Below are 72,089 nucleotides of genomic sequence, written 5' to 3'. Positions count from 1 at the left end.
TTGGGAATTTTAGAGAGAAAAGGATTTGAGTACCAGAGATTTCTAAGCGTAAAGAGGTAAGAGTGGGAAATCGTCCACTATTTATAGAGATGTCGAGTTGATCTGAAGCGTTGGGGTGGCCGTTTGACCTCGAGATACTCAATCGACAAAGATTCTGGCATTTATGACACATTCGGCGCATGTATATTCTAATTATTGCGCTTACATCATCCTAGGTGGCTATTTAATTCTCGTGTTTTGCATTAAATTTTGCAACGGATCTTTACTCAGTGTTAAGGATTCCAAACGTTTAATGTTCTGAGTAGTTGGTTCAACGCAAGGGAATTATTTGTGTGCTTAGTAACTCAGCTTGAGATAATCACTCAACGTGTACATCTACTCAGTATGTAATAGACATAGATTTAGCATAAATCACTCAGCATGGTAGTCAACTCAGCATGCATATATCACATATTATACTTAGAATTTATTGAAGAGGATTAAACATACCAATGGCTTCTCTAAGTATGTTGAATTGCTCACGAGCCAGTGGCTTTGTGAAGATATCAGCAAGCTGCTCATCCATTGGGACATAGGTCAGCTTGATCTCTCCCTTGAGTACATGATCTCTAATGAAGTGATGTCTTATGCTGACGTGCTTCATCCTGCTGTGCTGGATTGGGTTCTTTGATAGATCAATGGCACTCTTGTTGTCACATTTGACTTCAATTGTTTTAGTCTGAACGCCATAATCTTCTAGCTGTTGCTTAATCCATAGGACTTGAGCAACACAGCTTCCAGCAGCAATGTACTCAGCTTCAGTGGTTGACAGGGCTACTGACGCCTGCTTCTTACTGAACCAGGACACAAGACAGCTTCCAAGGAAGTGACATCCTCCTGAGGTGCTTTTTTGTTCAAGTTTGTCTCGTCCATAGTCAGCGTCAGTGTATCCAATAAGTGTGAAATCATGAGTATTGGGATACCATAAACATGCATTCACTGAGCCTTGCAAGTATCTAAGGATTATTTTTACAACTATGTAATGAGATTCCTTAGGGTTAGATTGATATCTAGCACAATAACATACTGAGAACTGAATGTCCGGCCTACTAGCAGTTAAGTAGAGTAGAGAGCCAATCATACCTCGATACAATCTGCTGTCTAGTAACTTACCATTTTCGTCAGCGCAGAGGACAGTGTCAGTGCCCATAGGGGTAGATATTGACTTGCAGTTCTCAAGTTCATACTTCTTCAATATCTCCTTAGCATACTTAGTTTGACTGATGAAGATGCCATTTTTCCCTTGTTTGATTTGAAGTCCAAGGAAGAAGTTGAGTTCTCCCATCATTGACATTTCGAACTCAGTCTGCATCTGCTTACTAAATTCCTTGCACATTGACTCGTTAGTGGCACCAAAAATAATGTCATCAACATATATCTGAGCCAGTAGGGTATCTTTACCCTTCCTCTTAATGAATAAGGTTGTATCAGCTTTACCTCTGACATAATTTCTAGTCAGCAGGAAACTGGTCAGCCTCTCATACCAAGCACGTGGTGCTTGCTTGAGACCATACAGAGCCTTTTTGAGTTTATAAACGTGGTTTGGGAACTTGGGATCCTCAAACCCTAGAGGCCGATTAACATAAACTTCCTCATTTATAACTCCATTAAGGAATGCACTCTTAACATCCATTTGAAATAATTTAAAGTTCATATAACTTGCATACGCATATAAAATTCTTATAGCCTCTAGCCATGCCACTGGGGCAAAGGTCTCACCGTAGTCAATACCTTCTTGCTGACTGTAGCCCTGATCTACAAGTCTTGCTTTGTTCCTGACCACGTTCCCTTGTTCATCCAGCTTGTTGCGGAAGACCCATCTTGTTCCTATGGTCTTCTGGCTTCTTGGTTTTGGCACTAAGTCCCATACTTCATTTCTTCTGAACTGATCAAGTTCTTCTTGCATTGCATTCATCCAGAACTCATCGTACTCAGCTTCAGCGAAGTTCTTTGGTTCCTGAACTGAGACGGATGCTACGTTGCTGAGGTATCTCCTGAGTTGATTGCTTGTCATCAGGGTGTTTTCAGCAGCATCAAGAATGGCAATTTCTGAGTGTCCTCTTGGTATTTTGATCTCTTTTGGAAGAGTGATGTCTTGAGCTGGTTGTGTTTCAACAATCTCTGTAGATATAGATTTGTCAGTGAAAACAATTTGAGTTTCGCTTTTACCTTTGGTCAGCCCTTGAGGTAGTGACTCAGCGACTGTTTCTTGGTCAACGGGTGCTGAGTATGGATCATCCTCAGTCAGCTGCTTATCTTTTCCTGCAGGGTTAGTTTCATCGAACTCAACGTGTACTGACTCTTCTAGGACCTGAGTTCGTTTATTGAAAACTCTATATGCTTTGCTGTTTGTTGAGTAGCCTAAAAAGATAGCTTCATCAGCTTTTGAATCAAACTTAGCAAGGCTGTCTTTGGTATTTAGAATAAAACATTTACAGCTGAAGGCACGAAAGTATCCAATGTTGGGCTTTCGTCCTTTCTAAAGTTCGTAGGGAGTCTTCTTTAATATGGGTCTGACTAGAGCCCTATTAAGTATGTAACAAGCTGTGTTGACAGCTTCTCCCCAAAAGTACTTTGGAAGCCTATGCTCACTCATCATTATCCTGGCTATTTCAACCAAGGTTCTGTTTTTCCTTTCAACAACCCCATTCCGTTGAGGCATTCTAGGAGCAGAGAAATTATGGTCAATGCCCCAAGCTCAACGGCTGGACTGGACCGAAGAGATCCAAGTGTAGCAACTCTAATGGACGCTTAGTTGAGACAATGTTTTTACTATGAAAAGATTGTTTGGTTTGTTTTCCAGCTTGACAAGCGTTGCATAATTGATCTTTTTCGAACTTAAGTTCTAGCAGTCCCTCAACTAATTGCTTTCTTGCTAATTTGGCCAGGAGGTCCATGCTTACATGACCAAGTCTCCTGTGCCATAGCCAGGAATTTTCTTCCTTTGACACTAAGCATACAGTTTTTGAAAATTTCTTTTCTAAATTCAGCATAAAGACATTATCAATACGAGGGGCAGTTAAAATCAACTCATTTATTTTACCCTCGAATATTTTACATCCAGTGTCATCAAATATAACTTTTCTCCCATTATCACATAGCTGAGCTACACTGAGTAAGTTATATTTGAGTCCGCTGACTAGGGAGACTGACTCAATAGTAGGATTACCACCAACGGTTCCTGACCCTACTATCTTACCCTTTTTGTTGTCTCCGAAACTTACACTTCCACCTCGTTTACGCACAAATGTGATGAACTGAGTTTCATCACCAGTCATATGCCTCGAGTATGCGCTGTCAATATACCACATCTTTGACTTCTTAGCACACCTCAGGATTACCTGCAATATAGCTAGTTATCTTTAGGTACCCAAGTCTTTTTGGGTCCTTGTTTGTTAGGCTCAACAGGTAAAGCATCATATTTAATCTTATGATGACACACTTGGATAGTGTGTCCATTTTTCCCACAGAAGTCACAGCTGACCTTCCGTTTAGGATATCTCACTGACTGGTCAGCACCCCAGTGCTGAGCATGCCAACACACCTTTGTGGTGTGTCCTTTCTTTCCACAGAAGTCACACTGGACATTCCGCTGAGGATTCCATCTCTGCTGACTAGTACTTCGGTACTGAGTGTTTAGAAGAATATTTCTTTTATTCGGAACCTTGAGTTGGTCCTGAATAGATGTGATGTCCTTTTTTAGTTTCTTAGAATCTGATTGGACCTCAGAGACAAACTTTTGCATAATTTCCACGTTGCTATGCAAAGTTGAGTTGTCTTGGAGAAGATATTGAAGGTCACTCAGTTTGACCTCTTCAATCTCATCACATCACCTGCTGAGTGCTCTAACCTTCTTGTTACACTTTTTGACAAGTGTGCAGAGGTCACTCAGGGCATTAATCATTTTATTTCTGAGCAAGGGTAGTGATATTACCTCAGTTGAGTGTACCTCATCGTCAGATGCAATGGAGGGGTCAGCATGCTCAGAAACACAAGGCTCAGCAAGCTCATCTGCCATGAAGCAGATATTTGCTGACTCAGTGGCATCAGCTTCTGATGATGATGACTCATCACTATCACTCCAGGTTGCCACCATTGCCTTCTTGCCTTTCTTCCTTTCCTTCCTCAAGGTAGGACAGCTTGATTTGATATGGCCAGTTTGATGACATTCAAAGCATGTAATGGGCTTTGAGTTGTCCTTCTTGTACTTGCTGTCGCTGGACTCAGCTTTGTACTTGTCAAACTTCTTGTAAGGCTTCTTGGAATATTTATCATTCTTTCTGAACAGCCTTTTCATCTTTCTAGTGAACATTGCCATTTCTTCATTGTCTGTTGAGCTCCCATCAGTGGAGTCAGCTTTCATGACAAGAGACTTTTGCTTCTTATCTTCAGACTTCTCCTTCACCTCAAAGTTCTTCATTGAGATCTCATGGGTCAGCAGCGAGCCAATGAGTTCATCATACTTGTAGGTGGTTAAGTCTTGAGCTTCCTCAATAACAGTTTTCTTGGCTTGCCAGCTTTTAGGAAGACTCCTCAGTATCTTCTTGACTTGCTCTTCCTCAGTAAAGATCTTGCCAAGTCTCTTGAGCTCGTTGATTATGTTTGTGAATCTTGAGTTCATGTCAGAGATTCCTTCATCATCATTCATTTCAAATAGCTCGTACAACCTCATGTGCTGGTTCACCTTGGACTCCTTAACTTTGTTGGTTCCTTCGTAGGTGACCTCCAGTTTCTTCCAGATCTCCTGCGCTGACTCACAACCTGAAATCTTGTTGTACTCTGCGCATCTAACGCACAGTGAAGCATGTTTATAGCCGAAGCATGATTTTGTAGCTTCTTGAGATCATCTTCTGTCCACTTAGTCTCAGCTTTAACAACCGTTTGGCCGTCAATAGTTTCAACAGGAACAAATGGGCCTTGGACTATAGAAAGCCATGCACTCATATTTGTTGCCTGAATGAAATTTTTCATTCTGTTCTTCCAAAAGGTATAGTTAGACCCGAAGAACAGAGGAGACCGAGTAATGGACAGTCCCTCAGGTAAAATCTGAGTTGTCTGATTTCCTGGGAGGAAACGAGTGCTGTTCTCAGCCATTATGGGGATCAGCTCAAGATAGTTATATCTTGCTTAGTGAGCTTTTTAGCTCTGATACCACTTGTTGGTCCCTTATAACGTGACAAGGTTAGTTCCAAGGGGGGGATAGGAACTATTTAAAATTTTGTCCGTTAAGGCTGACTTCTTTTCTTAAGAAAAGGTTTACACAGCGGCGCTAAGTAGTGTTTAAGACACAAGCTTAGTCAACTTGTGACTAAGTCTGTTTCTTTCCTTGAGTCAAGAGATAACACTTAGAGTCTATTCCTGAACTCAGCTTCTTAGTGCACTCAACTCAGCGTGAGTTCGTTACTTAGTCAGTTTTATAGCAAGCAATATATAAAGGAGTTTAAGGGTTAGAAATATGTTACTCAGCAGACATATCCTGGTTCGGCCTCTCCGCCTACGTCCAGTCCCCGGAACGCGTTCCGAGCTTTTTGAATTCTCTACTGAGCTCTTTAAAGGTAGAGCACGAAACCTTTTACAATAGAAGCTGAGTATACAAGAGTACCTTCCTCTATACCTCTACTCACTCCTATAACTACCGCTAAGTACTATAACCGAGTACTCAGCCTCTCCTTTCTATTCTTCTAGAAATGATAAAGTGTTTGTCCTAAACAACAATTGCTAAGACACTTTAGATGATTGAAATCACTCTAGACTTTTACACAATGATTGGAAATTGGTGTAAGATTTTGCTTTGCTTTTCTCACAGAACTTCAAGTATGAATTTGGTCAGCGTTTCGACTAATTGAAGATCTGCTTGGAATGAAGCAATTGAGAGGCATTTATATAGTGACACTTCAAGCACCGGTAATTTCGAATTTCGAAATAACCGTTGGAGGCAAACGACTTCTTGTCATTGTCACTCTGGGCGTGCTCAGTGTCGTTGGCCAATGAGATTCTTGCATCTTCTGTCTACGGCAGTGCTCAGCAGCTTTTCGTCAGATAAACAGAATGTTTCGACATTTACAGCAAAGTCTTCCAGACAGCTTCCTGCGCCTTCTAAACTTTACCCAAAGTAGAAATACTTTGTCTAGAAGTTGGTTCTGTTCTGCCACTGACCTGACTGCATTGTCGCTCAACTCAGCAGCTTCCTCTTGAAGCTTTTGTTAGAAGGCTTCTCGATCCTTCTTCATGCTGAGTCGTCGTTTCACTTGATACGACTGCGTTTTATCTTCTTGGGCCGTGAGGTCTTGATCTGTTGACTTGGGTTTGACTTCCACTTATGGGCCTTTAGACTTTTTATCTTAATGTCTTATAAATCAATAAACTCAACATTGAACAAACACATTAATTGTGAATAAATCAAATCATTTAAATTTAATGTGTTAGAATATTTTTTATCAATTACTTAAATAATTTTATCAAATCAAATCATGTGGAAAGGTGTTTCAACATTAATGACTTCCCACTGAAGTGTACAGCCGGTAATTGTGACCTGTCAACCCAAAGTCAACCTGCCACATTATCATTTTTTATTCTACCAATTTATAAAAGTGGAACACACTCCTTATAATACCATTATCTTTTTATAAATTACTAAATTGCCATTGTCTCTTTCATTGCTTCATTTTTTTTGTGGAATTTCTTTCTCTCTTTATCTTTTCTTTATCTCTCTAATATGAACTCTATAATAACCCAATATGAACTCGTTATCTTTCATGTAATCTGGAAGCTCCCAAAACGACGATAATCCGTACCGTTTCCTCTTGTAATTAGCTGTTCGACAGAGGTGAAGCAGATGATCATCTTCTCCGCCGGATGATCCTAATTTGTTGGTGTTGGAAGAATCCATTGATTTTATGAGAAGTAAATAAGAATTTGCAGAATTCATAAAAGAATCATATAATTTGAAATTTGAATTTTGTTAGAAGAGAAAGAAGAGAGAAATTGAATGAAGTGAACAAGTAGTGGAAATGGGGGAATTGGAAAGATGCTTAACTACACCAACTAACTGCACCCATTTAAAAACGGGTGTCTCTCTCTTTCTCTCTCTCTATCTTACAACCAACCAATCGTAATCGTCAACCTAACATTAATTTGTCCTCCTATTTCAACATTTTTTTTTATAATTTCAACCTCAACATTTAAGCCTTCAAACACTAGCTACTAGTATTTCACTCTTCATGTTTGCCCTCCGATCTGTGATCTGTAACATTTATACACGTTTTATCAAAATCGGAAGCTACAGAAGCTTAATGTCCTCTTTACGAAAAGAGTTAGACAGTAACTCGGAAAGCCATGAAATTCCAATACTGCGAAAGCCATCAGAAATAGTGAGAAACCCAAATTTTAGATTTAAGAGAGAGTTGAAGAAACCCAAATTTTAGAGAGAGAAAGGGGAGAAAAGTTGCAGAAAAATGAAAAAAAATAGTGAAGAGAGAGAGGACAGAGGTTTTTAGAGCGATAACTTTGGATAAAATAAATTTTGGGAGAGAGAATTGAACATTTTTTTTTATTAAAGATATAAAAGTAATTTAATAATATATTGGGACCATTTTTAATTTTTAAGGAGTGAAATTTGATGAGGTGTCACGTTGACCAAGTGGTTAACAGGGTTGACCGGTCATTTTTACCGGCTGTACACTTTAGTGGGAGGTCACCTGAAGGTTGTACACTTTAGTGTGCAAAATTAATGGTTGTACACCAAAGTGTGAAAAAGGATAAAGGTTGTACACCACGTATGTAATTTACCCGATGACTATGAGGAAATATGTAACACCCTGGTCCAATACCATGTAGATATTGTCCACCTCACGAACCGGTCTCATCAGTCCTAACTCCCGGTCCGTAGCAATGGCTGTCGGATGCACATCAGCTCCAAGCAAAAGCCTCAATTTTTCTAAAACCCACATATAACTACCCTCAGTCTCATCCTTCATAATTGCATAGGCAATCAAGAAGTTCTTGTTTGAAGGCGTCATTCCAATGATCTCAAAGAATGGCATCTTATACTTGTTTGTTTTATATATTGAATCCATACCAACAAACAAGTAATAAGATCGGAACAGTGTGATCAATGTAGGATGTGCCATAAATAAGTGAGTCACAACATTGCTGCCCGGCACCGCTTGCGTCCAATGTACGTATTCCTTATCTATAGCAAGCCAATAAAACTGACCGATTACATCCCGACCCTCAAAGCTCTCAGTCCTGATTTTCTCCCTGTAGTTATAGACATGTCTTTGTGTCGGGCAATCCTCCGGATGTTTTTCTTTGATTGCAGCAAAAATAACACAAGGCTTAGCTTGAGCTGCACTCATTTCAGGAACAAGTTTTTTGGAACCCGGACTTAGTCCGCTCATCTGTTTGTAGCCCTGACGATATACAGAAAACTGATGACAGTGCTGTCCTCTATCTCCAGCAATCCCATTCACCACCCAACCGCCTAATTCAGCGATTTCCAGAACCTTTATCTGGAATTTGCAACCACAGTACTTTGTTTTTGCATCCCTCCGTACTACTTCCTCCATATCCATATCCCTTTTCCTTCTATAATTCTTAATACCATGAGCACATTTAACCAATATCCATTTTGACTTGCCCCCTGTCTTGTGCGACGTTGTGGTTAACTCGAAGCCGATCCCAATTGCCATCTGTTTTGCCCAGTTAACAGTTCATGATATGTTTGAAACATTTGTTTGGGAAAAAATTGCGAACTGTAATCAATGCCATTTCCGCCAAAATCTTCTAACGAAACCTCCTGCAAATGATAAATAACGAACATTACATTTCAACACGCGACATTTCTATAGCGTTTCGGTGTCTAAACCCGAAAATTCGTCCGAAATAAGCTCGAGCGTGTGAGCAACACGCCCCACCACATGGTGGGGCGTATGAGCATCACGCCTCACCATGTGGTGGGGCGTATGCACATCACGTCCCACACTCATGGTGGGGCGTAATATTCAAACGCCCCACCACATGGTGAGGCGTGATGCTCACACGCCCGAGGGCCGAACCAACGATTTTTTATTTAAAAAATTTACAGAAATCAATGGAAGTTTAATCGGAAAAATACCTCGACTTCAGGGACAACGTCACTCTCGTCTCTTCCCGGTGATAACGGATTGCTCTCCATCAAACGTGTTGTCTTTGATTTCGGATCAAAATGTATTTGGGAGAGTTTGAGAGAGTTCAGGAGGGTTTGAAATTTTCAATTTTTGGTTAAAGGGCAGTTACGTCTTTTTTCGGGGCTGGAAGTGTGAAATTGGAGCTAATCCACATTTATTAAGACATAAAGTTGAGATCCAACTTCGAAACCTAAGAAGTCAAGTAACGAAAGGCCCAGCCCATTTTGAAGTCCAAAGAACCGTTTAGGAGGGAGAGAATCGAAATGTAATAGGAAACCCATAATATCCTGTCGTTATCTACAACCCATCCAAAAACACTTATTTTTCTATATAAACCCTGATTTCCTCTCATTTTCCCCCAAAATACAATGGCTCAAACCCTAGTTCGTTCTACCATCAATCGCCACCTCACTTTCTCCTTTCTCCTCCCTAAACGCTTCCTCTCCTCCACAACCATGCCTGCATTGACTCACCTTCCTTCTCCACCTTCTTTGCTTCTCGGCCGCCGATCATTACTTCCACTCTCTCATGCTGTTCACTCTGTCAAATCTCGCAATCCCACCCTTTTTACTTCGATTCGGTGCCGGGTTAACCGCGCTGGAGAGGCTTACTCTCCCTTGAATTCTGGGTCAAGCTTCAGTGACCGCCCGCCCAATGAGATGGCTCCACTATTTCCTGGATGTGATTACGAGCACTGGCTTATTGTTATGGATAAGCCTGGTGGAGAAGGGGCCACTAAGCAGCAAATGCTTGATTGTTATGTTCAAACCCTAGCTAAAATTGTTGGAAGGTAAATCATTTCATAATTTTTTTCCATCTTTGTTTGGGTTTTAGTAAACGGGGCTGATCTGAAATGTGGTCTTTACATTGTTTGTTGTGTTATGTCAGTGAGGAGGAAGCTAAAAGGAAGATATACAATGTTTCATGTGAAAGGTATTTTGGATTCGGCTGTGAGCTTGACGAGGAGACCGCAAACAAGCTCGAAGGTCTTTTTTATTCTTTTCCTAGCTTTATTTAATGAATTTGTTCTCTAAATAGCTGTTACATTTGATTTTGTTGAATTGGATGTTCTTTCGTTGGTGAACAGGCGTACCTGGTGTGTTGTTTGTCCTACCTGATTCTTATGTTGATCCTGAGTACAAGGACTATGGTGGTAAGTAAGCTTCAGCACTTCTAGAGTGACAGTGCAAAACGAATAATTCTTTTCTTTTGTTCTTCTTTGGTTTTTGTTAGATGTGCTGATATATTTAATATACTCCTCTTTAAAGTCTGTGTGATGGCTAGTCTAATTGAAGTTAATTGTTTGTGTGTCACATTTTAGAAATTGTTATGTACTCATATGTTCCACTCAAGTTTTTAAATCAGCATTTCTGTTAATTCTCTTTATTGCTTTCAATATTTATGCTTTCAGAGTTCATTTTACCTTGCATTGTCTTGTATATCATGTAAACTACATGATTTCATTCTTCAGGGATGGTATCTTCTTCTGGCTGTAAATAATGATTTTGAACTAGTAACTTTTGGAAACAACGTGATTACATTGTTCAGTCTTCCTTTAATATATAGTCCATCTTGGCAAAGCCAAATGATGCAATATTTGGCTTTGAATGCTAATGGACTTACATCAAAAGTTCATTCTAAACTGTTCTGTCTTTCTATATTCAGTGAACTGCAGATCAGTAGGGATGAAATACTTTTATTGTGGCATTTTTGTGTCCTTTCCTTCTAAGCACAACTAGCTTTTAAATATGCTACATTCTGTTCTAGTTACAGCAGGTTTAATGGAGGATATTTCCTTGTTACTTTGATCCAAAAAGTAACAACCAACCATTTGAATGGTTGTTACCTAATTAAGTTTGTTACTAAAATCAGTAACAACCAATTCTCCCCCCTTTACTTCAATTACTCTTTTGCACACTGGAATCATACATGGAGGTGCCTGATATCTGACCTGTGTAATACATGTGCCAGTTGCGTCAGGTGCCTCTGGTTGTGTGATTCCAGCAATGTTTTGGGTAGACAAACTTTAGATTGTCTTGAATGCCACCCTTTATAGCCGGTTTTATAACACTGACTTTATGTGGACAATTTCATTTTCATTCTAGTTTTATTAATTAACATTTTTTTTACCCTACAAAATATTAAAATACCAAAGGCTCTAGTGTGGTGTAATTTGTGCCTAGGTGGCACCAAAATTTTGTAAACACCACTAGACATGCTCTTAGTACTTGTGTGTATTAATCATTATGAATAAAGAGATTTAGCTTCTGCAATAAGATATGCAAACTCTGGTATCATCATAATATTCAACATTTAATAGTAATTGGTTCTTGAAATTCAAAAAGCAAAACTGTCTTTTTAATCTTTTTTTTTTGTCTTTTCTTTTGCTCCTTGTTACAAGGATTCTTTCTCCTACAAAGTCTTGTATTATGCGCAATTCACTTCTTCAATCTCTAATTTCCATGGAAATTAATTTTTGACTCTTCTATTTGATGTTGCATTTCTTGGGAAAGTCCATGTCTTCTCAAATGTTACTCCTGATTGTCCTAATTTATGAGTAACTATAATGCATCCTTGTATGATGTTTTACATTAGAATCAGCATTAAGTTTAACCCTCCACGTCCAGAACACATTGTATTTTGGTTACTGAGGGCCTTTTCTTTGTTTTACTGCAATGGTGCTTGTTCCAATTTTTTTCTCATTACCTCTTCTATCTTTATGAGCTGGATTTGCATTTATTACAAGGTTTAGTAATCATTGTTTCCATGCAGATACTTGGTTTGATAGTAATAAAACAATGGTGCATGCCCTTTTTTCTATTTGTTTTTTAATCAATTTTGCGTTCTACATCAGTCCATCTTGGCAAAGCTAAGAAAACCCAAGTGGTTAATGTCTAGCTTTGATTGCTAATGGACTCACATCAAATAAACCTCAGTATCTCTTAAATTCTCCTTATGCTTGATAGAGTTGTTGAATCATTTGAGGTTTTACATCAGTTTTAAAATCAATGGTGGATGCCCTTTTTTCTATTTGTGTTTTAATCAATTGATGCGTTCTACATCAGTCCATCTTGGCAAAGCTAAAAAACCTAAGTGGTTAATGTCTAGCTTTGAATGCTAATGGACTCATATCAAATAAACCTCAGTATCTCTTAAATTCTCCTTATGCTTGATGTAGTTGTTGAATCATTTGAGGTTTTACATAAGTTTTAAAAACATATAGTGTGTTTGAGGTATATACTTTCTATCCTCAAGCCTATTCCTTCCTTCCCCCATCTGTACAAATCAAGTGGTCTTGAAGGGTGGTATTTATATGTCAGTACAGAACAGCGAATAAAAGTACTGACATACAAATGTTACCCTTAAAGACCACCTGCTTTGTGCACTTACTATGACACGTAAGATCCATTTTTGTTTACAATTTTTCATAAGTCTGCTATTCTATGTTAGTCCATCTTGGCAAAGCTAGTAACCTCAAGTGGGTGATGTCTAGTTTTGAATGCTAATGGACTCACACTAATGTTCTCTCTTTATCTGTTCTCTTCTTATTTTCAATGAGGTTGCAGAATGATAGGAGAGCATATATTGATGTTACTCATTGTAACGTGCGATTCTAGTGTTGGAATGTCACATTTATACAGTACTAGAATCAATGTAGATCCCACTCCACCTTTTCTTTTTTCCTCATATTGTAATTTACTGATATGTAAAATGGGTGCCTTCATTCCAATTATATGAGTTGAAGTAATAAATATTTTTTGAACCGCACAATTGGCTGTGTGTTGAGGGTTTGAACACCATGCAGATGTCCTTGAATTTGCAAAGCTACTTGTTATAGGGATGAGTTGTGTTCATGAGATCTCAACCATGGGGATAAATCAACTTTCTACCTTATTGAAGCAGTGTTTTGTGTGTGTTTAAATTAAACTTTCTAGTTGTACGCATCCTTTAATCTTTATACTTGTTGCAGCTGAGTTGTTTGTAAATGGGGAGATAGTTCAAAGATCTCCAGAAAGGCAGAGAAGGGTGGAGCCACAGCCACAAAGAGCAAATGACAGACCCAGATACAATGACAGAACCCGATATGTTCGCCGCAAAGAAAATACAAGGTGAAAGAGCGACAGGGAGGATGAGCGAGCTGTATAGTGTACGGCATAGGGAGCCATTTTCATCATTGTTTTAGGATGGTATTTGCACGAATGCTGAACTGTTGTAGTTGAATTTGATGATGATGATGTCTAGAGGCATGAGGAAAAAGAGCTAATGAATGTATAACTTTATTATCTGCGCTCATGGTTTCAACAATGATGGGATGGTGTTGATGCTGTTAATAAATTGTGGTTACTGCATAAAATAAAGGATTTTATATGTACAAGGTTATCATATTGCACTGCTAAATGGGGAGTGCCAGGGCATAGTCTTCTACTTTCACTTGGAATGGAGAAACTGTAGGGAGGAATAATTAAAAAGTTGATTTGTAACTTTTTGTAATCTTGTGAACTAGTTTTTTTAATAACATACTACTTCACCCGTTTCTATGTATATAACAATAACAATTTTTGGAAAAAATATTTGGAGGCCAGTTGCATGAATATTAAATTCGATTAAAAAAATGCATAGACCGTTTTTGAGGTGTGTACATGACGTTTTTATTAACAATCCATTTCTTTTTCTATTGCGAGTAGAAGGATAACGAAACTGTCAAATTAAATACAAATGAAATAATCTTCTTAAACAGATGGCCGTATCCTATAAATAAATTAAAGAACAATTTCCCACTCCGCCACAAGATTTGCTGTTTGATGCCGTCATGCCTTCAGGGAGGTCAAAGAAGAGATTAAAAAGCAATTTTCGAAATGGGATCGTCAAAAGCGCCTGGAGATGGTCTGACTGCCGGTTTTTACAAAAATAAAATAAAATTGGAATACTGTAAACCAAAGTAACTACAAATTTGTATTGGGAGTTTTCAGTCGTGGAGTTAAGATTGCACATGTAGGGTTTTAATCGAACTGAGCCGAGCTTTGGCAGCTCGGTTTATTAACAAAATTAACGAGCCCGAGCCCGAACCGAGCTTTGGCTTGCTCAACCTCGGCTCAGCTTATTAGAAAATACACGAGTTCGAGCTTGTTTCGATCCCAAAATCCTCTTTGAACTTTGTTCATTAAGAAAATTATCTAATATCGTTAATTATATTTATGAATTTTGCTCGCAAATAGCTCTTTAATGGTGTACACAAACAAACTTACAAGCAAAGTTCGTGAATAAATAAACAAGATACTTATAAATAGTTAGTCTATTTCTCATTTATTATGTTTGTGAACGAACTCAAAACTATATAGTTTTCTACAAAACTAAAATTTATTCATAAATATTCTAATAGAGTCAGTTCGTGACCTTTCGAGCCAAGCTTTGACCTGCTCAAGCTTGGCTCATTTACGAATCGAGCCAGTAAATCGTTTTCCTAAGCGGCTCATTTACAAATCGAGCCGAGTCGAGTCGAGTCGAGCCGACCAGCGAACCGCTCATGAGTGGCTCGGCTCATTTACAACCCTGTGCACATGTAAATGAAATTATAATTGTCCTGATTCCGAAAATTCTAGTTCTGTAAGAACTTCAGCAATTTTAGACCAATTAGCCTTTTCTCGGTGATGTACAAAATGGTAATTAAACTTATAGCCAATAGGTTGAAATCCCTTTTACTATTCCAAATCCACCAAAGTCAAACAAAGTCAAAGTAGCTTCATCAAAGGAACACAACTACATGATAAAATCATTTTGGAGCAGGAAGCAATTCGGTCTATGAGAATAAAAAAAGGAAAGAAGGGCTTCATGACAATCAAACTCTATCTCGAAAAAGCTTATGATCGGGTGAAATGAGATTTTGTTATTGATACGCTTTATCAAATAGGTATGTCGGAGAGATGGGTAGAAATTGTTGAGCAATGCCTAAAGACATCATCGTTCCGAATATCCCTCAACATAGACCTGACAGATAGCTTCACGCTGATCCTGGGGATAAGACAAGGAGATCCCCTCTCCTCTTTATGGATAGATTTAGTCGTGGATAAGAGAGAAAGTAAAGGAAGGTAGTTGGAAGGGCATCCAAGTTACAAGAAATAGTCCCAAACTCTCCCACTTATTTTTTGTCGATGACCTTAGGCCCTGTTCTTTATTACTTAATTTCAGTAACAATCAGTTCAGTTCAGTTCAGTTCAGTAGTAATCAGTTCAGTTCAGTTCAGTATTCAGTTTCAATATTTAATAATTTATCATTATTTATTATAATTATTATATATTATTATTATTTATATATAATTTATTATTATTATCATTATTTATTTATAATTTCAGCAATTTATTATAATTATTATAATTTATTATATATTAATTTATCTATTTTCATTATAATTATATTTATATATAATTTATGCTTTGTCATTATATATATTATCATTATTTATTATAATTATAATTATTTGGTGCAACTTATTTGCAAATTTTGCGAAAAGTAAATAAATATTATATTAATACGTTTACATTACAATGCTCTAAAAAATTAACTGGCTCAACTACTTTAATATCTCAAATAGTGCAATTTTATCCCTAATATTAGAAGCCAATAGCAATTTTACCCTTAACATTGATAAATTGAGTCAAGATTTTGTATTCATATGAAAATTCATATTTAGACGTTAGGAGTAAAATAACCCCGGACCCAAAACGTTAAAGGTATTTTTGTACCTTAATACTTAATTGTAATAAAAAGTTAAGAGTGTGTATTCATATAAAAATTTGTATTTAATTTCATAGGCTTTAAGTTATATATAAATTTGTGTTTGTATGTAATTTATATTTTTAATTTAAATTAGACTCATTTTTATTTAATGTCATAGGATTTTATCGAGCCTAGATTTTATTTGATATTTAATTTAGTTTAATCTTTAATAATATGTTTATTTATTATTGATATTATTTTTTTTGGTAGAAATATTATTATTATTATTATTATTATTATTATAAGCTTATTAATGTCCAATATTATCATTAAATTATTTTAAAGTCTAATATCATCATTATTGTTACGTTCGATTAAATTCGGTTAAGTTCGGTATCATTCAGTTAAGTTCAGTAGCATTCAGTTAAATTCAGTTCAGTTCAGTATTGAGTATCATTCAGTTCAGTTCAGTAACATTCAGTTCAGTTCAGTTCAGTTCAGTTCTCAGTTCAGTTTTTTTCAGTAATAAAGAACAGAGCCTTCTATTTACGGAAACATGCCACGGACAAATTGCAGTACTGAAGGACTGTTTGGAATTTTTTTGCAGATTATCAGGTCAAAAAGTCATCCTAGAAAAGTAAAAAATGTGATTTTCTAAAAAGTACCAAATCTAGTTGCCTTGGAAAATAACTTGGAGTCAACACATTCAGCATAAAAGGGTCAATCAAACAGATTTTAAGGGAGCCATCGACTATATAAAGAACTGTTTAGAGGGGTGGGAGAGCACAACATTATCATTACCAGGGCGGGCTACTTTAGTTCAGCCAGTCACAATCCAACTGTATTGAGTTCAAAGGCTTTTGTGAAGGATTGGGCATCAAGAATATATTCACATCCGTCTACTACCCCTAAACTAATGGAATGGCAGAATTCACCAATTGAACCATTGTCAAAAGAATAAAAAAGAGGCTGGGAGATCAAAAGAAGAATTGGGTGAATGAATTAGTCAACATCCTATAGGGTTATCAGACCTCCCAAAGAAGTGCAACAGGAGAAACTCCATTCTCCCTCACATATGGAGTTGAAGCTGTCATCCCAGTGGAAATTGGATCCCCTAGTGATCGAATCATGTACTACTGTGAAGAACATAATGAAATGAACCTACGATAGGGACTGGACAAGTTAGAGGAAATGAGAGATAAAGCTTACATCTGCATGACAACTTACAAATAACGGATTCCCGCATACCATGACAAGCATGCCAAACAAGTTGATCTAGATGAAGGAGACCTAGCACTACGAAAAGCTGATAAAACATAATCAACGGAGAGAAAAGGCAAGTTATGGCAACATGGACATGTGCGTATCCTATTCTCTAGAAAATTGGACCCACAACTTTTAAACTAGCCAACTTGGAGGGTAACAAGGTACCTCGTACCTGGAACATTCGAAACCTCCGCAAGTATTACCAGAAGTAGAATGTAAAGCCTCGATCACTCTTTTTCCCTTTGGGGTTTTTCTAGTAAGGTTTTAATGAGGTTCTAAAAGCAAATCTCTAGATGTAGTTGGATAAACTAAACCAACAAAAATCTACTTATTATCCTTAATTTTTTGTATTAAAGGCATCATTTATAAGAAATAACCCTCGAAAGGGGGTGGGTGGGGTGGGGAAGAAGCGTACAAAAATACAAATCACAAATATGGATCCATAAGAAAGAAATGCTTCCAAGAAAGCATAGAATTCCGTTCTTAGAGATAGGAAGAAGCACAAAAAGCCATCGTTGGTGAACGAATTTCTTCCTCAAAGATAGGAAGAAAACATGCAAAACCATCATTAGTGAAAGAATATCTTCCGCAAAGATAGGAAGAAAAAACATAGCAAGCATAGTAGGCTGGCCACCTATACACATATCCACTATAAAGCTTTCCAAAAGCACAACACATTGAGCAAAATAAAAATCAAACTTCAAATTAAACAAAGTAAAATTGTTTACAAAAAATAATACAAGTAAATCTTCACAAAAACTCCTATTCAACAGGAGTCACATCCGCACCATCCGCAGGAGGAATGACCCGATCTGATGAAGCATCAGGGGTGGATATATCCCTGGAGGTAGCTGCATTCCGCATCTGAGATCCCTTCATCGTCCATCAAAGAATCCTTGACTAAAGCGTTTTCAGCTAAAGGCATGTCTGTATCAAAGATCTCTTTGTGAATGACCCCCCAAGGCATCCTCCAAAGAGGAATAATGGAGAGCCTTCTCCCTAGAAGAAATTTCAACTTCTAGCTCGGAAATATCTACCCCGGGATGCTCTCTTACACGCCGTATGAAGTCTCTCGCCAAACCTAAGAAGGCGGAGCCCACAGACATGCTCCATCTTATCATAATCTGCCTTCCGCCCTTGTTTCTCATGGTCATATTCCCAACTGCTGCCAACTTGGCTTTGAGGTCCTCAATCTCCTTTGAGGAAGCCTAGAGGAGAGCAATAGCTTCGTTATTACCCATCTTCTCCTTGGTAAGCTCCACTTCAAGTTCCTAATTACGCGCCTCCATAGTTATGCCTTTAGCCAACACGTTCTTCACTATCGAAATATGATCAAAGACCTAAGAAGAAACAAGGATGTCAAATGAAAATGGATATATATTAAGAGAACAATAAAAGAAAAGAAAATTATCGCCATGGTCTTTTTCAGGGCGTATTGAGCATGAGCCATAAGGGTATATTTGACCCTATTATCCGCCAACTTTGGAATCTGGTGGATGGCCTCATCAATGTCCTCAATAATCTTATTGTTGCCCAGTGCACAACTATTGGCATACACCGCATGCCAGTATTCGCCTAGCGATGGCTTCACCAGCTATAAAACAGAAAGTCTTCAGAAAAGAAAGAGAAAAAATAAAAATGAATAGACATATTACCGGTATAATAGAAATCAGCTTAAGAATGGAAGGACATTGAGAGTTTGGAGGTGTCCTAGATCCTCCCAATAGATCCTTGAATCTAGTAGAAGGAACAGATCCGTCAGATACCTGACTGCTAATATATAAAGAGCCAGATCTAGTTTTTTTTGGCGAATTGTTTCATCCGCCACATCCGCATTACACTTTCCATTTTGCTTATCTTGGGATTTCTTGGCCTTCAAGGCATTCTTTTGCTTTACATAGACAGAACCCGTGTTAATCATCTCCCTACTAAGGGATAGAAAAAGACTTCATTAGAAATTGAATGAAAAACAATTACCTTCCAGAAAAGAGTTATAGCTACGATAAAGTATGGTCCTATCATCCATCTCCCCTAAAGGCACACCCGCCTTAATAAACTCCAAAACCTCTCAAAACAACCAAAAACCTTTCTTAATAGATTTAAGCAATTTCACAGCTTTCTCCTTTTCAACATTAGGCACATAAGACAATGGACAATTAGGTTTTGGATTCCAGTTCCATGATTTGGGGAAACTCAAAGGTATGCCTTCCACCTCATTGATGAAGTATGCACTCACCTAGTCGTGAATGTTAAACGCCTTGGAGTGGAAGGGACCGCATCCTGTTTTCTGTTGAAAGATGATGTGATCCTCAACCTTACGCCAAGTCACAGAATGTAGCTTGTGAAAGACACAGGGTGCAAAAGGAATCCCCAAATTACCCAATAGATAAGAGTCACAAAAAGACATATCCAACCATTAGGGTGAAGCTGGCCCACTAGGATTTCAAATGATTGTAAAATATCTCCTATCGTCTTGGATACCGGATATTGTAACCCTCTATCTATGTCGCTAATATATATCGTGAAACATCCGCTAGGCGGTTGTGTAGGACAGTGCTGAGGACTAGGAACTCTGCATTCAAGGTGTAGTAGTTTCCTTGGGAAACTGAAGAACTTGTAGTTTCCATCCTAGGGGCTTTTACCCTATTTTTCCTAGAAGTCGAGGAACTAGTTTCCTCCCATTCATCGAAGTTTGGATTAATAGCAGTGGGTGAAATAGTTAATTATTGTTCCAACTGGGTACCCTCAGAATCCTCTCTAGACAACTCACGAATATCCTTTTGACTCATGCTAAAAACCTCAGAACCATGAACATAGGAGAAGAAAAATTGAGACTACAAAATTAACTACAAAGTTAATAGAAAGACTTATATATCAAAGATTAAGATGAAGATGCTGAAGAAAAAAATGGTTGAAGATAAAGAAGATGAACTTCGATGAGAAAACCAGTAGAAATCACCAGAAATCGCCAGGAAGAAAAAAGAATGCGGAGAGAAAAGACAAGAAGAGTTTACCTGACGATGAAATGACCTTTTAAAAGAGAAAGAATGCAATGCTTCATAAAATAGTACAATTTGATGACATGTTCATGTGGGGAGGTGGGGAAAACTGCACCTAATAGTGGGCCATTAAATCCCCTTCCTACGCTATGTAACTGAATAACCCTAAAGGGATTTTTGGTCCTTTAAGGGGGCTTCTGATAATATCCGAATATTATCCTTGAGGCAAATGTGTAATATTAAAACAAAGGAAGGAGTCTCCAGCGCTATGCCACGCCAGGTGGACCATGATGAGATACGCCACAATAAGATACGATGCGATAAGAGCGAGTGAAAGAGACCCACCATTGTTCTCAAGAAAAGCGAACTTACACCTTGATGGTTCCAAGAATACTAAGGGCCCTCTTTACAACCACCTATAAATGAGAATAAATACACTTAAATGGTAATTAATAGCCATTAAGTAGAGTAATGACATGACTATTCGAATATAACCTCATTAATGCTAGAAGGTTACAAAAATCTATATAAATACCCCAACTCCGAGGTATTCTAGGTATGTCTACTAATTCTCCAAAACTCTTGTCAATTATTCTTATTATTCTCAAATAGTATACTAATTTTGGCATCCGAATGTCCCACGTCGATCCCAACGACACCTCATAGGGAGGAGATTCCGACCAAGGAAGTATACACTAATTATCAACATCCAACCACAGTTTAAATGATATAACCGAGAATCCATTTTTTGATCACAAAGAAATGGTATACAAAGATGACATTTAAGGTCATTATAATCGTAATGATAATGATGATGATGATGATGATGATGATGATAATGATGAAGAACAACGTATCTAGTGGAAATAACCTCATCATGAAGTTGTTTCCGAAATAAACGCACGGGCTGACCATGTCCTATTAAGTATTTATGAGATGGATGATGAAGAAAGAAGAAGAAGGAGGACTGATCCATTTCGATGGATGCTAGAGATCCATGATGCACCCATGATTCTTATTGTATCTAATGCATCAAAAAGGGTGGTCGTTTTAAAGGCAAATGATATATTCTTAAATAAACGAGAATTTCAAGATGCACTTAGAAAACATATAATTAAGAATAGGTTCAAATGGAAAGTGTACAAATCTAACAAGTCTTTATTTGAAGTTAGATGTTTGCATGATGATAAATGTAAATGGCGGGCTAGAGCTATTGTGATACAAAATTCTGATATGTTCCGGCTTTGAAAAATGGATGAGATTGACCAACACACACATGTGTCAGAAATTTTTAGAACGTGTATAAAATCAGCATGTCTTACATCCAAGCCTGGAGGGCAAGATGTTGGGCTTTAGAAGATGTTGGCCGTATACCGGAAGAGTCATATATGTTATTACCGGACTATTGCAAGACATTGAAGAAATGCAATTCATGTACGGTGACCCATATTGAAATTGATGATGATGATCACTTCAAGTACTTCTTCATAGATATAGCCCATTCACTTAAAACGTTTAATGAACATATTCAACTTGTTGCTAAAGCTTATAGAATTTCTGATTTTAATGAGGCAATTTTCAGACTTCACAACTATATGGCACCCGCCGTATAATATTTAGAGCAAGATGGAATCTAGAAATGGTCGCGTGCATACTTTTTATACGCATCGGTATAACATTATGACCATAAATATAATCGAATCATAAAACACAATTATGCTTATAGATAGACGTTTACCTATCACAATGTTGGTAGACTACATAAGAGCTAATCTTCAAAGACGGTTTTATGCGAGACAACAATTAGCAAGTTAGAAATTTCAACCCATCATGTAGTGTAATTTGTGCAACTTAACCCAATATTTTAACATAACAACTTTGGCTTTATAGAGTAAACAGTCACACATTTTAGATCAGACTAAGAAGGAGAGGACAAGTCATGTAAAAAAGTATTCACTTGTACGTTTTATGGAATAAACAGTTACACATTTTAGATCGGCGATCGAACAAAGGGGGGAGTTGTCAACTTAAATGCAAGAACATGCACATGTGGGAAATGTCAACTTTCACAGTTTCCATGTAAACATGCATGCAAAGTTGCATATGAGAATCAACTAAATAATGCATATCAGTGGATAGATCGTTACTACACCAACAAAGTAGTTAAATTATTTGAAGTCATCTCCTACTATGGAACATCACGGCACCTACTCCATATTATGGCTCGTCTATCATTTGAGTCCTGATCATTCAATGGCCTTAGAAAGGATCAAGAGGTGTCTAGATAATAAGAGACCTAGAGATGCATTATTGTCATTTGCAATCAGACTATCATATATGTATAGATGCATCTTTGCCAAATCAAGAGCCCCAAGTATCCAATGATTCTTCTTGACGTTTATAGGCATGTAAACCTTCTTGACTTCCTTCCACGATCTCATATACTCGGAGTCTTTCCCCTTCCATTATAGGCACTAGAAATTCTCAAACTTCTCTTTTCTCGAAGAACCAGTCATAGCCCTTCCATTTGTCCCATACGCCTCCTCTTAAGCAATTACTCCCCATGGAAACTCATCAAACAGCTTAGGAAAGTCAATGAGGTCGATGATATTATTATTGACCGAATGAAACAAATCAGTAGTAAAGAAAATACAATGTATAACATACAACATCGCTATGAATATTGCATCATAGTCTTCTTTGCAGTGCCAATTTGTTTTTGAAAGCTTCATATATTTGTTTGTGATTTAAGCCCCGACTTCCTCCAAAGTACATATCTCTCAATCTGTTCTTCTTCTTTAAATTACTCATTCTTTGCAAAATTGGTTTCATATCACCAAATCTCTACCAGGTGATAAGTCTGAACTCCCAATCTCCAAATTTGACTTCAACTCCTTTGACGTTGAACCACATCTCTCAATTTTTTAGTTTAAGTGGAGCAATCTCTCTAGTTATTACACCATGACATATAGGAGTAGATAACATGAACAATTCCATATCCACTAAATGTTCAAAAAAACTCCTCTTAAACATTTCCATTTGATTTTTTGATAATTTACTTTTCACTCTTTTATTACCTCTAAGCCAGCCCTCACTGTGATTGATGCATTTGTATTCAAGCTAAAGTGATACTTGAATCCTTTGATGCCTTTCAAACTATCATCTAGAGGTACTCACATCTTTCTTTTCTTTGAATCCTTCTTAGAAGAATCCTTGGTTGAAACCTTCATATTATAAAAAAAATTAGCATTTAATTTAAGGGAAACAAGAAAAAAAACTACTCTGCAGTTAATAAGCTCTTTCGAAGTTAACCCAACTGCGAAAACATACAAGCTTAAAATATTTCATCGTTGAAGTAATTGTGAAACAGATGATAAAACTGTGAAGACAATTGTCTTCGCAGTTCTAGCAATCCCTTCACAGTCTATGAGACTGCAAAGGTACTCCTCCACTCAATTGTTTTCATAGTCATGAAAAACCTTATGCAAAGGAAATTCAACTGATTGATATGAATTTTCTCTATAGTGTTTCCACTGCGAAAGGATTTTCATGACTGTGAAACTATCGAGCTGCTGAAATAAGGGTATTTCTGACACATTCAATCATACAAATACATCCCAAATAAGTTTCCAATGCATAAATATGCTACTAAACATAGATCTAACCCTAAATCATGCAAAAAACTATACTCTAAACCAGTAAATCCTAACAAATCCCAAAAATCACATGATTTTTTGTTATTAGATGCAAGGAGATTGAAACTTACATTTTTTTCCGACCTTTGCTATTGAATTTGATTTAAAAATCCATCGAAAATCGCAACCGAAATCTTAGCAGTTGTTCGTAGCAGAAATCACATTCAGAGGTGTCCACAGTTGGTTCGCATAACAACTTGTTTGCATTTGGTGTTTTGAACTATATAGTAAGGGTATTTCAGGAAAGTTAACAATAAAAGTGTTTAGTTTGGTAAGAGGTGTTATAATGAGTCTAAAAATATAAATAGACCTTTCAATTAGGCTAGTTTTATAATTAACCCTATTTTTAATGGGTTTGACAATATTGTGCTAGATTGAGAATTAGGAGAAGTAATTTTTTTTGTTGGGGTAAAAAATGACTTTTTTTAGTGAAACCTTTATTGAAGTTGTGAATGTGAAAGTTATTTGTAGTAAAAAAGAAAAGAATTGTGTCTATTTTATGCAACATTGATAAAATGAATTCGTAGCAATATATATATTAGTGAGTTAGCTAGCGCGTAGGTCTGATAACGTTTGAGTTATCCTGAGATCGAGAGATCGAGCCTCTCTCACCTCATGATATTATTTGTCTTTTTTTGTATTCAGTTAATTTATATTTTTAATTATGTACATTAATCTCATCGTTGGACAAACAATGAAAAAAAACCTTGAATGCATAACATGAAAGTTTTTTCCCTTTCTAACACAAAAATGCAGATATCATTTCATTAATATTATTAACATATAACATGAAAATATTAATATTTTTTATGTGGAATCAAATCACATATAAATACATGCTAAAGCTAGTAAAAAAAATCTATAATAGGGATAAAACGACAACTAAGAGCAATGAAAGTCATAAAAGGAACACCTAAAACAAAAATAAAAACATCACATACTTCTTATACAGCCACATATGCAGAAAGTAGTTGCAATATAATCTTCATCATTTAGGACCTTTTGTCATTCATATCTGAGTCCTTTCTAGTGCAACCATATAAGATAAAACGCTTCCGATCTTGCTAAATCCAAAAAAGTTATAAATGAAAGAATTATTGAGAGCATATGCAATTTTGGAAAAAAGGCAAAAGAAAAAAGTTTAAGAAGTAAAGACCACTTATCTATATTTATTTTCCTACCAAAAAAGAAAATGTTTCGAGAAGAATTGGATTCCCAAATACAGAATAGTTAACACGTCATGGAACATTATAATAAAAAGGGGTGGGTGGCGTAGTTGACTAGCTTTTGAGTTATACCAAAGTCGAGAGCTCGAGCCTCTCTTACCACATAGATTTATTAATCTACAGATAGTGTAAAACACTTCTACTGTTGCTAAATCCAAAAAAGTAAACACCACCTACCTATATTTATTTTCCTAACAAAAAAGAAAATGTTTCGAGAAGAATTGGATCCCTAAATATAGAATAGTTAACACATTATGGAAAATTATAACAAAAGGGGTGGTGGCGCAGTTGGCTAGCGCGTAGGTCTCATAGCTTCTGAGTTATCCTGAGGTCGAGAGTTCGAGCCTCTCTCACCCCATAATATTACTTTTGTAATAAGTTAATTTATATTTTTAGTTATGCACATTAATCTCATCGTTGGACAAACAATGAAAAAAATTCATGAATGCATAACACGACATTTTTTTCCTTTTTTAATACACAAATTTATATATCATTTCATTAATATTATTAACGTATATCTGGTCTAAGTTCGACTCCTTTCTTAGCCTAGAGACCCTCCTTAATATTAGAGGTGTGAAGATTAGTAATCAGGAGGAGGATAAGGACAGACACTGCTGGGCCTTGACTAATAATGGTTCTTATTCTTGCAAATCGGCCTATGAAGCTTTTACCCCTAATAGGGCTGATCCTCCCTTGGAAATTTGGAAGTCCATTTGGGCCCTCAAAGTCCCCTACCGCATTAGGAGTTTCCTATGGCTGGGAGTCAAAGTCAGGCTCCTCACGAATGCAGATAGACACAGAAGGCACTTGGCTGTATCTGGTGCCTGTAGCAGATGCAGCGGCCATGTGGAAACCTTGTGCCATGCTTTGAGGGATTGCCCGAATAGTAGAAAGGTTTGGGAAGGGGTCCTTCCTCACCACATCCTTCCTTCCTTTATGGGGTTCTCTGATATTGACTGGTTCTCTGAAGGCGTTAATGGGAATTTGTTGGCCAGTATGGAGCACGGGGCTATTCTCTTCGCTATTATTTGTCACCAAATGTGGAAATGGAGGAATGAAGAGTTATTTGCTGAGAAGACTGTCTTTATTCCTGACCTCCGATTTTACTTCTCGAAAAAACTCTCTGTTATTACAAAGAGTTTTGAAGGAGAGCCCCTGGTTCACCCCTCCCCGGTTAAAGATGTCCAGTTAGTTGGTTGGAGGAAGCCCAGGGAAGGGATTGTCAAGTTGAATACGGATGGCTCCTGCCTTAGTAATGGCAGAATTGCTGCTGGTGGAGTTCTTCGGGATGCTGGTGGCGCCTGGCTGGCTGGGTTCACCCATAACTTAGGTACGGGCTCCTCCTTTACTGCGGAGCTCTAGGGGATCTTGTCTGGCATTAAACTCGCCATTCACATGGGTGTTAGAAGACTTTCGGTGGAGTCTGACAATTTGGAGGCTATCAACAAGATTTCGGATAGACAGGCTGTTTGTCTTAAGAGTCAGAATCTCATTAAAGCCATCTTAAGGCTCCGTCCTGCTTTCGATTCTCTTACCTTCTCCCATATTTATAGGGAGCAAAACCACGTGGCGGATCGCTTGGCAGCTGCTGGGCATGGGGGGATGTTAGGTGTTTCTACCCTTTCCGTTCCTCCTTCTTTTCTGTTACCTTCTCTTCTTGAGGATAGGATTGGGGTCAGTCTTCCTAGACTGATCCCGGGTTAGGTTTTTGTTTGTTTGTTTTTTTTTCTTCCCTTCTTATAAAAAAAAAAAAAAATTAACGTATATCATGAAAATATTAACATTTTTATGTGGAATAAAACCACATATAAATACATGCTATAGACAGTAAAAAAATCTACAATGGGAATAAAAAGTCAACAAAAGGCAACAAAAGTCATAAAATGAACACCAAAAACAAAAAACCATCCCATACTTTTTGTACATCGACATATTCAGAAAGTAGTTACATTATAGTCTTCATCATTCAGAACCTTTCAGTCATTTATATTTGAGTCGTTTCTAGTGCAACCATATAGATTTATTGATCTACGGATAAGACAATATGCTTCCAATCTTGCTAAATCCAAAAAAAGTTATAAATGAAAGAATTAATGAGAGCATGTGTAGTTCTGAAAAATGAAAAAAGAAAAAAGTTTAAGAAGTAAAGATCACCTACCTATGTGGTGAAGCTTTTAGCCTAGTGGTTGAGAGCTTACCTATGAAAAAAAAGATCACCTACCTATATTTATTTTCCTAACAAAAATGAAAATGATTGAAGAAGAATTGGATTCACATACATAGAATAGTTAACACATTATAGAAGGTTATAACAAAAAGGGTGAGGCGTAGTTGGCTATCGCTTAAGTCTTATAGCTTCTGAGTTATCCTGAGGTCGAGAGTTTAAGCCTCTCACCCCCATAATTTTTTTTTTTGTATTCAATTATTTTATTTGTTTTAGTTATGTACATTAATCTCATCATATACACAATGAAAAAAAATTCTGAATGTATAACACAAGTTTTTTCTTTTTTTAATACAGAAATACATATATCAATTCATTAATATTATTAACATACAACATGAAAATATTAAAAAAAATTCATGTGGAACAAAACCTCATATAAATATATCTTCAAACAGTACAAAATCTATAATGGAAATAAAAAGACAACAAAAAGCAATAAAAAGAACATCTGAAACAAAAAAGCATCACATTCTTCTTATGCACCCACATATGCAGAAAGTAGTTGTAATATAGTCTTCCTTATTTAGGACCTTTTGGTCATTCAGATCTGAGTCCTTTCTAACCACACAAATTTATTGATCTACGGATAAGGTAAATCAAAAAAGATATAAATGAAATAACTATTGAGAGCATATCCAGTTTTGAAAAAAGAAAAAAGTTTAAGAAGTAAACATCACCTATCTATATTTATTTTCCTAACAAAAAAGAAAATGTTTTGAGAAGAATTGGATTCCCAAATACTGAAACTTAACACGTTATAGAAGATTGTAATAAAAGGGGTGGTGGCGCAGTTGGCTAGCATGTAGGTCTCATAGCTTCTGAGTTATCGTGAGGTCGAGAGTTTGAGCCTCTCTCACCCCATAATATTTTGTCTTTTTCTGTATTCAGTTAATTTATATTTTTAGTTATGTACATTAATCTCAGCGTTGGAAAAATAATGAAAACAATTCTTGAATGCATAACACAAAAGTTTTTTTTATATACAGAAATGCATATATCATTTCATTAATATTATTAACATACAACATGAAAATATTAACATTTTTCATGTGGAATAAAACCTCATATAAATACATGCTAAAGCTAGTAGAAAATCAATAATGTGAATAAAAAAGACAACAAAAATCATAAAAGTAACACCTAAAACCAAAAATATCACATACTTCTTGTACACCCACATATGTAGAACATAGCTGGAATATAGTCTTCATCATTTAGGGTATTCCGGTCATTCAAATTTGAGTCATTTCTAGTGTAACCACATAGATTTATTGATTTACAGATAATATAAAACACTTCCGCTCTTGCTAAATCCAAAAAAAGGTACAAATGAAAGAATTAAATTATTGAGATCATATGTAGTTCAGATGGATAAAGAGATCCGATGAAATATATGAATTTTAACTAAAATAAAATTAACAACAAACAAAAGACACTTTAAATATGAATTTCTCTGATTCTATTGGATTGTAACATGTTTTCTGTTTTTGTTTTTCTTATTTTTCTTCCTTTCGTTGCTGCTATATCTTTTCTTCTCTTATGTTATTGTTTTGTGTTTTTTAATTTTCAATGGATAAAAAAAGCTTTCAGCTTCTACTTTCTGAAGTTGGATGCCTTAAATTCTAGAAGTATTTTTTTATTTGCTTTCAAATTCATCCTAAAATTTTCTAAGTCTGTTAAATTTTAATAGTTTGTTTAGATTAATTATAATTTACCATAGTTAGAATTTGTTTTTTTTTTTTAAATATGACAGACTTGTAAACATTTAAGTCATTCCTGACTTCTATATAACTATCCCAACATTTAAGACTTAGTAGATCCGCAAAAGAGAAGGGATTATGAGGCTGAGAAAAGAAGAGTGGAAGGGCAAAGGTGGAGGATGGCGCATGTTCTTCGTTAGAGAGAAAAAAGAGAGCAATATATATATATATATATATATAATTTTGGCTTCATATATCAAATTCTTAGGAACTTAAAAAAATGGATTGACGCCCTAAATTTTAGAGATAACTAATTAGCCTATTAGATTTGTTTAAAATGACAAATTGATCCTTTAAATTTACTTAAAGTTACATATTCATTTATTGAATTTGATTAGAGTGATACACGCTTCAACTTACATAAATCTCTTCTTCAAGTGCCTACACACTTAAGAAGTAAATCATTTCACTTCAAGCAAGTTCAAAGAACCATGGTTTTGAGAATTGAACCGGACCGACCGGTTCAACCCGGTTCGATCGGAACCAGTCATCATTCCCGACTGGAGGTGGTTCGGTTTTTAAATGTTTAAAAACCGACCAGAACCGTCTAACCCGGTCGGTTGAACCGTGACTCGTCTGAACCGGTCGCGGTTAACCGGGCTGGTCGGGTTATATTTTATACTTAATAAAAAAAAATTTGTTTTTCCAGGGATTCGAACATAGGACCTTTTGAATAAGAAATGACTGCTTAACCACTAGACCACTTATTAACTTGTGTTTAATCTTAACAATATAGATATATATATATAATCATTATAAAAAGTAAATATTTAAAATATTATTTATTTTTTATTATTTTTTATATTTCTTTTTCTTTATCAAATTTTTTATATTTCTATAAATATTATACAAATATTATTTTATCATTTCAATACTCATAATATTTCATTAATATCTAAATATTTCATAAAATAAAATTTAAAACTCTAAAAAATTGTATAATAACTATTTTATTATACTTATATGTTATGTTAATAATAATATTAATTATTTAGTTTTAAAAAGAGTTAGACTATGCTTACTTTGTTTTTTCCACCATTGGATGGTGATGAACTTGGACAAAGTAAGCTCATACAATGGTAGAAAACAAAGTAAAGCTTACTTTGTCAAAAACAAAGTAAGCATAGAAGACACCTTTTAAAAAATATGTAATTTATATTTTTTAGTCCTTTTATAAATTGAATTTTTATTATATTTTTAATTCATGATTGGATTTATAAATTGAATATTTTTAATTTTATTTATATAATTTTTATAAGTTAAAATATGGACAAAATATTGTTTTTTACATAATTTTTTTAATACCGGTTGAACCTCGATTAAACCCCGATTGAACCTCTAACCTTTGATCCTTTATCCTTTCCGGTTCTTTGGTCGGTCCGGTTTTGATAACCATGCAAAGAACAAATAATTAAACATTCTTAAAGTTTAAATGAGCAATCAATATTTTAAATTAAATGTAGGAATCCTAATGTATTAAATCTAAAATTTATTACAATTTTTATCATTTGAATGAATGCTAATATATAAGTGAAAGAGTATTTATACAATAGTTTAGAATCTTTTATAAAATTTGTGTCTATTGATGTATATATTGTGGTTCATTTGAGTAAAAGTGAAAGTTGTGAAAATGCATTGAATCTAATTTTAGACTATGGTTAGGAATAAAAATGACTGAATAGTTCTTGAAGGTCCGAATAGTAAAAGGTTTAAACTAAAGAAAAATAAAAATTTACAAGAAGGTCCACGAAATAAATAAAAAAGGTCAAAATTGAAAATGTAAAAGCTTAGATTAAATTACATTAAAGGGAAATGTTCTTGAAATAAAAGGAAAGTGCAAAAATACGAAATTGTAAATGGAATTGAAAAGATGGCCGCTCCGCACCTTATCTTTCTGTCCACATGTAATTTGAATCCAATCTCTCCATTCATTTAAGCTACATGGTGGGTTTTTGACTCGGTAACTAGCTGGGGTATGAGGACGTGAAGATTGTGGTGGCAAAGACGGGTTGGCCGTATGCCGGAGATCTGAATCAGCCTAGAGTGAGCTTTGAGAATGCCAGAAGACAACAATTAGGTTTAACTGAAATTACCCTTACCCACGTGATTGTATTGTTAATTAGTAAAACAGAAATAATAAATAGAGTTTATTTTATTTTATTTACTTCTATCAGGTGTTAGAATATGAGTGGTCAAAGCATACCACATAGACATGTGAGTTGGTATGCCTAGTGTATAATAAAAATTCTCAGTTTTCATACATTTATTATTCGATATTATGCTTTATTTATAATATATTTATATATACTTATAATATTTTATTCGATATTAAAAACAATTTTTTTTATCTAATATTCATTGGTGGAAGTAGTATAGCAGAATTTTTATTAGGCAAATATTCTCTTTTGGTCAAAGAAAAAAATAAAGGGTAAAGTTCAAATAAAACCCATGTGGTTTCACTAATTTTCAGATAAAGGACTGTGGTTTACTTTTTGTCAAAACGAGGATTGAGGTTTTTAACTTTAACAAAATAAGGACTTTTTCGATTGATACTATTAAAATCACATTTGACGACTTCAAAAATGACATATTTTAAGAACTACTAATATTTTAAGCAACTTTAATTCTTCAACTTTTTTATTTTGAGATTGTTTAGATGATGTTTGGTAAAGAGAGAGAAAGTTAATGTTTAGAGAGAGAAAGTTCCAAAAAAGATGATTTTTGAAAATTGAAAATGCAGTTCCATAGAAAATATGACATTGAACAACTTTAATTCTTGAAAATTTTCATTTTCAGATCGTTAAAAATGATTTTAATAACATTAATCCAAGTTTGAAACCTCAATCCTTGTTTTGACAAAAAGTAAACCACAGTCCTTTATCTGAAAATTAGTGAAACCACAGGGGTTTTATTTGAACTTTACCCAAAAATAAACTAATAACTTAAGTATAAAAAATATTCTGAAAGATTCAGACAATTTTATGGAAAATCCGGATAAAGTTACTTCTATATTCATGTAACATAAAGAAAAAAGTTAGTCAGATTCGAGAGGGATATTTTGACGCTCAAATCAGTTCTAAACTAAAAAGAGAGCAATAGAAAAATAATATTGCAAAAATAAAGTAAAGACGTCTATTATGTGAATTATATGTACATATCATGACAATACACATCATAGTCCGTTTTCCAAACTCAAATGTTAACCATTGTAAGAAATTAATTCTCATAGCATAGTTGAATTAAATTTACAACTTGAGAATTACATACCAACCATCAATCATATCTCAATCTCAATTATCATCAATATTTATAAATGTTCAATGTCATCAATCGTTTATTATTTTAACCAGAGTAAATATGCTGTCAGAATAAATTGAGTTAACATACCGTCAAAGGATATTGACAGTTTAAACGTCAACAAAATGTCAGAATATTTTGACGATTATAACATAAAAAAGTATAGAATATTTTGATGGATAAATCAATCAAGACAAAAGATTAAGATATTTTGATGGAAATTTTCCGTCAACATTCCGTCAGCATGATTTTCCATCACGCATGTATATTTGATGATTTTATTCCCGTCAGCATTCCGTTAGTAAATCACTTACTAACGGAATTTTAAAGTTTATTGGGATATTTCTGCCAGTAAACAAATATTTTCTTGTAGTGGGATAGGACTTCATGTTCTTGTTATATTGCTCTCATGCTTTTGGGTTGGGATATTTGGCATCCCTCTTGATCATTATATTTTCAATCCACACGAGCACTTTATTCTTTAATGCATTAAACGGAGTCCATGGTGAATGTCGCTCATTCTCTAACTTTTTAATCGATCTCTTCGAGGATTCACTACAAGTAGTATAACTTCAACTCTCTTTATCGTTTTCTCTTCATGCCTATCCTTCGTCCTAAACTCATCCAGTTCAACGAAATTCTTTACCCTTTCCATCATAGAGGTCAGATATGTCGGTTTCCTTAAGACTAATTCCTACCTCAGACGATCACAAGTTGTGTTATAAGTTATGGACTTTAAAGAAGTCACCAAGTCGAAATTTCATATTCTCAAGCATGTTCTAATAAACTTGTCCACATAATCTCGTGACGATTCCTCATGTTTTCAGTGGAGGTTGTATAAAGTTCGGCATGCTGTTGCTAGTGGAACAAAGGCCATGAACTTGGTACAAAACTCATTTTTTAAATGTTTCCAACTATAGATGGATCCCATATCCAAAGCTTGGAACTAATAAGAAGCGACCTCTATCAATGTGGTTGAGCAAATTCGGCATATGAACATTTTTTTTTGCTCCAGACACATCCATTAGCTCTTTGTAAATCCTCACGTGTGGACCGTAGGATCAGTATCTCCTTTATACTTCGGCAAGCTTGAAGGCTTAAACTTTTGATATATGGCTAGTTGAGGATATGAGTAACATTGGGTGAATCATGTTTCATCAGCAATGGTTGATTCATGGTCACTCTGTATATTTCCAAGGTTGGAACAATGACTTTATCCCATCATTTTCACTAAAATAGTTGGATCGGACGTGCTTTGGGATGCTACCAATCTTATTGACACACTCGCCATAGTGGATATGACAAGTTCAGATCCAAACCCCTGAAGAGTGTTGGATCTCTGCGTTGCATAGATCAACATCCTTCATATAGGTAGAATGAAGAATAATACCCAATAGGGAGGTTACCTATAGGCGGGCTCATTTGAAATCCACCGTATAGAGGGTACATGTATTCAGTGGCGAATCCAGGATTTGAGGGAGGGGGGCAAAATTCTACGTAAAAAAATTTTAGATAAAAAATGTAAAATTGTTCAATTTTTTATGACAAAAAATGCAAAATTGTTCAATTTTTAGTGACGAAAAATGCAAAATCGTTCAATTGTCATGCATTATTTTCATGATTTTTTTTTTATAAAAAACGTAAATTATAATGTTTCCGACTCATAATCATCCATTTTCGGGATTCTCGGGTTGTTACGCATCAAATATCCCTAACGTTTTGGGTCAGGTGCAATTTTACCCATAACATCTAAAATGGTGCAATTTTACCCCTAATGTTTGTAGCCAAGAGTAATTTTATCCCTAACGTTGATAAATTGGATCAATTTCGGACACTATTATAAAATACAGTCATTTTTTTCTTTATTTTGCACCAATTGCATATCAATTTTGTAATTTTGCACCAATTTTACCCATAACGTTGATAAATTGGATCAATTTCAGACACTATTATTCATAACGGGAAGACGGTTTGATGAATTATTTCTCAAATTGAGGATAACAATTAAGAACAAACTATCAAACTAACTAAGAATTAAGAACAAACTAACTAATTCACAATATCCATTAACCTAAAATTAATTTAACCTAACATTTAATTTAACCTAAAATTTAAATTTAAAGGACAAAAATAAGCTAAACTAACCTGTTGGAGACAGTGGCCGCCGGCCGGCCGGAGAGGTGAGGAGCCGTCGTCGACGCTGCTGGATGGAGGAGGAGATGGTGCTGCCGCGTGCTTTTGCTGGATGGAGAGGAGGAGGCGACGCAAAATGACCGAGGAAAGGAACGCGAGAGAGAAGAGATGCGTTTTTGGAGAAGAGGCGTGACTGCGTTGCTGCTGTTTTTTTTTAAAATAAACCATAAACCAAAACGACGTCGTGTTGGTTGGAACCAAAACGATCGTCGTTTTGGGGAAAACTTTTTTTTTTTTTCCGGATGAAGGGGGGCAAATGCCCCTTTGACCCCCCCTAATTCCGCCCGTGCATGTATTGATTCAAGGGCGGAAATATTTGAAACTGACTTCCCCTTGTGATTCATCTCATACGAGTGCAGAGCACTAAATTTTTTATCTGATGGTTGCAATGGACATCTCCGATATCACTAGGCTTGAAGTGCTTATCTGGCCTCCCACCACCAAACCAGGGGATGATTATTCAACTGTCTATTTTTAGCAACAATGTGCTCTATACCTGAATTTATTTGCATACCCCCTAGTAGTATCAAGGAATGAGATATAAGGTGTAAACCTAATCCCATCATGCCATGACTAGTTGGGTTTTGTACTCCGACTATTAGTCTAGTGGATGCATGAGGGATCTCTACCACTTTCCTAGCTTAGAAGCTATTTTTGCCAACACAATCGAGAATGTGTTTGCATCTTATCAATGGATTTCGTATATAGAGTGGTTTAAGGAGGGATGTCGGAGTCGTCTTGATTTGTAATATCCTCAATAAGCACCTCTTCCTTATACTTGTTGGAACCACCATCAACAACCGTCATCACTAGAGCCGATGAAGTCATGATGAAATCTCACCTCAACACTCACCACACTAATGATATGTTTATGGATATCTAAAAGTGCCTCACTGCCCAATTGCTTTCATGCAAAACAAATGAGATGTCTATTTCCTCAGTAAGACACTCTGATGCTAAAGTTAGTATCACTCTTAAGATAGTGAAAGAAATAGAGGTTGGGGTTTTGAGAATACTTGAGAAATTTCCTTAAATATAGGTTTTTACAAACCATATTGGAATATCGTTGTCCTAATATGAGGGCTCCATACGTATCACCTTTCTTTTGTTGCGTTCATACTGAACTTTTGTATATGTGTGCCTTACAAGCTTCATTTGTGCTTAATCATCTAAATCCCATATACATATTCATGGGATATTCGTACGATCGTATCCCGGTCACTGTTTGTATTATGGACACACGGCCTAACGATGGATGGAAATTAGTTCGTCGGCCTTTACCTTAATCCTAATCATGTATACTTGAGGCATTCATGTATATTAGCATTAGGCCGTTGCCCCGAGTCTTGACATATAGTCATGGGACATCCGAGTAACCTCTTATTATTGCTTATCTGAAATCTTACTAAACAAATCTCAAACATTCAACTTAGATATTTTTTAGAAGTTCCAATGATAACATTCACATGTATTTATCTAGAAAAATAAATAATAAGAGGTTCAATCCTTCAACCATCAAAGTTCGGATTTATCCTTGAATTAAAAAGGATATTACTAAATTCATTATCATCTACTAGAAGATTTTTTTTTTAATGAAACTACTAGAAGAATTTTCATGTACTCTATGATTATCAATTACTATCTATTATATGCTTTATTTATTTTTTTCAATTATGTAATGGACATAACCTTTAACTATATGATAAGAAATTTGAATTATTCTTATTGATAAGAATAAGATTATTATTATTATTATTATTATTATTATTATTATTATTATTATTTTAAAAAAGACTATTAAAAAGTTGATAGGATTTCTGTTCAAGAGCTAACTTACTTTATGTTACATCAAAATCCCATTTATATACTATTGTTTTTAATTATATGTACAAATATTACTTTCGGATAAAAAAAGACAATTCAAGTTTCTTATTAAAATTTTATTAGTACTTCAATTTTAAATATCACACGGTTTTATATGTGATTAATTTATTAATACTATATATATATATATATATATATATATATATATATATATATATATATATATTTTGTTATTATAAAAATTCACAACTTATCAAGAAAATTTACAACTCCTTTTTTTTAAATAAAGAATCTATCTATTATTAATCACTAATCAAATAATCTTTATAAATGAATTCCTCTAATCAACTAGGGAGTGTAAAAGACACATAAAAACTAACAAAGGAACAGAAATTACGTGCAATAATGTGTAATCCCATTTGCTAACCTTAACAAATGAGATATAGAAAAATCTAGTCGTGAACGTAACATAGTCCTGCAATCCCGAATAAGAAAATCTACAACTCTTAACAAGTTCATTTTTTCATTTAAACCAAATAGTTATTTTTTTATATATAAAATGAGCGTGCCATTCTCTTTTTTTGGAACAAACACTAGGAGATGGAAGAATCTAGAGTCATTCCTTCCCTTTTTATGTTCGCCAATATTTTTTTTTTATTTTCCAAATCCATGAATAACAAATTCAGCATTGTAATATAAGATACTTGATAATTTATTGATTTGTAAGTTCAATACTGTTAACGATATTTTCGTAATATACTAATTTTCAATCTTCAATATGTGTGGATTTGATTACGGGCGTGTCTGATGAGTGCCGAATCCACCAAAAATAATCTCAACTTTCCCTAACGAATAATTTGTAATAGAGCAAGTAGAGGTCGAACCCAAGGGAATAATATTGATTTAAAACTTCTAACGACCTAACAAAATAATCAAATGGGGGGTTTAAAATTGTTGAGTTTATTAAATTAAAGATAGCAAGTAAAAGATCAAACAAAGCAAAACAGGAATTTATAATGGTTTGTGAATAATATTTGGGCGAGTTCGGTTAAGGGGAATCGCGGGATAATTCATTCGTTAACGATCATTGACAGACGAAATTATATCCTCACCTTTTTGGTCGGGTCAGTTTGAATGTTCTTCCTTAATAACAATCTAGTTAAGCACGGCAAATAACTAGACCCTAATCAACAAACAATCTTATCTCAGCGCCTAAGATTTAATTTATTGACAGTTTAAGAATTAGAAGAACCTGATCTTAGTTAATCGTCTCTCAGCGTCGGCGATTTTGGACTAAATTATTTGTTCATTTGACTGAGATAAACCCAACTTGATTCGTGTTAATGTCACATAGAATACAAACTCAGGTTTGTCAGACTTGGGTCCGTTCTTCCAAACACGAAACTAGATTGGTTCAAATAGTCAATAGCTACCTTGTTCGGTTGTCTTAGGTGAAAATCTAATAAACCAAATCAGCCCTATGATTATTCAATTCGATAAACAACCTGCAGTAATCATTCATGGAACAAATAATCAATTGAGAATAATTCTCTGAACACGATGAACAAATAAACGACTTAATAAATGGAAGAAAAGAGAAATACAACGATCTCACGATAACGGAGAAGAATCCCTTGAACTATCCCTTAACCGAAATTAAAAAGTTAGCTATCAATAGCCATGAACGTATATGTTTTTTTCTGCTGGAAAATAAAATGTAAAAAACTTGATTTTCCGGACTTGGAAAATCTGCCGTTCTTATGTCTATTACGGCTCCTCAAAATAGGGAACTAAATCCCTTTCAATTGCTTCAGAATCTTCTTTCAAATTTGAAATTAATTGCCTCCTCATTTGTCTCCTTCAATTTCGTGCTTCAGCTGAAAATCTTGTTCTCAAATTGTCCAATCCGGATCAGGAAAGCAATCCTATTCGAACCAGGAAACTGTCAGCCCGTAACTGCCTTAGTCTTGTGCAAGACTAACTCTGACTCAGACCAATATCTGCCCAATCAGCTCCGGATCACGAACCGACATCAGCTCGGCCCAAATTAAGCCTAATTTATCTCCATTTAGTCATCATTGGCCTGTAGAGATGGAAATACCAAAAACAAACAATAAAACCCGTAAAAATAACAAAACACGACAATTATAAAGCACAAAAGCGGGGTAATTTATTGTTGAATTATGCACTTATCAGTGTCAGAGAAGTTAATTCTCAAAATTTAATTAAAGTTGTTAGAAAATAAATGAATTAATGTGCTTAAGACTTGAGTTTTATAAACGAAACAATTGAGGGAAGAATTCAAGTGCGGGAAAAACATCCCTATTGGTTTCTAGTTTCATTTATAAAAAGCTCAGCTAGCTTTAACAAAATTTCTATGAAAATTAAAATCAACACCAAGAAATTCTTTTAATTTTTCTTCTTTTTATTGATTTATTTATAAAATTATATATTACATATAACATGAAATAAGCAGGAAATTACACACTGGATAATTCAATTCTATAGAAAATTTAAATATAAAGATTGTAAATTGCATGTAATTATAAAGAAATTAAATTGTAAAATAAGTACATAATAACATGACAAACTAGTGGTTGAGTAGATACGAATAACTTCAGAAATAATCCAATGAGTGGCAATCCTAATAAATGGATTAGGATGGGAATCAATATTTTTTTTGGAGGAGGGTGAATGAGATTTGCCACTTAGCAAATAACAAATTTTCAGCAAACTAATATTGAACAGAAACTAACTTTTGAGGGTTAAAATCGAATTGAAATAGAGCATGTAAATGACCGTTTTGATCGAAATGAGGGTTAGAATCTCAAGATTGGATATCAGGAAAGATTTTGGGATGATGTTCGCTGTGAAAGGGAGTTCGGTGTGGCCGGGATAATTTTGGAAATTAGCACTATCAGAATTGTTCTGTGTCAAGAATAGATTTGGAAAACAATTGAAATAGCAATTATGGGTTGAAACAATCAGATTGAATTGATGGAAAGCCTAGAAGTAATGATTGGAAATGGTCTATAAATAGGGAACGGAAGAAAATGGAGGTTTTAAGTGTTTCTGTTTACCAATTCGAGCTCAAAGCTAAAACATGGGATGATAATGGCAGAAAGCAATAGGTGTGAAATTGAATCAAATTTAAGATTAGGAAATGTACTTAGGGCCGACATATAGACTTTTTAGTTTTATAATTTTATTATGTATTATTTTGCAAGAAGGTTCTAGCAAAAGTCAATAAGTTTAAATGCTAGTGTTTAGTCTAGGATTTTCTAGACTTTTACTTCACCGACATTACAACTATATAAATAGGTGGTTGATGTTTAGTTTTTTATATACGCAGCAAATAGAGAGAGCAAAAGAAAGTGAGTGGGTGAGTCTTAATTTGTGTTCATCAAATAAGTGAGATTTTTGTGTGAAGTGTTTGAAATCAATAAAACTTATATTATCAATTAAGTCCTCCTTAGTTAACAAGTGGTATCAGAGCAGGCGGTCAGAGACCGGTACGTGGTCGAGTGCAAGCAGGCGGTCAGGGACCGGGAGTCGGGTGCTTCGAAAGTTCGCGATCCGGGATCGTGGTGGTACGAGGTATTTTTAGCGCACAGTCCGGGACTGTAAAAATTATTGGTCGGTGTTACTTGGTTAATTAAAGGAGATAACCAAGTCATGATGGCGGATATGTCTACCTCGGTAAGCACTCTCGAAAAACTCAATAATAATAATTATAGTACTTGGAGTACTCGTATGCAATTTTATCTGCTCGACCAAGATTTGTGGAAGATTGTTGGAGGAAACGAAACAGCGCCTCCGACGGAACAAAATGACCTTAAGAAATGGAAGGTCAAGCGTGGTAAAGCTATGTATGCTTTATCAATTTCGGTGGAGGACGATTTGCTGCAACGCATCAAGGATGCCAAAACCCCAAATGAGGCATGGGACACTCTAACGGAATTATTTGCAAAGAAAAATGATGCCAAGCTCCAACAACTCGAGAACGAGTTACTGTCGGTCTCGCAACAAGATATGACGGTGAGTGAATATTTTACTAAAGTTAAAACTTTATGTAAAGAAATTTCAAAATTGGATCCAAAAAATAAAATTACTGAAACGAGAATGAGAAGAATTATAGTCCATGGGTTGCGTCCGAATTTAACGCTCTTGTCACAGTAACCCGTGGATGGGCTAAAGAGCCAAATTTAAATGAGTTGGAAAATATTTTGGCTAATGAAGAGGCCCTTGACAAACAAATGTCTAAATTCTCAGTTAATGATGACTGTCACACCCGACCCTAGACGACCCCAATCGGCATCGGGCGTGAAATAGAAAGATCACAATCAACACCTAAAAGTCTCTAAAATACCCAAATATCATAAATTTCAAACTTTTCAATTATTCCTCTTAGATATATATATTCTAAATAAATCAATATCCTTACTACATTAGTCATTCAAGAACCTCAACATATATTTATCAACTCCATTATATTACAATTGAACTACCAAAGTCCTAATGATAATTCTAACAATAAGCAACCCACTTCCAAATCTCGCCTAATCAGTCGGTAACCTTCTCTACCTGTACTTTCTCACCTAAAAACATTAAAACATTTAAAAAATGTGAGACAGAAATCTCAGTAAGCAATTATCAACTACATAAAATATTTATACTCAAAATAACTATATAGTTTAATTTGTTAAAATCTCAACTATACAAAATAATTAGGTTTGTAATTAACCATTTACTAAAATCAACCGTAAATCAATAAACACTTCATAAACCGTATTACGATAAAATACTTCATAAATCGTATTTAAATAAATACCTCATGAACTGTATATCCATAAATATTTCATAAACCGTATATCAATAAACTGTATTTTAATAAAATACTTCATCAACTGTATATCAATAAATTTATCACAAATCGTATATCAATAAATACTTCATAAATCGTATCTCGATAAATATTTCACAAACCGTATCTCAATAAATATTTCACAAACCGTATCCATTCGAGAGATAATCCCCATATGTATCAATCCCCACAATATAATATAATCGAGATATCTCATAATTTGCCTAACCCGCATGGTCTTACTCAACACTTCTTTGCCATACCCGATAGGTCTTTCAACTGTGTACACTGGCCGTATTTCTCACTAAATACGGACTTTAATTAATGCCACCTATCCGGATTACTCTTGATGGATACTAAAAACATTATAATTTCATAATATAACTTAAAATCAGAAATATATCATAAATCAACATCATAAAGTTTCCAAGTACTTTTCTCAATCAATTTCCAAAATATTCAATCATAAACCATAATTGTACTAAAATCACCAATAAATAATTTAAAAATATATTATCAATACTAACTTCAATTTCTTAAAAATAAGCACATAAATCATCTTATATAAAAACTTTATTCATAAATCATAAGTTATCAAAAACAATATTTTAACCATCTTAAAATCAAATATTAGCTTAAGATATAAAATTTATAAAGATCACTTAACATATATGTATAGATAATCAAAATCATAAAAAGGTAGTTGATAAATTACTTACTTCGGCAATTAATCGATGAAAGACACAATCCGAGTCTTAAATCTGTCTAGAATTGTCCCGTATGATCCGATTTTAAGACTCTCTAAACCCGATCTCCGAGCATTAAGAATAATCACACCATTGGATAAATTATGAAGAAAGAACATAATGGGTTGAATAAATTCTTAGAAATGAGAAAGCCATGTTTCAAAAACAATCTTTTTCTTTTCCATAGAAAAAGACTTTTAATTATGAATTTGGTATCATTTTCTTTTTAATAGCTTTGAACTCCATTTCCTTTCTAATCTCATCACTAATATTTATCTATATATATTATTTGATATGAAATTTAACAAAACAAAATTAAGATATATGACATCTGGATTAAAGTATTGACATATGGCTTAAAAGTAGCCAAAATTAGGACAAGTATTTGATATATGTCAAAGGTATATTTCCTATTCTATTATTTTATTTTTATTTTTTATTATTTTTATTTTTTTATAATATTGTTTCCATTGATTTTAGAAATTGCATGTATGGAAAGTTGAAATTTATGATTCCAATAAGGGGAAAATATCCATTTTAATCCCTTTAAAATTTATCTTCTCTTAAAACTTATCTTAAACTTTTAATTTTACACTTAAAACATAAAATTAGTTTTCAAACTATATCCATAATACTCAATTAACTCTCCAATCAATAAATAACTATAATATAACCTAATGTTAGGGTATAATAACTAAAAATTAGGGACACGGATGTGACAATGACGATAAAGCTCTTTTTAGTAATAAAGAGAGAAAGGATCCAACAACCGCGAGATCGAGATTCGGAGAAAGATCTAAAGAAGACAGATGGCAGAAAAGTCCAAAAAGAAGGAGTTGGCAACAAGGGGGAGCTCACCGCACTCACAACCATAATGAAGAGGACGAGAAGGTGTATCGACGAAAGAACAACCAGTGATATGTTTGTGGAAAAAGAGGTCACTATGCACGAAATTGCTGGTACAAGAAAGTAGAAGGCAACGTCGTTACATCCACACACACTCAAGAAGGAAGCGAAGAAGAATGGGATTTCCAGGCTTCAAGTGCCATGGTAGAACCAATGTTATGTGATCGAGTCAGATCATCCATAGCAGATGGAAAGAAAGAGCAAGCATTTGCTGCTGGGCAGCAAAATGAGGAGGAACTAATAAGGCATATGGGTTGCCTTCAGTTCCTCAACTCTAAACAAAAGATTGAAGATCATGGTGATGATGAGGAACCACTCAAGGTGCCTTCCAATGAAGAAAGGAACAAAAGAGATGCTCAACAGGAGTTACCAGCTTCATGCGAAACGCCACTAATCAAAGGAGAGGTGAAGCGTCAACATCAAGTAATGACAAAGACGGTGTCATAAAAAGGGAAGATGGTGAAAAATAAGCCAACAGATTCACCAAAATGGTTGTCAGCCAAGGAGAGGGTGAAGTCTACGCTAATGCAGATGACTAAGGTTCAGAAGCCTAAGCAGACAGTGGAGCACAAGATGAATATACCTAAAGATGGAAATGTTACGTCGAGGAAATGTAAGCAAGGCGCTTACAATCAACAAAGGTTCATTAATAAGGTAATCATCGAGGAGATAGTATTGTTGGAAGCTCTAGTCAAGAGTTTGAGCGAATTAGCTAAGCTAGGGAAGGCTTGGCAATATTGGCTAGAAGGTCGACGAAAAAAATCGAACAAAGATTACACGTATGCGTAGAGGCGACGTAGGTCGAGGGAGACCAACAAAGAAGAGTGCAGCAATCCCAACGGAGTGGGAAAACCCAATTGTGTGATAAACAACAAAGAGGAGTGTGGACAAGTCGTGTTTGGTAAAGGAATACAAGTGACCGAGGAAGTTATCATAAAGGAGCCTACAATATATAGAGAAACATCTTCAAGCGAGGAGTGAAAAAAGGTTCTAGAAGAAGACTTCAGAAAAGTCACTTGAAATGGATAACAATTACGAAGTATTATAAGTCGGTGCTGAGGGGGAGTATTAATTATCATCACTGACATATAGACTTTTTAGTTTTATAATTTTATTATGTATTATTTTGCAAGAAGGTTCTAGCAAAAGTCAATAAGTTTAAATGTTAGTGTTTAGTCTAGGATTTTCTAGACTTTTACTTCACCGACATTACAACTATATAAATAGGTGGTTGATGTTTAGTTTTTTTATATATGCAGCAAATAGAGAGAGCAAAAGGAAGTGAGTGGGTGAGTCTTAATTTGTGTTCATCAAATAAGTGAGATTTTTGTGTGAAGTGTTTGAAATCAATAAAACTTATATTATCAATTAAGTCCTCCTTAGTTAACAGTTGAATGATGATGATTGAATGTTCGGATTCGAAAAGTGTTGGCTAGAAACGAAGGTTTGAATCTAGTAGAAAAACAGAGCTTCGAATTGAAAAAAAAAAAGAAAAAAAATACGATTTTAAGCAAGTTTTGAAATCGGGGAAAATAATCTGGCAAATTTAAATGGGAATTGGAAATTAATGACTGGCCGATGAAGTATGAATGTTCAAAAGCTAAAATTATATATTGAAGATACAAGCATAATGGAAGAGTCTTGCTGAATGTTTACAGAGGAAGAAGAAGAGTTCGAACGAACCAGAAGAAAGGGAGAGAGCCTTTTGGCTTTCCTTCTCGAAAGAATATGGAAGTAAAGAGCAGTAAGAGCATCTCCAACACTAACTAGCTATTTGACTCTCTAAAATAATATAAAATATTGGTTTAGCCAAATTTATGTTTTGCTCCAACCATGCCAGCTATTTGACTCTCTATTTGATTATTTTATCATTAAAAGCTATTAAATTTAAGGGAAAAAAAAGAAAAAGTAGAAAAAAGATATAAAGAGGAAAGAGAAAGAATGGATAAAAAATAGAAATAGCTAGTCAAAGAGACTAGTCAAATTTATCTAGTGAAAATGGCTAGCTATTTATTTTAGAGAGCCATGTTACCTTGTTGGAGTAGTCACTCTCTAAATGGCTAGCTAAATTTGATAATTTAGAGAGCCATGTCACCCTATTGGAGATGCTCTAAATCCACAAGACTTCTAGTCTCATTTAACACGCAAACAAGTTGTCCAAGGGCACTTTTGTCTTTCTGCTTCAGCCAAGGGCAGTTCCGTCTTTTTCAACATATTGACATATTCTAGGAGTCCATCAGCTTGCAGTACCCTCAATCACACCCAATTACACCTCAAAGGCATCTCCACCATCCATCACGATGGTTGTGATCAAATGACCAATATTAAAACTCTTGTCTTTTCTTTTCTTGCCTATTAAGTTTACTTGATTAACAAACCTAGCATTTAAATATAAATGTAATAGTCAGATATTTTATTTTCCTTAATGAGAAATTAAAGGCTTTGAACTTTTACCTCATTCAATTTCAATATTATAGCTGGAAATGCAGATTTGATTATCGAAATAAATGAAGTTTCAAAGCTTTCGGGGTTAAATTCAAGAATTGGGAATTAAAGCTAATGAACTGGAAAATAATCATTGAAAGCTTGAAATCGAAGTTGAAGGGTGAGTTTGATTGCTGATTTTGTTTTGGTTGGATTTAGTTTGATTTTGTTGGTTGTGTTTTTAGGTTGTTGATTGACTGTTTTTAGTGGAAGAAATAAGCTCTATTTATAGAGTTTTCAAGCTTGGTGATGAAGATTATCAACAAACCTCAATTCCACCATTCATGATTGCAGATTGGAAGCAGAAATGTGGGTTTAGTGGGGAAGAAGACGGCTAGAAATCTACCATGAAAATAGAAGATGTTCAAACTCTGTTCGGTATTTTCGTGTTTTTGCAGCAATATTCAAACTCATAACTCATTCGTTATAAATCTGTTTGATGCTCATAAATAGTCCTACTTTGAGAATTCCTCACCGTTGATCTAAAATTCCATTGTTTTGTAAGTAGGATTGTCTATAAATATAGCCATTTTATTTCCATTTTGTTTTATTTCTTTTTCTGTTTTTATTTCATTTTATTTTTCTCACTATTTAATTGAATAAAATTAAAAGATAAAAATTACCCCCAAATAAATACGTATTACACTAGTTAATTTTTATGTATTAAAAATAGACAATTCATTATAAAGTTTCAGTCAAATAACTAATCATCAAAAACTATTTTTAATCTTTCCTATTGTTAATAAAAGAATCTCAAAATAGACATATGTATAACAATTTATTGATAAAAAAATTAGTTGCACATGCATTTATATTTATAGCATACATAACATTAAAAACAGTCTCTTCTTGACAAATATATTTCAACCATACCTAGATTCAGAAATATTTCTCAAAATTACACCTTTTAGAGGCTTAATCCTAACATTAGGTAATATCATAGTACAACAACAGAAGAACAATGGTACTTCCTCGCCCATCAATAGGGATAACAACGGGTAGAGTACACGCCGAAAATCCCCTTACCTAAATCTAACTAAATTTCGTATACATATCCCAGCCCATCCATAAAAAACCATCTCGCGGTTTCAATCTTTCTGCTGAAAATCTTTGCTTAATTACTTTCTAACGAAGAAGGGCAAATCCTAGCACATTTTAATCATATTGATTTAAACCCACCCCAAGAGTGTGTAGGATCATCTTCATTCATGCTCAACACACAAGACATACAATACAATGCAATATAGGCTTAAATAACCTGATCCTGAAAGCAATATCCATTGTTAGCTGAGAATTCAATCTGCTTTGACATCGACACCGTTCGTGTGGTGGTTTGGTTGCTGACGAGGGAGAGTATCAATGAGGAAAGATTTCAAGTGCTTGTATGTCTCTGTAACCCTCTCTGCATTGAGTGCGTGTCCTGCATTCTTTATTATCACTAATTCTGCATTCTCACCAAGATGCCTGTCAACATATTTAATATCTTAGATATCAACAGATATGTGAGATTATGTTAAAAATGGTTATAAGCTCCAGGTTTACCTTTTTAATCTATATCCCAATTCTACTGGGAAAACCTGGTCATATTCTCCCCAAATCATAAGCGTAGGCTGCATAATCAGAACAACAAAATGTCTAAGCTGAATAACAATGGATATATAAAAAAAACACAAAAGGCAAGCCAAAATGAATGAGATTATGTTACCTGAGTTATTTTGGGAAGATTAGAGAGTTTTCTATCTTTGTGTAATGCATAAATCAGATCTCTCTTCTCTTCACGATATTCAGTGCACATCACCTGCACTTAACAAACATCATTTACAAAGCAGAACATAACACATTCGGTTCTCATTCTAACACCAACCTTGACACTCTCACTATCATCTTCTAATAGAACCAAAATTAAGTAGATGATTAATGGCAGATCTTTCTACTCCATTTTGGAATAATGGCTTGGTGTAAAGCCTCTTTATTGTGTTGAAACACTTATATCTATCTATGTTCATGGAAACAGAAACAGAAACTGGACCCTTTATTTCTAAAAGAAAATATAGCTATGAAATAGAAAGGGAAACCGAAACCCGAAAGGGACACGAAACACAGAGTCACTACATAACCAAAGTTTAGGTGCAACATATACTCCATCATTAATAAATATAGAGTCAAATTAATGAATTTAAATTAGTTAACTAACAAAAATTCAGTCATATCATGGTTGGTGAATAAGCATATTCAAAAACACACCAACCCAGAAAAGAAAAATTAATGATTGGACAGAAAAACTAACCTAACAATCATGGGAAACCGTATAAGAAGAGGTTTTGGTAAATATGTCAAAATCGCGCCGCCCGTCCCCGGCTGGGCCAAGTTTCAATAAGCCCTTGTTTGGGAGGAGGTTAATGGGAGTAAATGGAAGTAATGAAAGATTAAGTATTAAGTTTTGGGAGTTATTTTTTGAGAGTAAATGGAGGTTAATGAGGTTAAATCTTTACTTCCTCTAACCTCCAAATTGGGGCTTAATGGGAGTAACGTAAACTTTTTTAAAATTTCTTGTCTTTGCAGAGTAAATTTAACATTCCTTCCACTCCAGATTTAAACTTCCAAACAATGTTAAACATTTAACCTCATTTACATCCTATGAAGGTTATTTTTTAACTTTCCTTTCCATCACTTCCATTCCCTTTCCATTGTCTCCTTTAACTCTCACCTCCATTAACCTCCAAACTCCAAACTCCCAAACAAATGCTAAATTTCCTAGACCTTTTTTTCCTGAGGTTCTATTTGCCGGAATTTTTCTTTCAAGCGGTGGTTCCGACCACGGCACAGTAAGTTTTTCTGTTTTCCTACTTTGTTTCCATCACTCCAAATTATTCTAACTGAGAATCAACATTTTCCATATCAATCCACGTAAATGTCAAATTCTAATTGCTTCATTTGCGTCATCATCTGTGTTTAATCTAATTTTTGTATGGGAATTCAATCGAATCAAACAATGGGGATTTCAATTTAAGAGAATGAATCAAATTTTCCGCTATTGAGTTGATCGGAAGCAAGCAAGTATTGAATGATTTTATACACATAATCCGCCCAAACAAATAGAAAAGAGACATGAATAAAAGGGAAAAACTGACCTCAATGAAATCGCTGAGAAAGCAAGAAGGAGCGCTGGGCGGAGGCTTATAGAAAGCGATTCGCATAAGCTCCCTAACTTTATCGGGACTCTGAGGCAACAATATATCAACGGCCTCATCCACACTCTTCACTTTAAACAGCCCTTCATCCAAATCCTTCTCCTCCAAACAAACTCCGGCGCAACCCAAAACCACGCGTCCGATACGGTCCTTGAACTGCGCGGCCATGCTGTAGGACACAAACCCCCCGTAACTCAACCCCATGAGATCCATCCTTCTGACATTAAACCTGTCCATGAGAGCCATGACACACTGAGCCTGAAAAGCCTCGGATCTGTCGGGTCGGGTGGTGTAGGAATCGCCGAAGAAAAGAAGGTCGGGAACGTAGATATTGAATTTGGACTTCAAGGGGGGAATGAAATCGTTGAATTGCCACATTGCGTTAGCACCGAAGCCGTGGATCAAGACGAGAGAAGGCTTGGTCGGAGAGTGAGATTTGGGGACCCAGCAGTGCATGATGGTGCCGTCGCCGAGATCGGTGGTGCATGATTTGAGTCCTTTTCTGATGAAGGAGTACCTGTAGCAAGAGTCTCTTGATGCAGTGAAGCTAAAACATTTTGCCATTATTTTCTTGTAATTTATTTTCCTGTTTTCATAAATGGAGACGGAAATGGGATTTAGTTTGATTTATTTAACGAATACTTCATTAATGTAACAAAATTGTTTTTAATTATTGTACTTTAGTAGTTGGATTGGACATCGATAATGACATTGACAGGTTCTGTTTTTAACTTCAAACTAGTAATTTCTTTGTGAAATTAATTCAAACTACGGCAACGAATAGTGAAGGTTGTTTTGAATGTTCTAGAATTTATTACTCCGCCTAGGCAGCCGGATTCCCAACGTGTTATTTTCTTTTCATACAAAGCGGATTTCCGTTGCTTTAATGAGAGTCGAAATTTCCGTTGCTTTAACGAGAGTCGAATTTAAGTTTTTTTTTTTTTTTTTTACGAATTAAAGAATTTTAGTTTACTTGATATTTTTATTTACCGTTTATTATTACGGTTTGCTGTTAAAAAAATTACTCCTCCAAAAAAATAAGATTTCTAGTTTTTGCAAAAATAAATTTTAAGTATAAAAGATAAACAAGAGAAAAAAATTAAATAAACAAACACTCTCTCATTATAACCAGTAGGTAATAAAGATCATATCAAAGATAACTTATTATAAAATTGTAATCTTTTAAATATTTTTTTTTTAGTTTTAGAGTAATCTTCCTTTCAATCCGAGAGTCAAACACTCAAAATCCTTATCCAAGATTATAAATACGAAAATGTGTAAAAGTTAATTGAGTTTTGATTACTTAAGATCTCGAATCCTTTTATAAAATGAGTATCTGCAAAAGCGATGATCTATTACTTAAAATCACGGACTATTTTCACAATCCGTAACTTAATATCACGAACTATCTTCATACTAGATCGCCTGCAAATATATATATATATATATATATATATATATATATATATATATATATATATATATATATATATATATCCGTGCATATTGGACAAATCATCTTCAAATTTTAAATTATCCGAGAGATAAGACGACGGTATTCTTCTAACATTTTTCTTCATTTCATTCTTTCACCAAAATTACACACCCATTACTCTTATTCCCCATCAAGCTCACCATTACATCCCCATCAAGCTTATTCCTGACTAGACCTGTCCATGGATCGGGCTGGGCCGGGCTTAACGGGCTTAGACCTATAAATCTCTTATCCAAGCCCAGCCCAGCCCACCAATAAATTAGACGGGCTCGGGCTGGGCTCGGGCTACAAACAATATCCCAAGCCCAACCCAGTAAGGCCCACCTCCAAAAATACTTATTAGAAGGCTGAAATAGATGCTAAGAGAAATAGAGGAGAACGTCGGTGAAATAAAGAGAAGGCTGCACAAAAGAATGTCGGTTCAACGAATAACTACGAAATAGATGCTAAGAGAAATAGAGGAGAACGTCGGTGAAATAAAGAGAAGGTTGCACAAAAGAAAGAACGGGAACGGAGAACGTCAGCGAAATAAACAGTTGAAGAGAAGGCCGTGTAAAAGAGAGGACTGGAACGGTGGGAATAGGAGAGAAAGATTATTCTCAGCCATTTTCATGGAGATTTAGAGCCATGAGCATGGTGAATAGCTGATGAACTGAAGGTTGGCGGCTAGGGTTAGGGTTTGTTTTGGAAGAGAATGAAAACTGAGATGAATGAAGAAATGAATCGATTTTTTGTGTTGGTGGCTAGGGTTCACTTTATTATAATACTTATATATCTGTATATTTTTGTAAAATTTTACTTAATAATGTTTTATAAAAATAAATATATAAATATATAATAATATTCATAAATATACCGGGCCGGGTTGGGCCAGCCCATAATAATTATACTAATCCCAAGCCCAACCCAGAAATATGCAGGCTAATATGGGCTTGGGCCGGGCCGGACTAAATGCAATTTTAACATGTCCAAGCCCGGTCCATTTGACTCGGGCCTGGGCGGGCCGGGCGGATACCCGGACCCGTGGACAGGTCTATTCCTGACCCATTTAGAAGTCCATAACATATATCCTTTTACCTCTAATTCATTATTATTGTTGTATTTAGGTAGACATTTTTTTTTTTTTTGACAACATATTTAGGTAGACATTGATAACAAAAAAATATTTTTACTTTGATTATAGCTAAAAGTTAGGTGAGTTTAGGTTAGATATTGTTAATAAAATATGATTTACTTGACTAAAACAATGTATTGGATTTATCGGAGATCATCAACTTCTTTTACAATTTGTTAATAACAATGAATATTAAATAGAGCAATGTTGAAAAACTAAATAATTATTTATAATCAGTTTTGAAGAAAATAAAAATAATTATTATAATATAAAATTGAAAATGGACTATATTTTGGTGGGGAATTGTCTCGGGATAATAATAAAAATTACTACTATTTAGGTTGAATTATTAATTTAAACTTTTATTTCATTGTTGTATGATGTGATATCAAAACCTATTAAATCAGTTGGTTTGGGATTTGAATTCACAAATTGAAAATAGATGATAAATTTTGGATTTTTTTTTATCAATAAGCAAAATTTTATAGCACCAAAACAAAGTGCAAAAATACGATTTATCTTTTTTTTTATATATGATATTTATTAAAAAAAGAAAAAAGAAAAAAAAACAGATTTGGAGAATCCCTAATGGTTACCCCCAATTATGTCACCTCACTTTCAAAAACACACACTCCATTTAAAAACCACTTTCAATAAAATTTTTTTTTTTTTTTACTCTAATGGTTGAACAATCCTACAATATTTTATTTAATTAATATTTTTTATATTAATAATATTATATTATTGAATAATATTAATATTATTAAATAGTAATAATTATTTTTTATTTAATTAAAAAAATCATATTTAAAATATATAATGGGGACATAATTTTAAAATATGTACGTAACAAGTTATTTTTATAACTTAATTTTTTTTTAAAAATACAACATTTCTTATAATCAGGGGCATCCTCTTGGGTCATTTGACTTCCCCCTTGATTGTGCTTTGGTACACATGGCGGAATTGCAAGCTGCTATTTTTGCAGTTTCGATTGCGAGGTCACGTGGATGGACTCGTCTCTGGATTGAAAGTGACTCGACTTACGTTATTCGAATTTTTCGTGCCCGTGCGCAGATGATTCCCTGGACAATGCGTGTGGATTGGTTAAATTGTTTAGATTCAATGACGCATATTCAAGTGGTTGTCTCCCATGTGTTCCGTGAGGAAAATCAAGTGGCGGATGCTCTTGCTAATTACGGACGTCTGGCCTCAGATTTACAAATGTGGAATACCCTTCCAAACTTCTGCTCCCTTCTTGCTAGAGATAATGCTCTTGGTAGGGATATGTTTAGATTTTCTTAAAACATTCTTTGTACTGGTTTCATACTTTTTTCATCTCTTCATTTATATATTTGGTTCTTTGCCTTTTCGGGGGTACCAACCTGGTTGGGATTCTCGTTGGGCTAGGTCCGTATTTCAAAAAAAAAATAAAAATAAAATAAAACAAAAACATTTCATGGTGGACCTACCCACTTTTTACCAAAAGATCAAATCACTAAGGAGAAAATTTATAGTGTGCCCGGCATACCACCTGGGATAGGTGATTTGGTATGCCAGGCCACTTATAATTTGACATCTGATTAATTAGTATACTTAAATACTTTAAAACAGTTTAATTGTTCCCCAATTGTGCCGCCCTTCTCTCCTTCTGCAACTATCTTTCCTTTTTTTCTTCATCTGGATCTATCTTAGAATCAAATTTTTTTGTCATGGCAAAAATCAAAATAATACTTAATCAACTTTTATTATCTTCTACATTGATGTTAGGTTTTTTTTGCGGTAGATTACACAAAACTTGTGCAGCTTTTAGATAATACTCTTCCTAATTCACACCCAATTCCAAATCATCAATCAATAAGAGAAAAACAAGTGTGTAGAGTAAGATGATAGACTGCAAAGTTTTTCAGCTGATGGTTATGAGCGATGATGGCCGACAGATGAGAATCGGTGGTGGTGGTGGTGGTGGTGGTGGTGGTTATGAGAGACATGGAGTGGTGAGAGCGGCGAGGAGAATCGGTGGTGGTGATTGTGAGAGAGATGGATGTTGAAACACCTTTCCACATGATTTTGATTTGACAAAATTATTTATGTGAATGATAAAAATATTCTAACACATTAAATTTAAATGCTTTGATTTATTCACACTAATGTGTTTGTTCAATGTTGAGTTAATTTGATTTATAAGACATTAAGATAAAAAGCCTAAAGGCCCATAAGACGAAGTCAAGCCCAAGTCAACAGATCAAGACCTCACGGCCCAGGAAGACAAAACGCAGTCGTTATAAGCAAAGCGCTAGCTCAGCATGAAGAAGGATCGAGAACCCTTCTATCAATTGCTTCAAGATGAAGCTGCTGAGTTAAACGACAAGAAGTACAAGTCAGCGGCAGAACGGAATCAACTTAGAGACAAAGTATTTCTACTTTGGGTAAAGCTCAGAAGACGCAGTAAGCTATCTGGAAGACTTTACTATTAATGTCGAAAAATTTTGTTCATCTGACGAAAAGCTGATGAGCACTGCTGTAGACAGAAGATACAAGAATCTCATTGGCCAACGACACTGAGCACGTCCAGAATGAAAGCGACAGGAAGCCGTTAGCCTCCAACGGTTATTTCGAAATTCGAAATCATCGGTGCTTGAAGTGTCACTATAAATAGGCCTTTCAAATGCTTCATTCGATGCAGATCTTCAATCAAGTCGAAACGCTGACCAAATTCATACTTGAAGTTCTGTGAGAAAAGCAAAGCAAATCTTACACCAATTCCAATCATTGTGTAAAAGTCTAGAGTGATTTCATTCATCTAAAGTGTCTTAACAATTGTTGTTTAGAACAAACACTTATCATTTCTAGAAGAATAGAAAGGAGAAGCTGAGTACTCGGTTATAGTACTCAGTGGTAGTTATAGGAGTGAGTAGAGGAATAGAGGAAGGTACTCTTGTATACTCAGCTTCTGTTGTAAAAGGTTTCGTGCTCTACCTTTAAAGAGCTCAGTAGAGGATTCAAAAAGCTCGGAACGAGTTCCGGGGACTGGACGTAGGCGGAGAGGCCGAACCATGATATGTCTGTTGAGTAACATATTTCTAACCCTTAAACTCCTTTATATATTGCTTGCTATAAAACTGACTAAGTAACGAACTCACGCTGAGTTGAGTGCACTAAGAAGCTGAGTTCAGGAATAGACTTAAGTGCTATCTCCTGACTCAAGGAAAGAAACAGTCTTAGTCACCAGTTGACTAAGCTCGTGTCTTAAAATTACTTAGCGCCGCTGTGTAAACATTTTCACAAAGAAAAGAAGTCAGCCTTAACGGACAAAATTCTAAATAGTTTCTATCCCTCCCCTTGGAACTAACCTTGTCACGTTATACGGAACCAACAATGGAGTGGTGAGAGAAGTGATCTTAGAGCAACTCTAATGGGTGTTGCAAACTACCCAACCATTAGAGTGTAGGTTACATCATTGTTGCTAATTTATGTAAGTTACATATTATAGTAACTTTGAAATCTTGCCAACATAAATTTTTTAATATTTTTATTCTTCTTATGAGTGTACGGAGGAACAAGACCAAACCTCCACTAGCTTGCTTTTAATAATTAAATACTAATTTAATCATTCTTTATTTATTTTTAAATTTATTTTGGCCCACAAAAATACTAAAATTACATTGCCTCTACTGGCTTGTTACTTCTGGACCCAATTTATGTCTAGGTGGCACCACTTTGGTGGTGCCACCATTAGACATGCTCTTACGTCGTGGTTTAAGTGAGCAGTTCAAAATAATATGATAATTTTAATAAATTTAATTTATTAAATGGTAGACAGATGTCATATTTTCATTTGCTATGGCATACCACATTACGCCATGCACACTATATAACTTTTCACTAATAGCCTTTGTGAGAAATTATATCATGTGCCAGGCACACCACCTAATATTATGATGTGGTATACCATGACCAATTAAAATCAAACACATGTGAAAATAAATTTAATAATTAATAAGGGAATACACACTAATCCATTTAAGGTCTCTTTGTCTTTCAGACTTTTTCCTTCCCCGACCACCACACCCCGCCGACAACCACCACGTCCGTCCTTTTCTCTCTGCTCGACCACCACTATCTTTGCATATATGTTATTGATTGAATTTTTTTATTGATGTGGAGATGTGATCATTTGTTATAATTGGGTATAGCAAATTAATTATTATTCAGATACATTGAAAAGGTTTGGATTAATGGTACTGTTCAATATTTGGAGGTGTAGGGCGACTTCTTCAATGGTCTTCCATAGCAAAAAGAATTGTGTTATGCGAATGCCATAAAGGCAGAACATGGTAATTTAAGGAAATCCAATTTGGTGTTGTATTATTTGGGAATTATGATCAAGCAGTGATAGATGGGGATTGGATGATGAGGGCGGAGGCGGAGGAGGTCAAGGTGCGGACAATAAGGCGGAGCCGGAGTCTGCTGCGTTAGGTCACATATGGCGTTTAGACTTGGCAAAATCAGCAAGGAAATTGCTAGAAGGGATCTGCAAATTCAAGCAAAAAGATGAAGAAAACAAGGGATCTACTTTTTCAATTACACTAACCGAAAAGATGATTAAAAAAGAGTTAGGAACCGAACCGAGATGGTGGTGGTTGGCTGAAAAGAAAGACCGGAGGTGTGGTGGTCGGAGAAGGAAAAAGCAGATCTGAAAAGTAAAAAGATAGTAAATAAACGAATGTCTATCCCTTATTAATTATTTTGACAGATGTTTGATTTTGATTCGCTGTGACACACCACATCAGATTCTGTTGTGGTGTGCCTGACACATGATATAATTTCTCATCCAATGGTTTATACACACAACCACTCAATATACATGTCACATCATCAATTTAATAAACATCATTTTATATTAAACTATCTAACTCTAATGGTTAAACTTTATAACCACTCAATCATAATAGATCTACCAATCACAAAAAAAAACATTTCATGGTGGATCCATCCATTTTTTACCAAAAGATCAAATCACTAAGAGCCTCTCAATCCTCTCTATGAGCATCTCTAATGGTTTATACTCACAACCACTCAATATACATGCCACATCATTTTATTAAACTATCTAACTTCAATGGTTAAGCTCTGTAACCACTCAATCATAATGGATTCACCAATCACAAAAGATCCACCAATTAATTAAACAAACCATAATGAATCCACCAATTAATTAAACCAATCATATTATTTTAAAAATAATATATATATATATATATATATATATATATATATATATATATATATATATATATATATATATATATATGATCAAAAGCTCAATAAACATTGAGTGGTTGATAAAAACTCAATATATTAAACTCACTTCAATGGAAGAGAATTTATTAAAAGAGTATAATGAGTGGTTCATTATACTCCATTGGAGAGCATCTTTCCTCCTAATTTAATTTTTTTTATTATTATTAAAGAGGCTCTCCTACTGACTTTTTATTTGAAGAGAATGCAAAACCTTCTTTATTAGAAACCACTAAAGATGCTTTTAATATAACAGTTGTTCAGATTATTTAAGTGGATTACTAAACCCAGCCATGAATTCCCACCCCTAGCCCCGTAAAAAGACCAAACTACCTTTTACCCAAAATTTGAAAAAACACAAAACCTCTCAAATACCCTACACACTCTTTGATCAAATCCGGACTAATTTGTGAACCAAAACATGGAGTGTAACAACAACCGTAAAGGGAAAGCGAAAATAATAAGATTTACCGTTTTTGTTTTTTTTTATTTAAGTTAAAAATTGAATCTGTGGGTGATTTTTTTAAAACGTCGGAATCGCAGTCGGGCGTATGAACATCGCGCCTGACCTACGGTTCCGGCGTATGAATATCACGCCCGACCTGTGGTTCGGGCGTGAGGCTATCACGCCCGCACCATAGGTCGGGCGTGATATTCATACGCCCTCACCATAGGTCGGGCGTGATGTTCATACGCCCGACCTATGGTGCGGGCGTGATGTTCATACGCCCGAGGGGTTTTTGAAATGTTTTTAAAAAAAAAAAATTATATTTACGTTTTAATTAAATTGTTAAATGTTTACATTAATTTGGGGTTTAATTTATATATGAAATTTTGATATTAATTCGATTATAATTTATATGTTAAATTTTTAGATTAATTTAGTGTAATTTTGTAGACGGAGCGGCCTACTATCGGGGGGAAATCCGTCCCGTCACCTGCTCATCGTCTAGATATGGACTAGCGGACTAATTTGTTTACGGGTTTAATTCAACAACGGACTATTTTTTTTTACGTAACAGGTATTTACGGATTTAATTCAATAGCGGGCTAGCTATTTTTTTTGCTCTCCCGACACGCGGGCGTGTGACTATCACGCCTCACCGTGTGGTCGGGCGTGATAGCCCCACGCCTCACCGTGTGGTCGGGCGTGATCGCTACACGCCCGACCACACGGTGAGGCGTGGGGCTATCACGCCCGACCACACGGTGAGGCGTGATAGTCACACGTCCGCGTGTCGGGAGAGCAAAAAAATAGCTTTTTCTCCTCCCAAAACCCATGAAAGGGCATTATCGTCCTTTCACGGGGCTAGGGGTGGGAAAATGGGGCTGGGTTTAACAACACCCTTATTTAATTAGGGGTTAAGCTATGCTTACTTTGTTTTTTACAAACTAAGCTTTACTTTGTTTTTTTCACCATTGAATGGTGATGAACTTTGATAAAGTAAACTCATCCAATGGTAGAAAAAACAAAGTAAGGCTTACTTTGTCCAACACAAAGTAAGCATAGAAGGCACGTTTAATTAGTATTATGAATTTTATAGATATTTAATTAGCCTTTTAAATTTACTTAAAATGTTTCATCAGCTTCTTATGTCTACACTAGTTTTTGACCCGTGCGATGCACGGATTCATCTTAATATATAAATATTAACAAAAATATAATTTAATAATTACAATTAATGATATAAAGGTGCTATATAAATTAAATATTATTATTTTATTTTCACATTTAATTTAAATAATCTTTTTATAGATAAATATAATAATATAATTAAAATTAATATATTATATTTTTTATCAGTAAAAAAACAATGAAGTGACACCTCAGCTCCATCGTTACTGTTTTATATTATATATAGATATGCAGAGAATTAGAGAGATTTTAGGGATTAATTTAAATTATGTAGAACTTTTAGATATAGATATGCAGAGAATTAGAGAGATTTTAGGGATTAATTTAAATTTTGTATAACTCTTAGATATAGTACGGATAAAATAATCTTTTTATAAATAAATATAATAATATAACTAAAGTTAATATATTATATTTTTTATTATATTTTTTATCGGTAAAAAAGGAGGAAGTGACACCTCAGCTCCATTGTTACTGTTTTATATTATATATAGATATATAGATATAGATATGGAGAGAATTAGATAGATTTTAGGGATTAATTTAAATTATGTAGAACTTTTAGATATAGATATGCAGAGAATTAGAGAGATTTTAGGAATTAATTTAAATTCTGTAGAACTCTTAGATATAGTACGGATAAAATAATCTTTTTATAAATAAATATAATAATATAACTAAAGTTAATATATTATATTTTTTATTATATTTTTTATCAGTAAAAAATGAGAAAGTGACACTTCAGCTCCATCGTTACTGTTTTATATTATATATATTGGGGAAATTGTTTTTTTATTTAAAATGGAGGGTGTTTTTGTAATTATCTTATGTGTGGGTCCTGGATAAGATAAAAAAAATAATGAGCTGGCGCGTTGACTTTTGAGTTGACCGGTCATTTTAACCGGCCATACACCAAAGTGGGAGGTCAACTATAAGTTCGTATATATTAGTGAGACAAATTGAAGGTTGTACACCAAAGCGTGAAATTAGGTAAAAGTTGTACACCATTGATGAAATTTACCCGCAAAAACCCTACTGAAAAGACCAGAAAAACCAACTCGATCAACAGATACGAACCAACCAGAATCATCTCTAATGACACATCAAAATCCAAAACTGAAATAAGTGACAAAACAAGTAGTATTAAAATTACATTTCAGCCATATATTAGGTGGAGGCGACCAGTGATAGTGCGGAGTTATTGAAGCCGAAACATTAAAAGCATGTATGCTATTGATTAGGATAGAATAATTAGATTTAACATTATTACCATAACCGTTTTATCTTTTGAGATTTAACTAGTTTTTGACCCGTGCGATGCACGGATTCATCTTAATATATAAATATTAACAAAAATATAATTTAATAATTACAATTAATGATATAAAGGTGCTATATAAATTAAATATTATTATTTTATTTTCACATTTAATTTAAATAATCTTTTTATAGATAAATATAATAATATAATTAAAATTAATATATTATATTTTTTATCAATAAAAAAACAATGAAGTGACACCTCAGCTCCATCGTTACTGTTTTATATTATATATAGATATGCAGAGAATTAGAGAGGTTTTAGGGACTAATTTAAATTATGTAGAACTTTTACATATAGATATGCAGAGAATTCGAGAGATTTTAGGGATTAATTTAAATTTTGTAAAACTCTTAGATATAGTACGGATAAAATAATCTTTTTATAAATAAATATAATAATATAACTAAAGTTAATATATTATATTTTATATTATATTTTTTATCGGTAAAAAATGAGGAAGTGACACCTCAGCTCAATCGTTACTGTTTTATATTATATATAGATATATAGATATAGATATGGAGAGAATTAGATAGATTTTAGGGATTAATTTAAATTATGTAGAACTTTTAGATATAGATATGCAGAGAATTAGAGAGATTTTAGGGATTAATTTAAATTCTGTAGAACTCTTAGATATAGTACGGATAAAATAATCTTTTTATAAATAAATATAATAATATAGCTAAAGTTAATATATTATATTTTATATTATATTTTTTATCAGTAAAAAATGAGGAAGTGAATCTCAGCTCCATCGTTCTGTTTTATATTATATATAGATAATAGAACAATGAAACATTTAAATAAATTAAAATGTGTAGTTCAATGAGATAATAATTCAGTTTAATCAATTTAGAATGGATATGTAACGCCCGTATATTTTTTTTTATTATTCCATACATGTACATCTTTGAAATTAACATCCTAAAATAATTAATTAAGATTTATCAATTTTAAGAAAAGAAAATATTAATATCATATATTTATATTTAAAAGGAAATTATATATTAAATATTGTGATAAATTAGTATTTTTTTAAAAATATATAATATTACTAAATATTGCTTTTACGAGGCCAGGTAGGTGTATAAGTGTTTGTATCATGGTTGTCAAAATCGGACCGGTCAAACAACCGGAAAAGACAAAGGGTCAAGGGTTTGAGGTTTAACCGGGATCCAACCGGTATTCAAAAATCATATGCAAATTATATTTTTATTCATATTTAATTTTATAACATAGTATTTTTTTAAAAAAAATTTGCGCAATGCGCTTACATTAAAGAAGAAAGAAAAATCCCCACCAAACTCAGATGTGATTCGAACCCATGACCTCCCAAGGCATAGGTAAGCTCTCAACCACTAGGCTAAGAGCTTCACCACATTTTATAACATAGTATAATATCAATTATATTAATAAAAATTATACTAATATAATAACATTTATTTAGTATCAAAACATGATATCAAATTAATAAATTTAACATGACAAATAAATATAAAAATTAAAAAATATATATACTTTTAAAATTAATAGTGATTGTTTTTTTTTATTCATAACTAACTTGTAAATATGCTAATAGGATATGTATTTTATAATTCAACTTAAATTTAAATTTATTAGATTTTTAAAATTTATTTATATATATTTAAAATCTAAAATCTAAATGCTAATTATATTTATCTAAATAGAAAAAAATAATACCAAATCATATTTTAATTATTTAAGTTATAACATTATTATTTATTCTTCAATAGTTAATAATAGACATAAGTGAAATGGTAGTGTAGTGGTGAGTATTAGAGTCTATAGATCAAAGGCCCAAGGTTTGAATCCTACCTTTGTCAAAATTTATATTTTTTTTAAGTAAACATGTCTAAAAGCAAACCGGACCAAACCGCTTAACCGGCATTAGGTCAACCGGTTCATGGTTGAACCAGTCGGTTTGAATGGGTCTGAACGATTTTCAAGGATTTAACAACCGGACCACTTCCAGCCCAAAATTATGACCGAATTTGGTCGAATCGGATTGGACTGACCGGACCGGTCCGGATTTGATAACCTTGGTTTGTATTGTAATATGTTCAAACCATGATATATATTTATCATTATTTTCGATGATATATATTTATCATTATTTTTTTTATCCAAAGCAATTTTAATTAGGGTAAACTACTTATACTTGTCCCTATATGTATGGAACTTTTTTTGGGGGGGGGGGGAGGGGGAAAGGAGGCTGCAAACCACCATATTGATATTCTGGAAAATTTCTTTTTATTGTTTTAGATAGGAAACAATTTATCAATTGAAGATAGATCATCGCTTGCTACTTAGTATTGTCTTTCGGAATAGAGATAAGTGGTTATATATATATATATATATATATATATATATATATATATATATATATAGCTCTTTGTTTGCTTGTTTGTATGTCTATTGTAATTGCTATACTTGTAATGAACGTGAGTAGTTAGTTAAATATACGGTACCTTTGATTGTATGTTTGTTGCTATATTGACTAATTGATATAAATTGTTTAATTGGTTTGATCTATATGTTTGACATGTATATATGATAGATGATGGTCATGTTGGTAAAAAAATATTTGAGAATGATATTGACGATGATGACATGAGAATGAGAAATATATATATGGTAAATGTAAATTGGAGTATAGAACATGTCAGAGATATGAGAATAAGACAGTATATTCAATGGTTGCGATTGAAACGAGAAAAATAAATATTGTGATTACATGAAATGTTGACACCGGATATTTCTTACGATAGGGTGTCTGGTACCGGGTATTTGTTACGTAGGGTATCTAAAGGTATATTATTGGACTACCAGGTATTTGTTACAATAGGGTATGCCCATGATATAGATATTATGGTCACACAACTATTGTGTATTAAAAAACTAAAATAAGCAGGGCCCTTTCAATGTGTTTTGGCATCATTCTGTTGATTTCGACTCGGTCAAAACCTTGAAATTGACAAAGGCAACTCAAATTCTTCCTTCTTGCTGCAAGCCCAAATGTAGCTGATGTTCCTTCATTTCCTTACCCGGTGATCAAGAACTGGTTATTTATAATGAGTTGCATGCTTGACACGAAGGGAGTTAGCAACATAGGCAAGTGGCTGTGAAGCTTTTTTCGGATTGCGCTCGTCATCCGCATATTGATTCCGCATTTGTGAACTGAATTGTTTTGCACTTTGAAATTGCAGCTCCTTCAATGTGTTTTGGCATCATTCTGTTGATTTCGACTCGGTCAAAACCTTGAAATTGGCAGAGGCAACTCGAATTCTTCCCTCCTGCTACAAGTCCAAATGTAGCTGATGTTCCTTCATTTCCTTACTTGGTAATCAAGAACTGGTTATTTATAATGAGTTGCATGCTTGACACGAAGGGAGTTAGCAATATAGGCATGTGGTTGTGAAGCTTTTTCGGATTGGGTTCGTCATCTGCATATTGATTCCTCCATTTTTCCTTGACTGTTGTTCTTATATTGGACATTCTTGAACTTGATTTATTTTATTGGCATAATATCCATTTGGATCCCTAAACTAAGACTTCAAAGTCAATTATGACCTTAAACTATCAAACAATTGAGTCCATATTTTAAACCAAAATCTTCAATTGAGGCCTCATAAAAAATCATTCGGTTGAACAGTTTTAAACTCTCTTCCATAAACTCATTTTGAACCAACACATAGATTATTACAGTCTATATCAAATAGTCACAGTTTCTGATTTTAGGATAGGATGAGTCAATTGATGATTTTTGTTTAGTTTAGGGACCTAATTGATGATTTTGATAGTTTATGGTCCTAATTGACTTTGAAGCTTTAGTTTGGGGACCCAAATGAGTGTAATGCCTATTTTATTTTATTGTATCTTTAATTATTTTTCTAATAAAGGAAATAAAAAACAAAATGCAAAACTTTTTTTCATCTTTTTGTAGAGCAAATAAAAAGCAAAATAGTATTTTCAAAATGCAAAATATTTTATTTAATTACTTGTTGGCCAAATGCCAACTTATTTAGGATGTTGGCAAAGAGCCAACTTAGTTCGGTTATGAATGGCCTTCCGAACATGTTTGAAAAACAAATCATGTTATCATCTTGTACACCAAGACGCTTAATAACATTTTTCTTCAAGAATAATGCGAGTTTCCATGTTGGTAACTCCATTTTCACTACCATTTTCCCAATGTGACGAATCTGGTTGTGAATTCAATAAAGAATGTAAGAAAATATGAACCTTCAAGATTTTCAGGATGGCAGGAAGGCTGAAGTTGATCATTGTTGAAAAGAATTATGGACTGTCGCCTTGATTTTTCATCTGAGTTAATAACTGTCGGAGCAAACCTTGGTATTTTGAAAAAATTCCTTTGAACACCATAATCCTCAAGTCCACTGCCAGAATCCAAACCTCGGAGGGGCTTGATCTCACCGGTTAGATAAGCATCCTCATATGTTTCCTTTGATTTTGGCAATAGATAATCAACATTTGGTCTTTCATTTTGAAATCACATAACCCGAGTTGTAGCATCATTAAGATATCAATTTCATTAATATCCTTAAAACTAAATATCATAAATTCAATTGAACCCTAAAAATATCACATTCAATTCAATAATTTCAGCTCAATGAACCCTAAAATCAAACCTAAATATCAGGAAAGAAGCATCTACAAAATCAGCATTACATAAAATCTCAACAATACTTTTTAACATTCCAAGAGAAAAGAGGTTTTTGTCCATATTCTTGACTAGTGTATTAAACTAAATACTTTTCACAGAGATGTAGATTCAATCATAAGAAAATATAGTGTAAAAGACCAGAATTTGGCGGCAGCCATCACTTCTAGTAAGCCCAGAAGTCAGGACCACCAGGCTTCTTCACAAGAATTTGGTTGTACTCTGGCCTTGATGTGAGATCTTTAAAGAGGAAAAAAGCACTGATAAAGAAGAAAACAAAGAGCATCTCAAATTCTGCATACCTTACAAATCTAAAGATCGCATTAACCATTCGAGTCAACAGTGAATCATCTCTTCGTCTACCTCTGCCCCCTACTTCTCTGCCCATCTCTGTATCTCACTGCTTCAATTCGTGCAACGTTCTATCTTTACAGCAATTTTATTTCTGCAATTGATTCAAATAATGGGATGAAAAACTGATAATAAAAAGAGAAGCGCAAAAAAAGTGCAGCAATTTTATCTCCTAAGTAAATTCATTACTTCTGAAATAGTTTTAAGAAAATATCCATATCATCTAATTTAAGACAAACAAAACAGGTGCTATATGAGGGCGAGCCTTGGCGCAATGGTAAAACGTTGTTGCCGTGTGACCTGAGGTCACGGGTTCGAGTCTTAGGAGCGGGACGCGTAATGCGACCGGGCCGCCTTTTTTTTTTTTTTAAAACAGGTGCTATATATATCTATTTTTACTCGTACATTATGTTTCATGTTTCATTAAAATAAAATCTTCAAAATCACTCAAAATATATGTCAAATATCAATATAAATCAAGCATCTAATCGATTTGCAAATCCATGAGATCCCAAAACATGCTAGCTAACAAGTAATGAACTTGGCACCTGTACAATTTTGGATTCATTAGGAGGTCAAATGTCTCGTTATCTGTAATAAGGGAGTAAATTGCTCTTTCATCATAAGTCCCACCATATTGATGGATGGAAAATGGCACATCACACTCAAGTGAGAAGTTGGGACTGTAATATTTACTTGGAGGATGTGCCTTAGAAGCTTTGGTGCACATTATTTTCTATGATCCTCTTTATAATTAAATTGTTATATCTTTCAATTTGCACAAAGAAAATCTTGTTGTTTCACCTAGAAAGGGATTTCCATTCAAGCATTCGTGATTCTTCTTGATTTCTATTTTCTAGTGAGCTGACCTTGTTTTGGATGAAAATATATCATAGCATTACTAAGATAATAAACGGGTAAAAACCAAAATCATATATGATTTAACAACAAAAGACATAGCAAGTAACGAATTCCTCATTTTTAAAATGCAAGCACTTTCTAGGAACACAAGCACGTATACTAGATGTAGGACATACAAGAGCAAAATCAATCGTCAACTTGTTCAAAAACCATCTTATATGCATTTGTCAGCCTACATTGAGGATCACCTTCTCGATAATCTCATGACAGAAAGATTGGAATCAGTCTAGTAACAACCCATCCTTAAACTCCACGGCATTAGGATCTTCATCCAGATGCCACATTCTAAGCTCCACAACTCTTTCATTGTTATCTAGTCTAATTTACACTTCTCCGGCTACATTGAACTGAAAACATTGGGAAAACATTATGCAAATGCACACTTCAAGACATTTAGGAGTCTCCAAAAGATTCTACTTGTTGCCCTTCTCTGGCCTGAAAACCGCATTTCTTATCAATGCTAATAACTTTTTTTTTAATGATTTGATTAATTATAAATTCGAACTTTTGAAGGTATGTCTGAAGATGAAAATGACGAAAGGAAGAGTGAAAGGGTGTGTCTCAAACAACAGATCATAAAAAGGGGGCAATATGTTCACAATACAAGTTGACATTGAAAACTTGCACTTGTTTTTATCACTATTCATCTAACTTTCCTACATATCCTCCTACTTGCAGCGTTCTCATAATTTGAGAATGGAGATGTAAACTTAAATTGCAGGCTTGTGGACAAATGGGCCTGAGTTTTTGAAATGCACATCCTAAGAAAATCTCTGAAGAATATTAAAATCTAAACCCTACTAGTGTAGAAGGCTAAACAGACAGGTATACATTTCAAAATTCTGTTCCATGTATGGATCTTAGCAACCATTTGCTAAGCCACACCCCTCCCCATAACTCTTCTTTTCCATTTTTCTTATATCATTAGTTCATTACTACATTTGACCCTGCCCTTAATTTGGTCCTAAATTACCCGCTAAGGATACATGTCATAACTAGATCCCAACGACAACTATCACCATTCTTGGAACCAAGTTTTGCAGTTAAATTTAAATTAGTTAAACTAAGAACCTGAAAACCAGATTCTACACCATAATTTTTAAGAAATGCCCAATAAACCAAGAAAATAAAACTTTTACAGCCCAGAGGATTAACTAGATCCATACAAAAATAAATCAAATAAAAATTTGGAACCATCATAGCAACATGATTGTTGTTTTACGCTCACTTTTTTCATCTACCATGGCAACAACTTAGTCTCGTAGAACACTAGAAAGCAACTTGCGTTTGCTCTCTCTTCCACAGAAAATGAGAACAAAGTTGTGGCTAATGCTATAGTCAGAATATTGTGGATCCTATCTCTGCGTCACAAACTTGCGCTTCCCCATTCCTCGGCTAGTACAACTTTGGTGTGATAATGTGAAGGTCATATATCTCATGGTTAATCCGGTCTTTCATGCTCGCACAAAGCATATGAAATGGATTATCATTTTTTGCACGAATAAGGCTCAAATGGTTTTCTCTCGGTCCGATTTATTCCTACATGGGATTAAGTTGCAGACATTCTTACCAAGCCGATTTCGAACATACGCTTCCTAGTTCTTCGAGAGCGCCTGCAAATGTGTTCTCGCCATCAGCTTGCGGGGAGCTATTAGAGTATATCTTAAATTAAGAGTTTATTAGAGTATCTCCAAAAGACTCTTAGCACACTCTAAAAATAATATAAACAATTGACTAATACATATCATTTCCAACAATACTACTCATATTCCCTCCTTATTTATTATTTTATAAATATTTTATTAAGTGTCGTTATATTTAGCAATTGTGGTTTGAGAGTCACTAAGAACAAGTTAGAGTTAGTTTTTACTCTCCCCCTCAAATTTTAATTTAAGAACACAACTAAGAGACCACTGTGGAGATGCTCTTATTTCATAAACTCTTTCGAATAATTACTCCTATTCTGCATTTATCAAATCCTTAGGATAATTGCTCTCTTATCCTCGTCTGTATCAATTTAGCTTTACTACGTTTTCTTGTATTTATACATTTATATCATTGTACCTATTGAATTAAATCAAGCAAAACATATTCATAACATAACTTCTCTATTCGACGTTAACAAACAAAGCATCTAAAAGAATTCAGTAGCCAAAACATCAGGGGCACAAAAGAAGAATCCGGATCTAAAGCACAGAACTGAGTAAAGGTGTTAAAAAAGAAAAAGAAAAATATAATCAAAACTAAATGAACATGAAGCTGAACTGAACAAAACTAAAAGCATCCTTATCATAAGGAAGGGAAGAAAAAATAACGGTGAGATAGAGGTAGAGAAAATCGAGTACCATCATCGTTGTCTATTCTGATGAAATCATTAGGAGCAACAGAGAATTCACGCCGAGAGATAATAATGAAAGATCCTGAGAGGAACTGATTACTATCTAGATCGTTTCAAAAATTTGAACTTTTTCGGCGATATAAGAGGAGAAAGAATGAGCGTGGCAAGGGAAGGTAGATGCAGCATGAGAGAAGAATGAAGCCAAATAGAAGAAACCCTGAAAAAAGGTGTATTGAATTACATAATTGCCCACGAAGAAAAATACGTTTCGTGAGGAGTTGGGGGCTATAATGAATAGGTTTAGCAGTGTTAGGGGAAAAAACAACAAAGCTTAGAAAAAGTAAGGGATGAAGCAAAATTGGGATCTTTTTTATCTAAATAATGCTATTTAGAGCATTTAATGCCCTATGTAGTATTTAAATTCTTCAAAAAAAAAAAAAATGTAGTATTTAAATTTTAACCATGGTCAACTGAAACCCGTGATTCATTCACCCGCTTTATACTTTATGAAAACTCCGGTTTTCCAATAGTTGAGATCCCTGTCATGTCTGTCAGAGACAGAGATAGCAGGCGTAAGACTGGTTATTTATTAACCGATCTCATGAAACCGGTTAATAAATAACTGGTATTACTGATACTAGTTTTTAGATAACTGGTGTTAGTGTGATTTGACAACACACTGCTCGAGCAGTGTGTTGTGTTCACCGTATTTGAAAAAGAATATGACAAAGTTCTAATTTAATCTCTATTTTTACCAATAAACCACACTTCTCCCTTCTCTTTTTTCGTACACTATATTGAGCATACTTGCAACTCCTCTTCTCCCTTCATTCCTATATTTACCATACTACAAATTGCATAAGTTTTAACCTCGTAGTATATAATGAATTAATGCTATAAATAGTATTATTTAGAGGAAAAATCTGAAAGTAATTGAAATGAATGTGTATATATAAATTGATTTGAATTGGTTTTTATTTTCTAAATTTTCAGAATTGAATGGCAAAATAGCATTTTGCCTCATCCCTCTGATCCCCACACTCTGCTTTCTGCATGAAAAGTGAGAATTGCACGCAAAGCTGAAGCAGGTGATATCGATAAACCAATAACCAGGGAAACCGGTTATGCAATAATCGGTCTCACTGTGTTGAAAAGACAAATAACTGACACTGGTTTTTCAATAACCGATGTCTTTTGTCAATTTCGATGCTTATGACATTAGTTATATGAATCACCGGTTTCAACTAAGTATATTTAAAAATTTAAGTACTACAAAATGCATAAATTTTAACTTGATAGTACAATATATAGTGAATAAATGTTATAAATAGTATTATTTAGTGGAAAAATCCGTAAAATTGCAGGGGAATTGGGTGAATTCAGTAACTGACGTGAATTGGAATTGAATTCTCAATTGCACTATAGACTTTGACGTTCACCTTTATAGAAATTCAACTACTCAATTTGAGATTTATTGAGTATTAAACCGTTATTTAGCTATTTATGTGATATCCAAAATTTTATCATTTATTCGTATAGTATTATTTGATAGTATTTGTTGGTTTAGGTGATATTTAATTCATATTGAATGTAAAACTAACTGATTTATTAAAAAAATTAACACATGACATATTTTTTTGACGCATGACATGTAAATATAATAATTTTTTTAGTTTTTTTATATAGACTTAATATGTAGATAAATAAGAAAAAAATTAATTCTTTATTCATCCACATATTAAATCTATATAAAAAATAAATAAATCAATTGTTATGTGCTAAAAATTGTGTAATGTGATAAAAAAAATTTAACAAATTGATTTATTTCTATTTAAAATGGATTAAATATCACATATGAGAATACTTCAAAAGTCAAATATTATCAAATGTTACTGCATGGATCAAATAACAAAATTCTAAATACTACATGAATCAAGTATAGATTTAATCTATTCATTAAATATTTTTTAAAATTGTCTCTCCTGTATATATTAATACTTAAATTCGAGATTACTAGATTTTTTAGAAAAAAATATTAGGAAAAAAGATAAATATTATGAAACTCTTCTCACTCAAAATCAATTTAATTACTTAAAAAAAAAAGAATTTAATTACTTTAAGTAATTACACTTGTATTAAATTAAATTATAATAGGTAATTGATATTAATTTATACAAGTAAAACTATTCAATATATAAAATTTAGTAAATAACACCAAACTTTTAGTCGTAATATTAAATATCATATAATTGGCCGATTTCAAATCAAAAGAATATTATGAAAATTAAATAGATATATTTTTTGTAAAGTTAGATTTAAGGGTTAGGCTATGCTTATTTTGATTTAGATTTAGATTTAATCAAATAATTTTGAAGATTAAAAATATAATACTGAAAATAATGTATAGAGAATTGTAGGTCAAATATTAGAGTTGAACAACATGAAAGTGTTTTATTGTAATTAAATGAGATATATTGGTGGAACCCATATTATTAGTGGTATATTTTTTTAAGTAATTTTGGAGAAATAAAATATGATTGAATTGAATGAATGGTCAGTGGCTATACTTGATTTTGATGATAATTGAAAAATTAGAATTAGATACACCATTCCCGGTTGTCCCCTTCACATGTGCTCACAAGTCAAAATGTGGTGCCCATGACATTTATTTTAGGCTTCCCATGTCAAGCTATAACTAAAGATTTAATCATGTAATTTTTTAAAAGGGTTCCGATATTTACAGTCCTAAGGGTTGTAAATAAAAACCCACAAATTCCTATTTTTAAGGTTAATTTAGTTTTCCAATACATAAAACTTGTTGATGCTTGCATATTTAAATACTTAAATGTATAGAGTCATTATATATTGTTATATTTTCAATACAAATAAATGCTTATTTTAGAATTAAGATTTTTTTTATTAAAAATATAAGAATAATTAATACTTATATACTGGCCTAAGGGCTGTATATATCATTTGCCTTTTTAAAATTCAGAAGTTTTTTTTTTCTTTCTACTAGAAAATATCATTTTCAGTGTTCTGGGTATCTTATAAAGATACATTTCTTACTCTTCGGGCCTAGTTTTTCAAACTTACTCAAGATGTCGTGAGCGAAAGGCGGTGCAGCCCTAAGGTTTTAAATAGTTTAAAATGGGCTTGCGACCGGTACATAGTTCATATGGAGTGGAAGTTACAGATTTGGAGGACACTCGGTTTAGGGCGTAGGTTGCCGTGAGCAACGCATCTCCCCAAAATGAAATGGGTAAGTTGGTCTCAGCTATCATCAACCTAACCATATCGAAAAAAGTTCTATTCCTCCTCTCGGCAACACCATTTTGTTGTGGAGTGTATCGAATTGTCAGTTGATGTTCAATTCATTTTTCATCACATAAAGAATTGAATTCATCTGAAAGATATTCCCGATCTCAATTAGTTCTCAAAGCTTTAACTTTTCTATCTAACTGATTTTTGGCTAAGTTTATAAACTTTTTGAAACAACTTAATGCCTCAAATTTATAAGACATGAGATAGACGTGACCATATCTAGTATAGTCGTCAATAAAGGTGATGAAGTAGTAGCCCCATGCCTTTCCCTCACATTCATAGGACCACAAAAATCTGAAAGGATTAATTGTAAAGGGTAGCCGGCTCTAGTAGCCTTTCCGAACGGTTTTCTTGACATCTTTCCTTTTAGACAAGTCTCACGTGGTGGTAATTCGATATGGTTCAAACTACCTAAGAGGGCTTCTTTACCTAATCGATTCATACGATCTTTGTCTATGTGATTCAAACGAGCATGTCATAATAATGCATCTTTATTAATAGAAGAAGAAGAAACAGTATTAAGGGAAATGGAATTTTTATAAGTACTTAACTCAACATCCAAACTATTCGTAAAATAACCAGATCTATAAAAGGTGTCTAGCAAACACAACTTCAAGCTATTATCGTTAAAAAAATAAATTAAAACCCATGTTAATCAATTGTGAAACAGAAATGAGATTTCGACGAATCTCAGGGGCATAAAGAACATCATGTAGAAAGAGAGTTTGTCCTCCTTGTAGAACCAACCTATAAGTACCAATCCCCTGAACTTCGACTTTCGAGTTGTTTCCTACATACAGCCACTTCGATCCCTCTGGCAAGCGCTGAAAATCTACGAAGGCTTCACGATCCTTTGTCATGTGCTCTGTGAAACCTGAATCAGTTATCCATAAAAGATCTAATTCAGTCAAAAGAACAGTAGAAGATACATAAACTTGACTGACAAATGTTTTAGAAATGTGTACCTTAGGGACTTTGC

The 72,089-nt window shown here is 34.2% G+C and overlaps 3 protein-coding genes and 1 non-coding gene across 4 annotated transcripts; 2 read left to right on the top strand and 2 right to left on the bottom strand.

Annotated features, from left to right (window-relative positions):
* The first annotated feature begins 9,552 nt into the window (after positions 1-9,552).
* LOC136229231 (multiple organellar RNA editing factor 2, chloroplastic-like) lies at positions 9,553-13,589 on the top strand. The gene is made up of 4 exons (XM_066017872.1): positions 9,553-9,996; positions 10,095-10,192; positions 10,294-10,359; positions 13,177-13,589. The coding sequence occupies exons 1-4, from the start codon at positions 9,575-9,577 to the stop codon at positions 13,317-13,319; spliced, it is 729 nt and encodes a 242-aa protein (XP_065873944.1). The 5' UTR covers positions 9,553-9,574; the 3' UTR covers positions 13,320-13,589.
* An 11,790-nt stretch (positions 13,590-25,379) lies between these two features.
* TRNAM-CAU (transfer RNA methionine (anticodon CAU)) lies at positions 25,380-25,464 on the top strand. The gene is given in 2 exon segments: positions 25,380-25,417; positions 25,429-25,464. It is a non-coding gene; the product is annotated as a tRNA-Met (tRNA).
* Positions 25,465-46,242: 20,778 nt separating this feature from the next.
* Positions 46,243-49,222, bottom strand: LOC136230834 (uncharacterized). Its single transcript, XM_066020022.1, has 4 exons — positions 48,542-49,222; positions 47,116-47,208; positions 46,953-47,020; positions 46,243-46,874 (listed from the first exon to the last, which is right to left on the bottom strand). Exons 1-4 carry the CDS (start codon positions 49,163-49,165, stop codon positions 46,706-46,708), a joined length of 954 nt encoding a protein of 317 aa, XP_065876094.1. The 5' UTR covers positions 49,166-49,222; the 3' UTR covers positions 46,243-46,705.
* Positions 49,223-64,167: 14,945 nt separating this feature from the next.
* Positions 64,168-68,030, bottom strand: LOC136229603 (uncharacterized). The gene is made up of 2 exons (XM_066018495.1): positions 67,794-68,030; positions 64,168-64,621 (listed from the first exon to the last, which is right to left on the bottom strand). The coding sequence occupies exon 2, from the start codon at positions 64,562-64,564 to the stop codon at positions 64,343-64,345; it is 222 nt and encodes a 73-aa protein (XP_065874567.1). The 5' UTR covers positions 64,565-64,621; positions 67,794-68,030; the 3' UTR covers positions 64,168-64,342.
* Between the last annotated feature and the right edge of the window lie 4,059 nt (positions 68,031-72,089).

The sequence above is a fragment of the Euphorbia lathyris genome, chromosome 5, assembly GCF_963576675.1.
Source record: "Euphorbia lathyris chromosome 5, ddEupLath1.1, whole genome shotgun sequence".
In the NCBI taxonomy this organism is placed as follows: domain Eukaryota; kingdom Viridiplantae; phylum Streptophyta; class Magnoliopsida; order Malpighiales; family Euphorbiaceae; genus Euphorbia; species Euphorbia lathyris.
The sequence above is the reverse complement of the archived record's forward strand: the minus strand, read 5'-3'. Positions and strand labels throughout refer to the sequence as shown.

Bases quoted from the DNA above. Each gene is read 5' to 3' on its own strand.
- LOC136229603 (XM_066018495.1), bottom strand. From the start codon at position 64,564: ATGGGCAGAGAAGTAGGGGGCAGAGGTAGACGAAGAGATGATTCACTG.
- LOC136229231 (XM_066017872.1), top strand. From the start codon at position 9,575: ATGGCTCAAACCCTAGTTCGTTCTACCATCAATCGCCACCTCACTTTC. The intron at 10,193-10,293 runs GTCTTTTTTATT...GTTGGTGAACAG, and splicing joins GACCGCAAACAAGCTCGAAG to GCGTACCTGGTGTGTTGTTT. The intron at 10,360-13,176 runs GTAAGTAAGCTT...TACTTGTTGCAG, and splicing joins TGAGTACAAGGACTATGGTG to CTGAGTTGTTTGTAAATGGG.
- LOC136230834 (XM_066020022.1), bottom strand. From the start codon at position 49,165: ATGGCAAAATGTTTTAGCTTCACTGCATCAAGAGACTCTTGCTACAGG. The intron at 47,209-48,541 runs GTCAGTTTTTCC...TGTTAAGTGCAG, and splicing joins TTCTCAGCGATTTCATTGAG to GTGATGTGCACTGAATATCG. The intron at 46,875-46,952 runs GTAAACCTGGAG...ATATGTTGACAG, and splicing joins TTGGGATATAGATTAAAAAG to GCATCTTGGTGAGAATGCAG.